Consider the following 72,089-nt stretch of genomic DNA (forward strand, 5'->3'; position numbering starts at 1 on the left):
AGCTGCAAGATAACGAGTCTGAGAAGGCAATGGAGATAGCCACTAGAGAGCGTAACTTAGCGATAGATAAATGCTATCCTGCCTTGCCATCGAGTACGACTAAGATAGTAGAGGACCCCGAAAACGATCCTCTGTTGTCTTATTTGTTACAGTCACCACCACCGTATGCACAGGGTACTACGGCTCCACCTGTACCAAATGTTCAATTGCCGGTTGCTGGACAACCTGGTATTCCTGCTCCTGCCCCTCAGAATCAAGTTCCTGTACCTCCTATGGTTAATGTAAATGTTCCTACGGCACCTCCTCTTCCTGGGTTGCCGACTTCTCTACCTATACCTGTATCGCTTACACCTACTGTTCCACAAGCTATCTTCCTCGATACTCCTACTGTCCCGCTATCTGTTCCAACTGCTACTGTGTTCTCTGCATCTGCCAGTATGTTGACTCCGCTTTCTGTTCGTCGAAGAATCACTGATTCTGTCTCTAACATTCTGTCTCCTTTCTATAAATCTTTGATTAAGACTCCTACTTCTGACTCTGTACAAAGACGTAGTCAGCTCCCAAGTACTGAGGAACGGGGAATATTAGATTCCACGGCTCTCAGATGGATTTCGAAAAGTAGGAGATATAGTACGAGAGATGTACTAGATACATTTATGCAGTGGAATGAACCAACGCAACGATATGTCTTTGACGAGATGTGCTCTCTTTTACGTGAGGAACTAGAAGAAGATGACTCTGAATTGAATTTAGAAGACTTAATTAAGGTTCAGAAAGAGTTTGCTGCAGGAATGATAGTAGGTCAAAATATAAAAGAAGCGATGGAACTGATTTTAAGTTATAGGAATGATCCATCACTTCGTTCACCGAGAGACTTAGAGAAAGGTAGTACGAAGCAGAATCGACAATATCCAATGAGGGAGGTTCCTCCGATTTGGCGCGATGCTGTGCAAGCTGATGCAGTCCGTGGTATTGCTGCCGCTCCGGCGCAATTCCAAAGAGTGTGGATACACATTCCGTGGAAGCGAGCCGAAGTGTTAGCAGTGAAGCAGGCCTTGCCAGATCCGCGTAAAAATCCTGCTGGGTACTATAAGGAATTAGCATAAACAGTTGAGGCCTGTGTAATGAATCTGGCGGACATTGACATGTTATTTGGGAATGTAGTTCCGCAACCAATTTGGGCTAAAATTCGTAAAGAGAATCATCCAGTTGCCCTAGGTGGTGATTGGGCAGCTATCATTGCAGCGGATGGTCAGCAAATAGGTGGTTCCAAACCTGAACCTCTAATTGCTAATCTTCCAGGTAGGATAATCGACTTAATGAAGACTCTGATGCCCGCATTGCGTGTTAATTGGGACAAGTTGTCCGCATGCAGGCAAAAGAAAGACGAAAGTGTCTCCGACTTTTTCACGAGGTTCGAAGAGACTTTTGTAGATCACAGTGGTCAGGATATGAGCACAGAAGGAGGACAGAGACTGTTTGTCGATAAATTCGTACATAATTTGCTACCTGAGCTATGCAATAAATTAAAAGATTCCGAGAGTGCGTGGGCTGTCTCTACAACTGCGCAAATACTTGCAACTGCACAGTATTATGAAAACAGGGATAAAGAGGAGAAAGAGAAATCAGATAAGAAAATGAAAGACTTAAAGACTAAAGTCCTTTTGCAACAGGCATATCCGCCTCGTATGAATCAGACTAATACGCAGCAAGGATCGTATCAAAGGACAGATTATAGTTCACCTAGGCCACAATACCAGTGGAATCAGTGTGCATATTGTAAAAAAGAAGGTCATTATAAAAATGAGTGTCCAGTCTTAGCGCAAAATAACGCAGCAGCAGCTCAAAGAGGTCGTGGTGGTTTTGTGCAGAATTCTAGAGGTCGAGGACGAGGTGCTATGCCTCCACAGACAAATGATCGCCCTTCCAATCACTTTGATCAACGAAATGGACAGTCTGCCCAACAAAATAGATCTCAACAGTATCATGTTGAAGACTATTGTGAAAATGATGAGGGATTTCAACAAAATGAGTACTAGGACAGCCATGGACAGAGAGAGGGAGTAGTCTCAGTTCCAGTGGATCAGAGTGGGCCTTATGTCGCAGTAGCAACATCAGGTGTAGTCGAACCGTTTCTGTTGGATACTGGTGCCGCAAAAAGTTCTATCATACATGCGAAACTCCCTGGCGCACCTTTGTCCGGCTTAACAAATGTTTCTGTAGGTTTTTCAGGAGCCCCTGTTTACAACCCCGTATCTGGTCCTTTGTCTATTTCTGTTGGACCGTGTCAATTGAAAGCACCCCTGATTTTGACGACAGGTTGTAATGAAAATCTGCTTGGTTTAGACTTGTTAAAACGCCTATATGCGACATTGTACTGTTCTCCGGAAGGAGTACAGCTTACGTTGGGTAAAAGAATCACCTCTCCGATGTACTTGTCTATGGATGCACTCCCGCCAGAGCTGCGTTCACTCCCTGATACTCTTTGGGCGACTGGTCCTAATGATGTAGGCCTTTTAGAAATACCATCATATGTAGTCACTTTGAAAGCAAATGTAAAATTTCCACGAATTCCTCAATACAAGATCTCTACTGAAGGTGAACGTGCACTTTTACTGATTGTGCAAGATTTGATTAAGAAAGGTGTGGTTGAAGAAACTAGAGGAAATGTCTGTAACAGTCCTGTATTACCGATTTTGAAACGAACTGATCCTACAAAGCCTCCAGTATATAGGTTTGTCATTGATCTCAGAGAAGTTAATAAGATTGTGGTCCCGCAGTTTCCTGTGGTTCCAGACATTACTGCCTTGTTAACATTGATTCCTGCAACAGCTACATGGTTTTCAGTCATCGACTTGAAAAACGCCTTTTTCAGCATTCCAATAGCCGAGGAAAGCAGAGATATTTTCGGCTTCTGTCTAGGAGGTCGAAGCTTCAGATTTGAACGCGCTCCACAAGGCTATTGTGAGAGCCCATCCATTTACAGTCAGGCATTAAAAAGTCAGTTAGATTCCTTTATACTTCCTCCAGGTTCTGCTCTAGTACAGTATGTAGATGACCTTCTAGTGGCTGCCGATGACAAGGAAACTTGCAAAGCAGCTACAATTTCCCTATTGCATCATTTGTCTAATTTGAATCATAAGGTGTCTCCTTCCAAAATGCAATACTGCTGCCAAGAAGTGACCTACCTAGGTCACCTCTTATCAAAGGAGGGAAGGAAGTTGACCCCAGAGAGAATAAAAGCCATTACGCAGATGAGTGTTCCACGCACACAGAGAGAAGTACGTGCCTTCCTAGGTATTACCTCTTATTGTAGGCAGTGGATTCCAAATTTTTCTCTTTTAGCGAAACCATTGGTAGCTTTGACTGGGAAAAATGTTCCGAGTCCGGTGCCATGGTCTGATGAATGTCAAAAGAGTTTTACTGAATTACGAAAAGCATTGTGTTCAGCTCCTGTATTGGGTACACCTGATTACAGCAAGCCATTCACGCTCTACGTTCACGAAAGAGAAGGTTGTGCGTTGAGTGTTCTGACACAGAAATTTGGTGATAAACAACGCCCTTGTGCGTATTTTTCATCAACATTAGATCCGGTAGCTAGAGCATTGCCTAGTTGTTTGAGAGCTACAGCGGCAGCTGCGGCTTCCATTCGACAATCTGCTGGTTTGGTGATGAATAACATGCTAGTGGTCATGGTTCCTCATGCTGTGGATACACTCATGAACAGAACTAAGACACAACACCTTACCAGTGCGAGATTATCTGGCTACGAGCTGACATTGCTAGCGAGTCATATTCAGATCAAAAGATGCAATGTATTGAATCCAGCAACACTGTTGCCGGCTAATCAAGAGTCGAGTGATTCCGAACCTCATGATTGTTGTTTCAGAACCGAGGAAGAGACAAAAGGACGAATTGATTTAAAAGACACCCCATTGTCAGATCCGGATGGCACGTTGTATGTTGATGGGTCATGTTTTAAATTGGAGAATGGTGATGTGACTGCTGCTTATGCAGTAACGATTTTGAGGACGATTGTGGAGACTGCAAGAGTGAGTCAGAATTCTGCCCAAGCTGCAGAGTTAATCGCTCTAACAAGAGCGTGTGTTCTAGCTAAGGGAAAGAGAGTGAATGTGTTCACAGATAGTCAGTCCGCGTTTGGCGTGGCCCATAATTTTGGCCGTTTGTGGAAAGAAAGAGGTTTCATTACGTCCCATGGGACTAAGATTCAACATGGTCAGTTAGTTAACGACTTGTTGGAATCTCTAACCTTGCCGACTGAAGTTGCGATTGTGAAATGCAGTGCGCATAAAGCAATCACGGATGATGTTGGTCGTGGGAATGCTTTTGCTGATGAGACTGCTAAACAGACAGCTAGAAATATGATGAGTAGAATGTATGTTGCAACGTCTGCAAGATGGATTTCCGAGTCTGGAATGTGTGAGGATACAGTGGAAAGTGTGAAAGAGATTCAGAAAGAGGCAACTGAGGAGGAAAAACGTGCATGGAAAGAAAGTACGGGCAAGTTGGATTCGAGTGGGTGTTGGATTGACTTGTCGGAACAACAGCGTTGGATGTTGCCTGATGCGTATGTGCTTGCAGTGGTGACAATGGCACATGGAGTAGCGCACATAAGTTCTAAAGGAATCTGTAAAATGTTGGCCCCGGTCTGGAAGAATGATGGGATTAGTAAATGTGCAGAGAGAGTGGTGAAAAATTGTATGGTATGCCTGATGCATAATCCTGGCAAGGGAACTCCTACTCCTGCTGGTCATTTCGCTCCACCCTCTTGTCCCTTTGAAGTGATTCAGTTAGACTTCATTCACATGGATCGGTGCAATAACTTAAAATACGTCCTGGTGGTAGTTTGTGCTTTCTCCAGATGGATCGAAGCATATCCACTAAAGGACAATACTGCCCTATCAACTGCCAAAATTCTTCTCAAAGAATATTTCCCTAGATATGGAATGCCACGGATTGTATGGTCAGATAACGGAAGTGAGTTTATAGGGAAAGTTATGCAGAGTGTGTGTGCCGGTTTAGGTATTAAGCAAAAATTTCACAGTGCAAACCATCCCCAGTCTGCTGGTTTAGTTGAGGGTTACAATGGCACCCTCAAACTAAAACTTGCTAAAATACAGGCATCCACGGGTTTATCCTGGCCAGACGCACTACCCTTGGCTTTGTTATCCACGAGAGCGACTGTACATTCCAGAGTAGGGCTTAGTCCTTACGAAATAGTTTTTGGTCGTCCCGCTAATGTTTGGGGAGTGCCTAGGCCAAAAGAATTTTGTTCTTTGGAATATCCAATGTTGATTGATTACCTTTACGACTTGACTGCTAAATTGAGTCTTATTCACCAACAGGTTTTCGATGCATTACCAAAGCCTCCGGAGAGTCCAGGTCATCAGCTGAAACCCGGCGACCACGTTGTGGTACGAAATTTTACGAGGACAAAGAACCTTCAGCCCAAATTTGTTGGCCCCTTCCAGGTGTTGTTAGCAACGAGAACTGCTGTTCGTGTGGCTGGTCGCAAGCACTGGATACATGCAACTCATGTCAAACGTGTGCCCCTACCACTTCCTTACGACAACTGGGTGAAGAAGGGAATTGGTGCCTCTGAATTCGAGCAAACACCCAAGTTTATCCCTTTCAGCGATGCCGAATTGATAACTGACTCTCCTCCTGAAACTACTTCTTTGACTCCTGAACACTTGCCCTCTGCATCAGAAGAAACTTTGCCATGTGCGAACTTGAACATTGCAAACTCTATTGACAACACACTGTTTCCTGATCAAACGGTTCCTGCAAAACTAAGATACAACTTACGATCTCGTAATATGGACAAATAAAGCAGGAAACTGCCTATTGTGATATCTGAAATTTTGAACTTTTGCCCTCAGCCAGGAAGTTTGCTATTGTTTTATTGTTTTTAAAATTGCCTTGCCGTCTGGGTAGCCGTAGGGTCGTGGCTGTGTGCCTAGTTGAATCTGCGGGGGTCAGACACAAGGTCGATCTTTCTGTTAGTTCTGGGAACTCCGAGGGCTGATAGAGGCATTTTCATCTACGTACACATCATCAGTGGTCGCGAGCGGATTGTAGAAGATGGAGCTTCCTGCGCTGCAACGAGAAAATGTGATTTATGTTCGCAGAAACAGACTTTACAGAATCCTTCATAGTAAATGTTTTCTGATGCAATGTGCTATTACATTTTTAATTGTTTTAATAACGTTGGTGGGTGGAATCGTTTTTGGTATAAATTTAATCTTTGTGCCAGTAACTACAGTACCTCCCCTTGATCCTGCTACTTCTACTGTTTCTTCCATACACTCTTTTCACTTGTTTCCTGAACATGAGCAAGCTCGACGCTCAGAATTTATCAATAACACTTTCGTACAACTCTTGCACCAACACCAACTGGTAGTTAACATTACAGACTGCTGGGTGTGTGGCTTGATACCCCACACTATGGATAAAGGCATTCCCTACCTGGTTTTGCCTTTTAGCTATAATGGATCATTTCAGGCCTTTCAAACTATCTTTGCTTATGCCCTTGAAACCTATCCTCCGCGTCCACCACGTTCCACTAAATATAACTCTGCCAACAAAGCTTTAGTCCAGGGAATTATTGACATGATCAAGGACGTCAATAATACTCTATCTTACCCTAGAGACGAATTGCGAGTATATTTGAGTTGGAATTCTTCAGAGTATCGCCTTAGTTTGGGAGAAAGCAAACGGAAAAGCTCCACTCCAATCTGGGTCGTACCTCACCGAGGTCAGGTCTGTTTGCAAGGTAATGGGAGAAATCCGAGAGCTCAGCTAGGGAGGAGTGAGTGCGTAGAGACTTACGTGTTTCCGTCTAACTCTTCCCCTGCTTTTCTTACTGCTAGGGGTACCTACTTCATCTGTCAAGACAGAGCGTATACATGGTTGCCTGCTGACTTTTCAGGTTCATGTTATATTGCTCGACTGTTGCCTCCAACATACACTGCTTCTTCTGACTACCACAAAATCAGAGTAGCAAGAGGTGTTTTCAGCAAGGAAGACACCGCTGGTCAGGAAGCTGGAGACTTCTTCAAAGGCTTCCTTCCGTTCTGGGGGCCTATGGCCAATAGTAGAAACATACGTCAGCTAACACGGGTAGTTGAATCTACTATTACCGAAACTGCTGGTGCCCTTAGCAATTTGACAGCTGAGCTTCAGGCGGATAGACTCATGACGTTGCAGAACCGTATGGTTCTAGACGTAATACTTGCAGATCGAGGTGGGGTATGCAGAATGATCCAATCGAGCTGCTGTGTCTTTATTCCCAATAATGCTCCAACAGTCTATGAGGCGATCTCTAAACTACACAAGATTTCCGACTCTATACACGAAGACAAGGGAAACTGGTCCTTCATGGAGTGGTTTTGGACTCTGATATCAGCGTGGGGATGGAAGGTTCTGATGGTCATTGGTGTCATCTTAGTATTCCTGTTCTCATGTTGCCTGATTATCCAGTGTGGTCCTGCTCTGTGTAGTCTTTGTGCTGCAACCTATTTTAGGAAACCACCTGCGTTTGGAGAAAAGGCACGAGAAAGGATGATGATACAACAACATGTTACTGACCTGATGAGAATAGAATTAGACTCTGACATAGACTGAGTAATTGCCTATGTAAGGGCAAAAGGAGGGTCTGAGGTTCCGTGACGATTTGAACCCGTGTTTTCAATATTGTCGGAAATACATAATATTGGTATCAGCGAACCGCAAATGATCCATTTAGCATATCCTGGTGTTTTCGCTACGCTACGAGCAAGAGTACTACTGTTACGAACATTTTTCCGATCTACCTATGGCATCCATCTTAGATCATGGCAGCCATTTTGTGTTTCTTGCCCTCACATACGCAATAACCTTTGATTACTTCATTTCGATTAAGGACACGTAGCCTTAGCCGGCGATTCACCTTTCCAGTGACACGTGCACCTTGGAACAGAACACGCTGTAGCTGCATGACTCGACAAAGGCTGCCTCCTCTGCCCGAGGCCAGTCCTGCTATATTGGTTCTTGTGGTCGTTGGCCTGATCATGATTAGGCGGCCGAAGCCGGTAGCCTTGCCCATTTACAACCCACAAACATCCCTTATCCTGCTTTTCTATCTTCTGCACCTGGCTCTGCTCCTTTCCTTCTGGGCCTTTATTAGGGGGAGGTAACAAAGTTTACGATGAGGCGGTCCGGGTCTTGAATGAAAAGTTGACGTGAGATTATGATGGAAAAGTGGGAACCCCTCGTTCGTAATGTTTTGACATCAGATATTGTCGACGATTCCTGTGCAACGCCAAATATTTATTGTTTAGGACACAAAGGTTTGGGAATGTACTAACATGTGAAGAATTTGCCTGAAGCCCAATTTTTAGTATATAAGGAGCAACCCTCTTTGTACAAATCGAACAGGCTCCTAGACACTGCCCATGCGTAGTTTCTGTGACTTCTGTGTCCCTGCAGTAATAAACCTTTGGTCTTTGACGCCACCATCGAGAAGCCCGTGTTTCTGTTTATTTGTGCACCAAGACAGGAGGAACTCCGGGGTCTTCGGGTGTTGTTCCCAGACACCTCTGGACGGAACCAAAAAGTCCAGAACTCCACTTTGCAGAGTGTGCACATTTTCGTGCACTAAACCATGCCAAGGTGTGGAGGTGCAGGCGTGCACAGGATAGAGTCATGAAAGCGGGTCGTGTAAACACCCACAATGTGCATGAACATTTTCAATTTCTTTCCCTCGGTTTCACATATTTTTAAATGTATGCTGGGCTGATCCAGGTGTAAAAAGTGCTGATCAGCGATAAGCTCGTGTGAAATCCCTGCATTTTTTAGAAAGTTATGGAGTGGAAGGAAATATTGACTTTGGATGGTAATGAGGAAGCAAAAAAGCGTTGTTTTATATGTAACCTACGCGCACACCTACTCAATAAATATTGTTACTTTCCATTTTTGGAGGTGTTAGTCTATTAAATCGAGATTTAAGACTTTTTATTTGTATAGGGCCCTGTGGCCATATTTTATATCAATTTTCCTTTCCAACGCACGTTCATTCAAGCAGGAAAAACGACCACCAAGGGAGGGTAGTTCATTTATTAATTATGTATTTATTTATTTATGGCTCTTGTGTCACAGAAGCCTTAAATCCCCAGCAACGAAACCAATGAACGGATGGGGAGGAGTTTTAACATTAATCCTCCCCTGAGCAGGTGCTCTGCACCCCAGTGGATAGAGTTTCCAATCGGTGGAAGACTTCAGTTTGCAGAACGCAACTTTTCATAATACCCAGTTCATAGCGCTCGTGTGAAACACGAGCTACGAGAGGCACCGATTAATTAGCCCTGAACTGAATGTCCGCTACGGGCAGGGGTAAATTGTTTGTAGGGGATAGGCAGAAGCACTGAATGATAGGGAATCTGAAAGGCCTCTAGGAACATGTAAAATAAAAAATTCGGTTGTGGCGACGAGAGGTGCTCAGTTACCAGCAATGCAAACAGAATGAACTCTAAGCGCTTGTTTGAACTGGGCGCTGTGCGATATATCAGATTGTTACCAAGATAATTTGAACGTGCTTCCTAGATCACACAAGGATGACAGGCTGAGGGAACACAACAGTAGCCAAGCCTGTGGCCACGGGCCACACACGTCCCTGCACTGGGGCAGCAAGTAGTCCGGTCATCTGCCCGACCCAAAGGAATGTGCCTGTGGAGCAGAGGTCTTGATCTGTGAGCTGGAGGGGTAACGAAGGGGGGTGAGGCTGTGGCAAAGAGGAGGGGCAGGTGGGTGGTAGGGTTGGGGTTTCTAATGGCACGGCTTTCGCAGTCACTTAACACCTCTCTCTAAACAAAGAAGTGAGGCAGGGGAGCCCAGGTACGAAAGCCTTCAAGGCAGCGCTGGGAGGGGGGCTCGGCACGAAGGAAGGAGAAATGCGAGTCAGGGCCTGACAGCCGTGAAGTGCAGTGGGCGGGAAAGCAGATCCCTTTGTTTAACAGATTTTATTGCCATTTTCATTTCGTACCACACAGCAGTATATACATACATTTAATTATCAATTGTACTTGTCATGGTAGTTCGCTACTTAGGTTACAGTAGTTCAGGTTGCTTGTATCATTCACTATTTATCGTTGGTCATTTCTAAAGATCTCATTCCAAGAAACAATGATTAGGTTAACAAGGATGAAGCGGGGAGCTCTGAAAAAGTCTAGCCATTTGTAGTAAACATTTGAACATTTGCCTTTTAACTAGATGCTAAGAATAATGTAAGCGTGCAGGGCAGGAGTGACTGACGCAAGTTCAGATCATAGGCAGCGGAGTGCAAAAGTCTGGTTGCCCCACAGCACGGCCCTGAGCCGCACTGTTTCTTTCTGCCACTAGCTGTACCAACCTCCCAGCTCTCTCTGCACATGCCAACAGGACCTGCCCCCTTGCCCTCTCCTCATCGCACAGGCCTGCACTCTCACTAATGCAGCTGCACCAGATACGGAAGTGCCCAGCAAGCAACCTTGCAACCCTCCGTGCAGGATAAGGTGCTGCGAGACCTGTGGGGACGGGCTGGAAACACATCCACTCTTCTCGAATGCTACAAGTAAAAGAAATAAGCAACAACACGATGAGGGGCAAAGAAGGAAAAAAACCTTCATCAGTACCAGTGCAAGCAGCAGAAGTACACTAATCAAAAAGAAGCAATCAGCACTTTGTGCATGCTCCAAGGAAGGGAGACACAAACAGAGACAGTGAAACGGCACGCACTGAACAATTACGAGTCAGCAAATAAGAGTGGCAATGAAGCCAACTATCCTCCTTTTAGTTAACAAAATATCCCAGAAGCGAAAATACGTGCGCTTTCACAGGCAACATCTAGAAGTTGGTATTGCTGATTCAGACTGAATCAGCAAAGTAAAGTGTGATGATGCAAACGTTTGAATTAGCCATCGTGCATATGCTCATATGTGTTGTGATGACATGACTGCCTCAGCGTCACCGCAGTGCGTTTTGTGGAGTTGGCAGTTGTTTTTTTTAACGTATCAGTAGCATTCTAAGATGGTAGACACCTATTTTGGGAAGGTAATTAACAAATTAACAAACAATATGAAGAGGCACCAAAACCCTTTTTTTTTGTTTGTATTTTTGAAAGGAGCGGCGAGGCACCAAAGGGCAGCTGCAAGCACAAAACAAGGAAGCCCATCCATGCGGCTGTTGAACAGAGCATCAAAAGAAGCTCTTGGCATTGCAGGGGGCGGGGCAGCCGAACCCGAACCCTTTGAAGTAGCCAGGCTGAAAAAAATGCAATTAGGACGGCCTGCGGCCGTGAATAAGTGACGGCGGGGGGTGGGGAGAGAGGAACAGATGGCTGTGAAGGGAGAAAGGCTGCTGGCAGGGGGGAAGGCTCGTGCATGAGAGCAGGTCACGTGATTGGGATTCATGTGAACTTTTGAAAATCTGCATCGTAAAAAGTCAGCTTTTGCATTGACAGCAATAGGTTCGAGTAAACTCGACCTAAAAACCTTTATCCAGCACTAGTGAGCAGAACAGGCAGGGTGCAGAGAGGCAGTTTAAGAGTAGAGTGTGCACCGCGTCTGCCGAAAGGACAGCAGAAGAGATCCAGCAATGAAATAACAGCATTTTTTAATCGCACAATGGATATATGTGCTTACATCTCAAAAGTGGCTAAGATGTCGTTCTCTTCCCTTACCTGTATATCTTTCCGACATCTAGTAAAAATTGGGGGGGGGGATCTGGTGAGGGCTATCCCAAGAACTCAGTGGATCTGGCTCCTATGGCTGAGGGAGCTGGCCAAGTGGTTGTAGTTGGATAGAGCAAACTGAGACAGTGGGTTTGTGAGGGAGGAAGAATGGACATGAGAGTGATGAGGCTGCAGCACCTGCAGTGTCTGTCAGAGTGCTGGGATTAGAGAGCAGAACAAACTGCTTATTCTGCGCAAAACAACTGTAAATGTGAAAGGAAAAAAAACATGCACAAATGTTTTTGCAGCATTACAGTGGTTGCCATGCCCATTTTGAACAAGGAAGAATCCTTATTAAGAAGGTCTTTTTGCCAACAGGATTATTCTATCAATAAAAACATACACTATGCTGTACTTAAAGCACGCAGTGAGCATGTCATGACGCTTAGCCAATTAGCCAATACTACAACGTGGTAGATGAGTCTTTCCATTGTCAACTTCCACATCACTACTTTTTTTAGGTGCCCAAACTTCCTTCAGGAGCCACCAGGAGTACGACAACCACTGTTTCTCAGTGGCAGCACACACCTTCTGCCCAATCCAATACTGTACTAAAGGTAACCCATATGTGGGTGGAGACAAAGCCCCACTCTCAGATGTGCTTCTTAACACTGTGAAAACAACGACATAAAGGGAGCGTGAAAAATTACAACAAAAATTGATATCATTTCTATTTCTATTATGTCATTAAACAAGCAGTTCAAATTATTATTATTATTTTTTTTTAAACGTTTTTTCCTCCAAAAAAGTAGTCTTTCAAGCGAGAGTGCTGAAGTTTGTTTTCTTTATTCTGAAGCATGTGTTGATGTCAGTCAGCTTCCAAAAGAAACATCATCATTTCCTATACAATAATTAACAGATTAACAGCCAACGCGATCCGTCCCCACCCGGGACATCATCAGGGCTGTAAATAAGGAAAAACATATAGCGTCACCATACAATCATATCACATTTGAATACATAATCCAATCAATACCATTCTTCAAATTAACATGATTTTATCCAGGATAATAATGTTCCAAACAGCCTAAGCAAAGATACTACCCTACCTATTGAACAATCTAAAAACCGTGATAGTCTCCGTGTCAGATCAAGGGATCCTAATTTTCAATGAATTCAAGGTGTCGACCATAATAGGGTTTTTAGATTGTTCAATAATCTGTTAATTATTGTATAGGAAATGATGATGTTTCTTCTGGAAGCTGACTGACATCAACAAATTCTTCAGAATAAAGAAAACGAACTTCAACACTCTCGCTTGAAGGACTACTTTTTTGAAGGAAAAAAAATATATATATATATACTTTTTTGAACTACTTGTTTAATGACATAATAGAAATAGAAATTATATTAATTCTTGTTGTAATTTTTCACACTCTCTCTATGTTGTTGTTTTCATTGAGTTTACTAGTGGTTTTGATGGTGTACCTTTTAGGGGTTGAGCGTGTCCACAGCATTTAATTTGTGAGTGTGTTATTTTGATGGAATAGCCTTCGGGTGCACACAGGAGTAGACCTTACATCGTCTAGTCGGAGGAGAATTGTGGGGCATATTATCAAGGGGGTTTATCTATGCTTTTTTGGCTTTAAAAGCCAAGAAAGCGGAGATAAAATTATCTCCCTATTACCAAGCTGTCGCTAACACCAGTTAGTGAGAGCTAATAGGAGATAGCGACCATCTTGGGCCCCGCTTTGCATGTCAGTGATATTTATCACTAATGACATGCAAAGTGGGCGTGCCAAGATGTTAGCGACTGGAAACAGTCCCTAACATCGCTATCTCCTATTACCAATTTTTGGAGATATTCGCGCTAAGCGCGAATATCTCCAAAAGCTAACACCTGCCCTGAGCAGTTCTCAGCCATGTTATCCAATGGGAGGTGGATAACATGGCTAAGAGCATTTGCTCGATAATGCATGAATATCGCTGACTTTTCAGCGATATTCATGCATTGCAGCCGTTTTTTATCGCATTTGCGATAAACCTTGCTAATAGCAAGGTTTATCTGCGATAAAAATCGCCGATGTGCGGCGATAATTTTTGTCTCTAAACAAGTTAGAGACAAACATTATCGCTAGTTGTTGGTAATATGCCCCCGTGCTTCTTAACACTCTTTTTATTTTATCACATAAGTTCAGGTGACTGTTGCAATGTGAAGCAGACCCAAAGGGTAAATCAATGAATCTCAGAAATTCTGAAACTCATCCATTAAATATGGGGGCATATTACCAAGCAATAGCGATAATTATCGCTATTGCTTGGTTAGAGACAAAAATTTACCGCTGAGCTGCGGCGATTTTTACCGCAAATAAACCTTGGTATTACCAAGGTTTATCGCAAATGCGATAAAAATCGCCGCAATGCATGAATATCGCTGAAAAGTCAGCGATATTCATGCATTACCGAGCTAATGCTCTTAGCCATGTTATCCACCTCCCATTGGATAACATGGCTAAGAACTGCTCAGGGCAGGTGTTAGCTCTTGGAGATATTTGCGCTTAGCGCGAATATCTCCAAAAGTTGGTAATAGGAGATAGCGATGTTAGCGACTGTTTTCAGGTGCTAACATCTTGGCACGCCCACTTTGCATATCATTAGTGATAAATATCACTGACATGCAAAGCGGGGCCCAAGATGGTCGCTATCTCCTACTAGCTGTCGCTAACTGGTGTTAGCGACAGCTAGGTAATAGGGAGATACTTTTATCTCCGCTTTCTTGGCTTTTAAAGCCAAAAAAGCGGAGATAAACCCCCTTGATAATATGCCCCTAGGTGCTTTAAATAAAGCGGCTCACACTGCCATAGAAGTAGTGTAACTTTTTCAGACTACCTGATGGATTTACTTCATGGATTGCCATGAAATAACTCATTATCCAGAAGCAGTGCAGTGGTTTCTTAACACTCTCGGTTTTATTTAAAATCATATTGTGTTTATTTCTCTCCTTTCATGTATTTATTGTGAATAATCTTTCACAATTTCTATTTCATTAATTTTGCCTTTGAGTCCCATTGAAATCTTAATAAGTGAATGACAGTGACTACATGGAGCTAGGTAGTGCACAGTTGTCCTGTCAGAATATGTATCCTTTCTAGTAGAGAGTGTATTCATGCAACATTATATTCCTTCTAAATTAATATGGACTAACTTATGGTTTGTTCACTTCGTACATGTTTAGTGGACTCTGTTAAATGTACCATTCATAGATACTAAACTGGTATACCTTTGTGTCTCAATGTAATCATTAATGTATATACTCAATATACTTTCAAATAATTATAAATGTCTATACAGCGCACATCTACAGGAAAGGTCACTGCTCAGCCTTCATATGGTGAGCGGCATGGATGTATCATTTTCTTTTCCTCTGAAGAACAGCACAGGAGCAGGTAGCAGGGAAAGCTGGCTGGAGCCAAGATAACTAATGCCTGCCTCCCTTCAGAGGAACCTGCACTATATCAAGGAGAGATGACCTACGGATGAAGAGCAGACCGTACTCAAGCGACCTGACCATGAGGCAAGAAAACTGAACAGGGAGAGCTGACGATGGACTTAAAGAGCACGTGAACAGACCAGCTAGATGAGTTCACATGAAAAAAGGTCCTCTAATCATAGTACCTGAAGTGACAGTACATTAAGGCATCTTGATGCCTTGGCAGTAGAGTCAAAGGCCTCAAAAGCCCTTGCTGTGTGCCTGTCACACCTGCATTACTTCTAACCCTCTAAACGATTTAAGAGCCCCTGCTTCCCTCTCCATTGTTCAATCATTACTCAATCACAAATCCGGCAGTGCTGTGCAGTTTACTAGAAAACAAATCATGAAAACAACCACAGTTACTCACCTTTATCCTTGTGATTGCACAGGACTTTATCAAGGCTGCATGTCCTGCTCATATATGCAAGAATATCCTCATTCATACCACTGCATCTAATCCAGCCAGAGGTATCAACAACTCTTTAGATAAAGGAGTCTTCTCAAAAGAACTCTCTCAAATCAAATAGAACTTCAAACAAGGGCTCTTTCTAACATACGGCCAATAACCAACTATTTCTAGACAAAAGGATTGGAAGATCGGTGTCAAAACAAATGGCTACATTTATCAAAGAACATAACCTTCTATTAGATTACCAAAATATATTCTGGTATGACTGTGTCACAAAAGCAGCACTGACTTTCACAATTGGTAAACTACATTTTACCTTCAGTCATAAATGGGACAGGAGCATAGTTCTAGACTTGCAATGAAAAATATTTTACAAGCACATTGCCCTGCCACAGAACGGATCAGGTAATTGACACAAAGGATATTGTTTTGAAATAACTTTCTGGAAACTTGTTTTATGTGCTTTGGATTAAAATATGTAGAACCAGGTTTTCAGCTGACCACTGTGAGTAGCCTAAGAACAGTATCAAATCTACAAAAGCAGATTTTTTATGAAAACAGGCAGGGCCCTGTGTTAGATGCTACCACCACTGAGCGTCAGATGGATCACTGATTAGGTGCTGTTCGCCTTCGACGATAGAAAGCTTCCTTGGACACCCTGGCTGTCTGGCATTTCTAGTGGCATAAATCAAAATGCTATCTATATTAACTCTGTGTAGACAAAACTGTGACAGTAACAGGGTGAATAATACTTAAAAGTTGTACATGAAAACATTTAAAGTTAATATGTCCTTACAGTGACTAGCAGCCAACAGCTATTTTTACTTACACAAAAGATTATCAGAGCACAGCACGTGACCGGAAACATGGTGGCAGGTTAGTCCTGCCCTGAGCTCTCCCCGAGAACGTCCGGACCGGGCTGAGCTGAAAATGCCCTGAGTCATCCTTCGCAAGGGTTTCTTTCCACCGTAATCCGCTGTAAGCCCCCTCTTTACCGTATAGCTCGCTGGTCATGGTTTTGGATCTTGGCGCTGTCTGCCTTCGCCTCTGGCATCTTTTCCTGGGTGGGCAGCTTGGGGCTGCCTCTCTCAGCTTTTGTGGGGCTGAGAGGAGGCGTGAGCGTGAGCTCTTCAGCTGCTGCTCCTGATTTTGGTATGCCTCGCACTCCTGACATTTCCCCACTGATGGCGCTGTGCACAGCTGGTATCGGGCTTTGGTGAGGCCGAAAGAAGATGTACGTCTTGGTGCTCTGTGGCCCGTCTTGCCGGGCTGGCTTTTCTTCTGTGAGTTGACCTTCTTTGTGGTGGAGAACTCAGCGGATTTCTTGTTTTTTGGGGGTAAGCTTCACTGGTTTTGCTTTACCTTTGATTTACTTTTCCTGCCTGATTGTAGGATTGAGGCTTGAGGGCAACGCCAGTGAACACAGTTACTGTGCACAGGCACTAACTCAGGAGTGCACTTCTGGAGCAAGAAGGTTCTGGTTGCAGCTATCTGGAGAAGGCAGCTGAAAAAGATCTTGAGAAGTTCCTTTCCTTTTTATTAATTGAACATTGAGCCTTGGCAATTAACTAAGTTCAGAGAGTGCTGGGGCGGTTGTTGATAAGAGGCAATAATTAAGAGGCAGCCTGCTTGGGGAGGGTCCGGGTTGTCCCCTTGCAGCTCTGGGGGTCAACAGTTTCAAGCTGCTTATGGCATTGCCACAAAGGGGCGGGCAGCAGCTAGGATTCCCTTTCGGGGAACTTTGAGAATAATCTGTTGTAATTGTCTGCCCCAAGAAACACTGAGTAATGCCTCAATAGAAGGAGCTGACATAGAGCTGAAACCTCTGAATCCCCTTGAAATTGGGCAGGGGAGATATCTCATTACAATTTCTTCACTTTGTCAGTTGTCACTACTGTTGTCACTACTGTCTCTTCCTCAGTCTCTCACATGAGCCCTAGACGTCTTAAAGGAGCACCTACTAGCGATCTGCCTCTGGTACAACATACCCCTCGGAAGAGGGGAGCAGGCAGGTGCAAAAGTAAACAAGTGGGGTTGTGGGCTGCACACAAACCGGCCATAGTACCTCCCATAGCACTTGCTAATTCTGATACTACAACTGAGCCTACGGTTCCACCATTTCAGAATACGGGAGTTTCCGCCCCAATAGAAGGGAAGGGAGGTGATACCCCTAGCCGATATACTCTAAGAAATAACATTTTTGGGTCTGGAAAATTTTCAGACATTTCTATTGGGACACTGTCCAATCCCAGAATTGGAAGAGCGGTTGTGAAAAAAACAAGTAAGAAGATAGGGGTTAAGACTTCTCTTATTTCTGACCTATCTCAATCCTCTTCTATATCCCCACCAATACGGCCGTGGATGGACTCTACTCAACATTAGAATATCTACTTCCATCAGATCTTTTTTCAAGGTGCTCCCGTCAGATCAGCAAACCCATCAGGCAAATATACCTCGATTAGAAAGGCAGTTATCATCTCAAGTCACGCCTCCCACCGAGAAAATTGTAGATCCTAAAATGGCCAATATAGGAGAAGGAGAAAGGACTGTGACTACAGGAAATCAATATGAATTTTCCAACTTCAAATAGATTTCAAGTACTAAGTGTCGGGTACGAAGATCAGTCCATCTGTCCCGAGTAAGTTCCTCAGGCTTCCAAGCAACCAGCTCCTGATATTAGACTGGACAATCTTCCTGAGTCGCAAAGTTCTAATCAATCGGAATTGATGAAGATGATAGGTAATCTTACCTCGGAGATTAGGAGTAAATTTGCTATTTCGGAAAGGAATCAGGCAAACATCGAAGACATTTGTTAAGCATTGGAGGAGAAAGTCTCCGCTATTACGGCGAGGATTTGTCTGATAGAAACATCTGTTGAGGCTCTAAATAAGGAAGTAGAAGTAAATCGTGCTGTAATCCAATTGTTAAAAAGCAGTGAAAAATCTGTGATGGATAAAATTGAAGCCTTAGACAACAACAGCTGGTATAACAACATTAAGGTGCTTAATGTCCCAGAAGGTCTGGAGGGTGATAATATGAAAAGTTTCTTTATAGGAATGTTAAAAGAATTTACCTGACCATTGACTCCCTAGACCTGGAGACAGATATGCAGAGAATCCATAGGGGTCATTTCACAAAAAATACTAATAGGACAATACCTAGAAGAATTTCGGTAAACTTTAAAACATTCCTTCTGAAAGAGTGGATTTTATCTGGGGCACTTTAAGCTGGCTCCTATACCAAGGGCCCCTGGTCCTTCCGAATCAGATCAGACCTGTCTAGAAATACCCAAGACAGACAATAGGAACTGGGAAAGGTTATAGGTGCGACAGCGCAATTGAGATTCCCAGCTCTGCTAAAAATAATGTAGAACAATAAAATGACCAACTTCAGAGATCTGAAGGAGGTGGGAAATTTCATAGAGCAAATAAAGGCTCAGGGTCGATGCTGATCCTTGTACTGTAATATAGTGTAATATACATGTTTTCCGGAGGGGAGGGAGCTTGTCTGGGCGAGTTATCATCAAGCCCAGGTCAAATGTTAGGGAGGGTTCCCTTGGGAGGGAGGGGAGGGCATAGCTCAAGGAAGCTAATTTTTTACTTCTATTTTCACTGGGTGGGGAGCAAATTAGGCAAAAAAGAAAAAAGTCCTCATTTTTCAAATAGACAAGATAGCACAAATAAAAGTGGATGGATCTGTAACCAATTTATACTAGTGGCACTCTTTCTTTAACTGCAATTAAACTTCTAACTTGGAATGTTAATGGTATAAGGGTCTTACGTAGACAGAGGAGAATCCTCACATAGCTGCGTCAATCTGAGTTTGAAATTATCATCCTTCAAGAAACTCACCTAACATGTGAGGAATCTGAATGCATTTGTGATAAGCAGAGATGGATTGATTTCTCCTGTCACACAACACAATCTTGTTATACTAAAGGTGTAGCTGTTATTATTAAACATGCAGCTAGAGCTACGTTAGGCAAGGTTAAGGTAAACTCTAAAGGGCGTTGGGTCATCTGTGATGTTAAAATCCAAAAGGAGTGGTTTACCATAGTTGGTTATTATGGACCCAATAAAGATGATGAAATCCCATTAAACACAATTCATAGTCATTTGCTTCAATCTAATTATCCTATCATAATGGGGGGAGATTTTAACATTCTTTTGAACCCATTTTTAGATAGGTCTAGCTGAGAGAAACTAGTCTCTTCAAAAATGGGTTCATTTATAAAAGTGTTGATGAGGGACCTAGGTTTGATAGATATTTGGGGAGAAAAATATAAAGGTCTGGGTGCACTGTCGGATTGTACATTCCACAATAAAAAGTACAGACATTGTTCCCATATTGATTTCTTCTTGATTGATTTAGGATTGCTGAAATGTTCGTCATCAATTAGGCACATCCTGGAACATCTCTCCGATCATTCTGCTGTTGCGTTAGTTCTTCAAATGCCTAAATGTGAATTAATGGAGATGGACCTTTCACAGACTACTCCTCCTAGATCCCTTAATAATTGCACAGTTGAAGGAAGAAACACAAACTTTCTTTGACATTAACTTAAACTCTGCCTTATTGGAAATTATTTGGGATGCATATAAAGCATTTTTTAGAGGGGTAGCGATACGTTTGGTTGCTAAGACACATAAGAAGACTAGGAAGGTCGTACGGAAGTGGAGGAAGATATCATTAGAGCAAGATTTGAGTGTGAATCCCTCCAGAAAGGGCAATTGGATGGGGAGAAAGGTAGAGAGTTAATGGCTAAGAAGCTGTTATTAAAAGACCACCTAGGCGATATGATTAGGAAAAAATGGGGGTCAGTAAGCTAGCTAATTATGAGTGTGGTGAGGGATGCGGGAAACTCCTCGCTTGGAAGTCCCTAGGATTTTAATCAAAGAGATAACATTAGACTCAGGGTAGACCTATTCAGATAATCGGAAAATAGAACAGGCATTTGAGGGTTTTGTCAGGATTTGTATACAGAAGATCTAGTGGTTTTAGAGTCGCAAATTAAGAACTATATTGAGGATATACCACTCCTATGCCTTACAGAAAGCCAAAATAGTCTGTTGAATTGAATTGAGGAGCGCGTTGAAACATTTAAAGAAGGGTAGTGCAACGGGAACAGACGCTATCCCGAATTAACTTTATGTAGCGTTGGCTGAAAAGATCGCCCCGGTTCTTGTGATTTTGTTTGATAGGATTTTTCTGAAAATACCCAATCCCCAAGTCATGAGATGAGGCCGCAGTTTCTTTGATTCTTAAACCAAATAAAAAGCCAAAGAACTGTGAGTCATATAGACCTATCTCCCTGCTAAATTGCGATTATAAAATCTTTGCACAAATTTTAGCAGCGAGGCTGAATTTGGTAATGAGTTCCTTGGTCCATTTGGACCAGAAGGGATTCATCAGGAGTCGTCAGCTTCACAAACTAACATATGAGCAAATCAGGGCGATTGATATATCCACTGCCCACAATCAGCTCCTCTCGATTTTTGCTTTCGATGCGGCGAAGGCTTTTGATCGAGTAAACTGGCCGTTTCTAACTTATATGATTTGATGGTTTGGGTTGGGCGATTAGTTTATTAGAGCTATTAAAAACATCTACAAAACGCCCACTTGCAAGACTTATTATTAATGGCAATCTCTCTATATCAATTAAGCCGGAACGGGGGACGAGACAGGGATGCCCGTTATCCCCTTTATTATTCAATTGATATATAGAACCCCTGGCTTGTAGCATTAGAGCTAGTAATATTTTTACATCTTTCAGATGGGAGGGTTGGGAGAAAAAAGTTGCCTTATATGCAGACAACTTAATGATCTTCTTTTGTGATTCCCCTGCTATCTTACCCTGTCTGGAGAAACTACTGACAAATTTTGGAAGGATTTTCCAGTACTTAACTAATTCTCAAAAGACAGAGATTATGACGTGAAACACACCTGTAAGTTCAGTTACAACAAAGCAGCAAATCTGCTACCTTCGCATTCAAATCACTCATGATATTACTAAGACGAAGACCTGGTAAATTTAGACCTTAAACGGAAAGAAATGGTTCTTTTATTAAATTCTTGGAATAGTCTTGCATTATCTATTTTGGGTCGCTCCAATTTAATTAACATGTCAATTTTGCCAAAGTTTACTTTTATCTAAAACAAGATCCATCTATCTTTCGATCAGTCTGCTTTGAAAAAAGTGCAAGGGTTAATAAATAGTTTGTTTTGGGCTAATAAGGGGGTGAGGATAGCATGGCGGAAGCTGAGATGTTCAAAGGTTGAGGAGGGTATTGGTAGTCCGGATCTCCGCTTTTACTGTCTTCCCTTTCCACCACAGATGTAAGACCTCTCCTATTCAATTTTTCCTGTTTCCCTCCTCTGTTGCTAACCATGTCTAAAAATACCCCACAAGGGGGCGATGGATGTATTTTGAAGTTTGGACACCCAAACCTCTTTAAAAAAATTAAACTTAAGGTTCTAAGTTTGGCCTGTGAAGTTTGGTTTCAAATAAGGAAGATCCTGAAGATTTCTTATTATAGTGCAGGGGCGCCCATCTGAAATTCCCCAGGTACGCCAGTCTGCTTAAAAGACTGCCTATCCACCGTATTACAGGAGGAAGGTATCTTGAGTTGGGGCCAACTGCTTCAAAGGAATAAACTCCTCCCTCGGGACGTGTTGTATAATGTTACGCACCAAAGACTGGCAAGATTTAAGTTTTATCAACTATCTAGCTGGGCCTCACATTTGGACAAAGAAGAAGAAGTTAGTATAGATCATGAACTCTCTCTTCGAGGCCGACTATTTCAACAAAAGGAGGTTTCCAAATGGTACTGGCCTCTAATTAAGAGTGAACCCCCTTTAGTACCTATGGAGGAGTCCTGGAAAAGAGACCTGCCTTCGACCAACGTAACACACCTATGGCAAGTATCAATGCACACTTTATGGAATGTGGTCAAAGCTGCCTATCTTAAGAGGAATCATCTGTTCACACTCCATAGGGCATACTGGTCTCCGAAGAAGGTGGCCAAATTGGGAGGCGTTAATCGAAAGGTTTGCCCGTACTGTGAGTCTGATGATGCGGATGATCGGAAAATGTTTTGACAGTGTCCTTCTATACAGACATAGGTAAGACTATCTCGAAGGTTATGGTTAGCTTAAGTCTGGTTGTATTTAGGGTCCTACAAGAGGAGGGTGTTAATTATAATTTGTCTAATTCACAGGCTTCTCTTTTATTTTTGTTGGTCCTTCTAGTTAGGCATGAAAGTTGCCTCAAAATGGATTGCACCACAAGCACCAGTAGCATTAGATTGGGTTGCCTTGGTTAGGTACATCCATAATTTAGATATGGCTAGTTCAGCAGGGTAAAGATGCAAGATATGGAGGAGTTGGGTTGATCGGGAGAATATGGTTTGATATAATTTATTATTAAATAGGTGAGTGCAGAGTTAGTGCATTTATTTTGCGGTGGTGAAAGGTATCCACCCGCTACACTTATTTCCATCAGAATCTTGGAAACTGGTTTTGTTGGATTCTCGGGGGCCTAGCAAACTTAACCACATGGCTGCTGGGCGTTTTCCCCCCCTGTGCTGGAAAATGCCATTTTAGTGGCACCATGACGAGCTCAGCTAGTCATCAGCACACGACACCTTTGGGTGATGACGAGCTGAGCTCGTCATCAGCATCGAAAGGGTTAAGGTATCATCATACAGGTACGGGGACACTTAAATAAACCATTGGTTTGCTGAAAGATTTCTCACTTATTTATGTTAAATGAGGACATAAAAAAACAAATACAAATAAACAGCTATTTTTACTATTGAAGGCAGGCAGGACCTTAGAAAAACACTGAGAAGCAATTAAATACTAATACCCCATCTTGGGAATGGTACCAGAAACAAAATAATTAAGCCACAATGTTTAATAGTTATTGAAATCAAATTCAGTGGTGAAGTCAGATTGTACTAGCTCTCCAGCAGTAGACCAGCCAGTTATGAGTCTGGAAAAGGTTTGAAATGCATCCCAAGAGCTACTAATAGACTGACCTGAATGGGCAGAGGTGACTGCTCTGAACTCCACAAAAGATGCAGGATGGGGACTGTGGGGTTCCTTTTTGATACTACATTTGGTGACACTTAAAAGAAGCTAACAAAATGGCAAGGTCATTCTAGTGGATACCTTGTCTGGTTGCTGAAGGATCCATTTATTTTCCTGCCAGGCGTCTGTCTGTAGGTCTGTTGTGTGTATGCTACCTGCCTGAAACTGAAATATAGTGTTAGATGTGTAAGGACAGTAAGATAACCAAAGTACACTCCATACACTACCCCAACCCTCAGAGTTCAAGGTGCGGGTGAAAACGTTCACCCTCTTGCATTTGCCTTGACAACTTGCATTTTGGACCTGCTTGATAAAAGCAAACAGCCGCAACAGCAGGCAGTTCAATGCCCTGGAACATTTACGCTATTAGTAAGTGATAGTCTAGTTGTCACTCCCACTTGTGCCAGGAATAAATGTGGCATCTTCAGGCACATACTACTTCAGAACACTTTCTGGACCTGTGGAAATCAGAAGAGGACTGGACTTGCTGTTTGCAACCTCCTTTGTGGCTATAGGCAAGCAAGTTGCAAGAAGCCTCTTTCTGGAAGTACAAAGCTGACCCCTTACAACTGGACCTGGAACTTGAATCGGCTGTTGGCCAGTTCCTGACACCCTGTGAGTCTCTAAGTGCCTCCCCTGATGTGTTGACTGGCGCATCCGACCTGCACACCATCATAGTCAACCTAAAAAAAATTCTAGGCTGTGGTCTATTTTGACCATTGACTAACATTGTTGCTTTGTGATTTTTGGTGTTATTTTTACATAAACATTTAAAAATTCGGATCTCCGGTTCCCATTATTGTTTTTTTGCCATTTTGGTGTCATTTCTTTTATTACATTTTTTTCCTAATTCAGCTTGGGATATTTATTGTTTTGCATTTTTACTCTGATACGGTTTTCTACTGCATAAGTATTTGACACATTTTCCTAAGTTAAGCCTGTTCACCTTGACAAAGGATATGAATATTCCTTGAGGTGGGTAGTCACCCACCCAAAATAAACATCCAATTTGCAATTTCTTACTTTAGGCTTGCACCAGCCAAACAGGAGTTTGCACAACTCTTACCTAACACTGACTCCTCATGTATTCGCAGAGTTTTTGCATCACAAACTCCCTAACCCACTCCTTCCAAAATGAAATTCTTGAATAATATTTAGTTTAATACTCTGCCCGCTTAGTTGCACAGTATATGGAATTTAGCTTTTTTGGGTTCTGACAAATGCATAGGTAGGAGTGGGTGTAGTGCTTATAAGCATATTTGTCAAATCATAGGTGTGGGTGGTTGGGTGAATAGATGCCCAGGTGTAATTGTATAAATAGACTGGTTAGTGCATGGGTATAGTTGTATGTGTTTGTGGGTCAATGGAGGGCTAAGAGTACGTGTGAGTTGGTGAATGGGGAAAAAGACTGTTACACTATATATCCTACCTGCCACATCGGTTGCTGCTCGTTGCTGGACCCCCCTGGGACTCGCTTGGGGCTGCCCGACACTGGACCCTGCCAGGGGCCACCATTGTCCCGCTGCTACCAGGGACTACACTTCCCAGCGGTCGTTGCGGTGGTGAAGCCATGGTCACGCTCGTCAGCGGCAGGAGGGGCATAAGAGGGGCTTGGGCTCCCGCAGCGCATGGGTGTGCCAGGGCTGTGCCCAAGCGCAGCCCGGGCCAAGGGCGGGCCAGTCTGTGCACGTCCGTGACTGTTCGAGACTGGACTGGGCCACTTCCCTGAGAACGAATACACATATCTCTTGGGGTAAGCATGTTCTGGCTTGGTTTGAAGTGGATCAAAGGGGTAAAAGCCAAGTTCTGTTAGCTAAATTGTATTTATTATCATAACAGTCACCTTCTTATTATTATCTCTGCTATTGTGGGTATAGTTATTCTTTTTCCTTTTTATTTTTTTTATATTTTTTATACAACAATCCTAAATCTAACCATGAGTAGGCAGAAGGGTGCTGCAGGCACCCTTGATGCCTTCATAATAAGAACAGAATACCTTCTAAACCACAAAATTAAACTAGCAGAGAGGAGATTGTCTCTCGACCCATCTAGGTTGCCAACATGTAGGCAATCTAGCTCACCAGCACCAACTAACACAATACAACTAAAGTTGAGTAGTCGAACCTTAATTTCCCTCATTGACCAAAAGAGTCCTGCAGTAGAAAAGTGTTTTAGGCACCCCTAATCTAGATGGAGCCAGAACACCTGGAATATCAACAAGGCTACGAGTCCCAAAACAGGCGGAAATGCCAAAAGGAAAAACTAAGCAGGTCCAGAGGGAAAAAAAGAAATGGTGAGAAAAAAAGAAAGCAAGGGGGAATAGCTAGTACATCTAAAGGGAACCCAGTCGAGAATGAATGTGAGGTGACTTTATATGAGACTGTCGGTTCGCAAACTGAGATCGAATACCCTCTTTGTTTAGTTTCCCCAAACGAGGGTGTAAGGGGAATAGAGCAAAATGTAGCAGATATTCTTCAAACAGCTCTAGGTTATATGCAGACCCAAATAACTGATTGTATGGGACCTAAAAAGAGGGCATTGGATGGTAAAATAGGCCAGTTAAATCTGGCTACAGACCAATTAGGCACTTTAATCGGGGATTGTAAAAGATCCGTTGAGGAAGGGGAAAAACTTCTAGCCAAATCCAAAAATGCATTTATAGGTAGCAGGAATACCATGCATGTCGAACAAATACTAGACCAAAATAGAAGTGAGACGGCAAACAGTGGTGAAATTACGGGGTGCAGAGCAGAGTTAAGAGAGGTGGGGGGTGATCATAGAAATACTGATTTCCGAATTGAAGCAAGTATAGACCACTTAAATAGGGGCAGTACCAGGGTGACAACGTATAGCCCAAGAGGGACTGATTTAACTCCTAATGCAGATGTTTTGAAATTACCTCCCGCAGCATGTCCATATGTTTTGATATTAGCTGGCATTCCATCCCTGCAAAGGGAACAAAAAGAATCCTGGCACAATCTTAGAAACAAAACTGTGGATTGATTGTCTAAATTTTAAAAATGTAATCCCAAAAAAATGAATGATATTTTAATGGTCCACAGGGTAGGGTGGGTGGGTGATTCTGCAAAGAACATACAGGGAGATTGCATTGTCATTAACTTCAGGCGTCCTTATATGGTCCATAATTTATTGAGAGCACATGAAGAGACATTGACACAGAGCACCAGTATCCATGCTCTGCCATTAGGTTATTTTTATAGGCCAGTCAAGAAGACTAGTTCTGACTATGACAATTTCATAACCCCACATACTACAAACAGATATTGAGAATTAACTTCCTTGAAGGCGGTTGATTGACTGCACTCTACAGATACTTCAAATGAAAAAATACCCACAATATTTGAAGAGAGTGAGTCAAGGGAGCAACCAAATAACCGAATTATTGAGATCAAAGGGGACTTAAAAGAACAAAACGAGCGGGATTCTGGTGGGAATATACTTGGAAACCAGTTGGTCATACCAAGACGGTTAGATGAAGTTTCATTGGCAAAGGGGTTTTCCAATATAATTATTAATCAGCCAGTTGAACCCCAGGCAGCCACAAGAGTTAGTAATCCACTAGAGCTAAGTTTTATTTCATGGACTATAGCGAGACTTGCAAGGAATGTCAATGATCCAGATTGGAATGAATTTATTGAAAAGAGTGATATCTGTCTCCTACAAGAGACTTGGGCCACACAGAGTAGGGTATACAACCTTTTTTTGTGGATGCAATTCCATCAGTAAGAGGGAGGCCCTCGGGGGGCCTTGTAATATGGGTGAAAGTATCCCTCGACATTGGAATTACCAATTGTGTACAAATTCACAGGATATACTTGGAGTAAAAATGATAACCAAGGCTAGAAGGGTGCTTCACCTATTTAATGTTTATAATAGACCTGGGCCAGCCTCGAAAGAGTCACCGATAATAGAGCAATTGGACTCTATTTTTAATTTTTTAGATGTAAAAACAGGCGTAATAATAGGTGGTGACTTAAATTGAAATTATTAACTTATTACAGGGCTAGGTACTATTTTTGAAGAGGAAGATAGTGCTAATAAAATTCTCATACTGGATAATACTAGCTTAGTGCCATTTTCTGTGGCAGAGGTTCAGATCACGGGGTTGGTGGTCGAATATGGTTGGAGAGCATGTAATGGCCGCCTACCATCATACATACCAATGGCCCTCACATTTTGTAGGGATAATTCTCAGAGTAAAATCGATTATATATTGGTATCATTTGATATTTGGTCATATACAATAGATTTAAAAGTTATTCTGAGGATAGAGAGTGATCATTATCCGCTCCATTTGTTGTTTCATGGCAGACTTCTTCCATCCACAATGGAGAATAAAGAGATATCAGACACGAGTCCTGATGATATCATAGTCAGTAATAAACGTTTCTCTTTAAAGTGGGCACATATACTAGGGCATGGCGACGCATTGGCAAATATTTATAAAACATTTGCCGAAACCTTCGATATACATTTAAAATCACCCTTGGGGGGAGATGCACTTGTAGAATTACATAAGCAATTTTTGACAGAGTTAGTTCCATTAGTAACAAAAACATCAAAAAAGACTAGTAGAGATGTAAGATCCTTTAGTAGTCAAGGAAACTCTTGGTATGATAAGGAATGTCGCTATGCCAAATCGGAATTATTACAGGCCATAAAAAATGGTAGTAGCTCTAATATAAAAGATGCTAGGCTTAAGTATAGAAAAATTCTGGAAAAGACGAAATCTTCATGGGATGACGAGAATTGGACCGAACTGCTTACGGCGGCAAAGAACAAGGACCAAACGGGCATTTGGAGGCTTGTGGCTAAAGGAAATAAAGCAGGGAAGGAAACAAAAGACATTTATCTCAATGCAGCAACTTGGGTTGATCACTTTACAAGGCTGTATGAAGCACCAGAGAGTGGAAGGGCCCTATCTAATGTAGCGTTTTTAATCAGTCCGAATGAGGGAAAGTTAGTTTTTGATTTGCATGAAACTATATTGGCCAGTATTCCACTGTTACAACGCAACTTTTACAACGGACTTCTATTACAACGCAACTTTTACAACGCTGGTTCCATTACATCGCATGCCTTTACAACGCATGACATTACATAGCAGATACTATTACAACGCATGCCATTACAACGTAAGTATAGGTAAGTATATAATTTTTTTAACTTTATTTAATATTATTTAATTAATTTAAGTAATATTAATTATAAATAAATATATATATATTTTTTTTAATATTATAAATTAAATATATTAATTTAAGTAATTTTAAAAATAAGTATGAGTATAGGAGTATATGTTTTGAGGTACTGAGGTATTTTTAGGTTTTAGGGCTGGGTTTGGGTTTTGGGGTACAGGGGTATTTTTAGGTTTTAGGGCTAGGTTTGGGTTTTGGGGTACAGGGGTATTTTTAGGTTTTAGGGCTGGGTTTGGGTTTTGGGGTACAGGGGTATTTTTAGGTTTCAGGGCTGGGTTTGGGTTTTGGGGTACAGGGGTATTTTTAGGTTTTAGGGTTGGGTTTGGGTTTTGGGGTACAGGGGTATTTTTAGGTTTTAGGGCTGGGTTTGGGTTTTGGGGTACAGGGGTATTTTTAGGTTTTAGGGCTGGGTTTGGGTTTTGGGGTACAGGGGTATTTTTAGGTTTTAGGGCTGGGTTTGGGTTTTGGGGTACAGGGGTATTTTTAGGTTTCAGGGCTGGGTTTGGGTTTTGGGTACAGGGGTATTTTTAGGTTTCAGGGCTGGGTTTGGGTTTTGGGGTACAGGGGTATTTTTAGGTTTTAGGGTTGGGTTTGGGTTTTGGGGTACAGGGGTATTTTTAGGTTTCAGGGCTGGGTTTGGGTTTTGGGGTACAGGGGTATTTTTAGGTTTCAGGGCTGGGTTTGTGTTTTGGGGTACAGGGGTATTTTTAGGGTTCAGTTTTTTATAAAAAACGACTTGAAATAAATTAAATTCATTAAATTAATTAAATTAAATTAAATAAAATAAATTATATTATTTACAATTTATAAATTAATTAAATTACATTAATTAAATGTATTTAATTAATAAAATAATTAAATTAAATTAATTACAATTGTAAAATTAATTAAATTAAATTAATTAAATTAAATTAAATTAATTAAATTATATTAATTCCATTTTTTAATTAAATTAAATTAAATTAATTAAATTAATTTAATTTAATTGCAATTTAAAAATTAATTAAATTATATTAATTAAATTAAATTAATTAAATTAAATTAATTACATTTTTTAAATTAATTAAATTAAATTAATAGAATTACATTTATTAAATTAAATTAATTACTATTTTAAAATTAATAAAATTAAATTAATTAAATTAAATTAATAAAATTAACTTAATTACATTTTTTTTAAAAAGATATACTTACCTATACTTACGTTGTAATGGCATGCGTTGTAATAGTATCTGCTATGTAATGACATGCGTTGTAAAGGCATGCATTGTAATGGATCCTGCGTTGTAAAAATTGCGATGTAACGGTCTGCGTTGTAAAATAACGCGTTGTAATGTCATACATCCATATTGGCCATTATTCAGTAAAAGCAGGGAAAGTGCCCGGACCTGACAAGATTCCTGGAGATCTATTTAAGGATGAAGTTAGTGTCTGGGGCCCCTACATTAATTACTTATGTAATGCCATAGTAGCGGGCGCGGAAATCCCAGAAACATGGAAAGGGGCGGAAATTTTTAAAAATTTTAAAAAGGGTAATTGTTACGACCCAGTAAACTATCGCCCAATTAGTTTAATTGACATCTTACAAAAAATGTTTGCGAGGCACATTTTAAACCGTATAAATATATGGATTGAGGAAAATATTATTTTCTCAAAATTTCAGGCAGTGTTCAGACTTGAAACTAGCACCATAGATCAGGTATTCAGATTTTGTTGCTTATGCTGGAAATATGTAAACTTAAGGAAGGGACATTTATACGTAGCCTTTGTAGATCGTGAGGCCTCGTTCGATTTAATCCCTAGGGGTTTATTATGGGAGTCACTAAGATGCAAAGGGTTGCCAGCTAACTTCCTTGAACAGATCATGAGGATGCATGAAGAGAATTATGCCAAGGGTAGATGGGGACCTAGAGGCAAAATAACAGGACCTATCCTTATAAAGAGGGGGGTTCGCCAAGGGTATGTATTGGCACCCACGTTATTCTCATTAATCATCAACGATATTCCAAACTTCTTAAATGGCTGTAAAAATGATTCACCAAGATTAATGGGAGAATTAGTACCCGCACTTCTTTTCGCTGACGATACAATAATAATATCGCAAACACCCATGGGGTTACAATGTTTAATAAATTAATTCCAAACATATTGCGCAATAAAGGCCTACAGATTAATATCAGTAAGACTAAATACATGGCTATAAACCCTCACAAAACATTTTGGGACAATTTGGACTTGAATGGCCAAAAGTAAGATTACGTACAGACTTTTGATTATCTGGGTGTTTCTTTGGATACTAAACTATCATGGAAGACCCAATTAGTAAAAAGTAAGATTACCCTGACGCAAAATATATTGCCATTCAAGAAAAGACACAGAAATAGTCTTACAAAGGCTGTTTCCCCTGAATTAGAGGTGTTCAAATATAGAGCCCAATCTGCTGCATTATATGGGGCGGAAATATGGGGACCCTGTTGTAAAAAGAACTTCGAGCTGGGGGAAAATAATTTTTATAGAGCACTGTTAAGGCTACTTGTATGCCCACCAGTAATACCAGTTGTTCTCGACTTGAATATAAAACGGACCGATCACTACACAATTTTAAGACCTCTCACACTCTGGGCTCGATTCCAATCCGTAAAAAGCGCTCCGAATTGCTGTACGGAGCGTTTTTCCCCGTACGAATCGTACCAGTAGGCGCCCCCGTACGAATGTGCAAGTACGATCACAACTTAATGCGTCACTCTGTACGTCCCGTAAAAAACGCCGTACGAATCGAAAGTCCGTACGAATAGCAGTCGGCTGACGCTAGACACTACGTCCGTACGTACATAAACCGCGTCTCCCGAACCACAAAGTACGATCCGTGTTCCACACACTCCGTACGGCTCTTTTTCTATGACAGCTCAAAACTACCGTAAAACCAGACTCCGGCATGACCCGCACCCCGGTACGCGACAAGCAGGACATGGACGCCATTGTCCGTGTAATCCCTATCCTGTACGCCCACCACCTCGTACTGAGAAACCGACGACGGCGCAGAAGGTGAGTACAACGAGGTTCTACATACCTGTACGTCTTGCTACACGCGCACATCTCCATTTCACGATTGTAATGTCTGCCCATGTTGCGCCACACACTCCCGCACTACACCAGTGCAATACGGAGACCAGCCGTACCTACGTCATCTCCCAGGGGGTACGGTACATCACCGCACTACACCATCGCAATACGCCGCACCTACGTCATCGACCACGGGGTACGGCAGGTCACCGCACTACACCAGTGCAATACGGAGACCGGCCGTACCTACGTCATCGACCAGGGGGTACGGTACGTCACCGCACTACACCAGCGCAATACGCCGCACCTACGTCATCGACCACGGGGTACGGCAGGTCACCGCACTACACCAGTGCAATACGGAGACCGGCCGTACCTACGTCATCGACCAGGGGGTATGGTACGTCACCGCACTACATCATCGCAATACGCCGCACCTACGTCATCGACCACGGGGTACGGCAGGTCACCGCATTACACCAGTGCAATACGGAGACCGGCCGTACCTACGTCATCGACCAGGGGGTACGGTACATCACCGCACTACACCAGCGCAATACGCCGCTCCTACGTCATCGACCACGGGGTACGGTAGGTCACCGCACTACACCAGTGCAATACCGAGACCGGCCGTACCTACGTCATCGACCATGGGGTACGGTACGTCACTGCACTACACCAGTGCAATTGACGTGTGGCACATACGCCTGCAATGTGATTGTAAGTGTAAGTGGTGAGCAGAACACCCCCCAGTGCCCAGCATCAGAGTGTGTGCCTAACACCCCCCCCAGTGCCCCCCAGTGCCCAGCATCAAAGTGTGTGCCTAACACCCCCCCACCAGTGCCCCCCAGTGCCCAGCATCAGAGTGTGTGCCTAACACCCCCCCCACCAGTGCCTCCCAGTGCCCAGCATCAAAGTGTGTGCCTAACACCCCCCCCCAGTGCCCCCCAGTGCCCAGCATCAGAGTGTGTGCCTAACACCCCCCCAGTGCCCCCCAGTGCCCAGCATCAGAGTGTGTGCCTAACACCCCCCCCCCCAGTGCCCCCCAGTGCCCCCCAGTGCCCAGCATCAAAGTGTGTGCCTAACACCCCCCCACCAGTGCCCCCCAGTGCCCAGCATCAGAGTGTGTGCCTAACACCCCCCCACCAGTGCCCCCCAGTGCCCAGCATCAAAGTGTGTGCCTAACACCCCCCCCAGTGCCCAGCATCAGAGTGTGTGCCTAACACCCCCCCCCAGTGCCCCCCAGTGCCCAGCATCAGAGTCTGTGCCTAACACCCCCCCACCAGTGCCCCCCAGTGCCCAGCATCAAAGTGTGTGCCTAACACCCCCCCACCAGTGCCCCCAGTGCCCAGCATCAGAGTGTGTGCCTAACACCCCCCCAGTGCCCCCCAGTGCCCAGCATCAGAGTGTGTGCCTAACACCCCCCCACCAGTGCCCCCCAGTGCCCAGCATCAAAGTGTGTGCCTAACAACCCCCCAACAGTGCCCCCCAGTTCCCAGCATCAAAGTGTGTGCCTAACACCCCCCCAGTGCCCCCCAGTGCCCAGCATCAGAGTGTGTGCCTAACACCCCCCCCCCCAGTGCCCCCCAGTGCCCAGCATCAGAGTGTGTGCCTAACACCCCCCCCCAGTGCCCCCCAGTGCCCCCCAGTGCCCAGCATCAGAGTGTGTGCCTAACACCCCCCCCAGTGCCCCCCAGTGCCCCCCAGTGCCCAGCATCAAAGTGTGTGCCTAACACCCCCCACCAGTGCCCCCCAGTGCCCAGCATCAAAGTGTGTGCCTAACACCCCCCCGTGCCCCCCAGTGCCCCCCGGTGCCCAGCATCAGAGTGTGTGCCTAACACCCCCCCCACCAGTGCCCCCCAGTGCCCAGCATCAGTGTGTGCCTAAACCCCCCCCAGTGCCCCCCAGTGCCCCCCAGTGCCCAGCATCAGAGTGTGTGCCTAACACCCCCCCACCAGTGCCCCCCAGTGCCCAGCATCGAAGTGTGTGCCTAACACACCCCCACCAGTGCCCCCCAGTGCCCAGCATCAAAGTGTGTGCCTAACACCCCCCCCCAGTGCCCAGCATCAGAGTGTGTGCCTAACACCCCCCCAGTGCCCCCCAGTGCCCAGCATCAGAGTCTGTGCCTAACACCCCCCACCAGTGCCCCCCAGTGCCCAGCATCAAAGTGTGTGCCTAACACCCCCCCCGTGCCCCCCAGTGCCCCCCGGTGCCCAGCATCAGAGTGTGTGCCTAACTCCCCTCCCCCACCAGTGCCCCCCAGTGCCCAGCATCAGTGTGTGCCTAAACCCCCCCCAGTGCCCCCCAGTGCCCCCCAGTGCCCAGCATCAGAGTGTGTGCCTAACACCCCCCCACCAGTGCCCCCCAGTGCCCAGCATCGAAGTGTGTGCCTAACACACCCCCACCAGTGCCCCCCAATGCCCAGCATCAGAGTGCGTGCCTAACACCCCCCCCCCAGTGCCCCCCAGTGCCCCCCAGTGCCCAGCATCAGAGTGTGTGTGGCTAACATCCCCCCCTGCCCAGCTGTTACACAAAAACACATACCATTGTGAACCGCATTACCATCTGGAGATTGACACATATGAACATACCTAAATTACAACATGACACCAGCTCCCAGGCACACAGCAGTCACAGACATTATCACACAAAGTCAACTTCAGAAAATAACAAGAATTGCTTTATTCAGCTGCTCCAAAAAAGAAACGCAAATAAGAGTCCCTGCTCATTAAAGGCCAATGTCCAGTCCAAAAAAGTCTGAGCAACAGTTTGTAGCTCCATGGGTGTGGGCACACCCAAACTTGCCTGTACATGGCGTTTAATCCCCAGTGGAAACGATGTGGCCACCATCTGTGGAATCCTCCGGCACCGCATGGACAGGAGAGGGAAGGACAGGCGGAGTGGGTGCAGGTGTAGTGCATTCAGCCACACTGGCTGGTGTATTGCCAAAAGTAGCTTCGAAAACCTGGCTGCACACCTCAGCCAGTGTGGAAAAACTACCACCTGAACCCGGGGACACATTGGGGGTGGAGGTAGAGGGCTGTGAGTCTGTACTCCTGGGTGCGTGGATGCGTGTGTGCGTTGTGTCCCCTCTCCCTGTGGGTGTGCCTACATCCCCTTGAGATTGCGTGCGTGGAGCTTTGAGCTTTTTCTGACGTGTGGGTGTGCTGGGTGTGTGTGACCTGTGGCGTCTGCGTGTATGTTGTGTAGATATGGGAGAGGCAGAGGTGGATGGGTCTGAAGGATGGGGGGGAGACAGAGGCTGCTGGGAGTACATTGCTGCCATCAGTGTTGACTCTATGGCAGCCACACTCCGACATAGATCAGACATGGCCGACGACATGCCCTCCATGAACGACACCAACTGTGTAATCAGTTGTGTATGTCCATGGAGGACAGTCAGTATGGATGTCTGACCTACTGCAATCTGTCGGAGTAGGTCCACAGTCTCAGCACTGAGGGCAGCAGGGGACACAGGGGCAGGGGCTGCGGTGCCGGGAACAAAGGAGACACGGCTGCTAGCACGGACCCTAGGGACACTAATGACTGGGAGGGTGGAGATGGTACTGGAGGAGGGGACGCCAGCCAAAGATGATGGAGAGACCATTGCTGCATATTCCCCCTCCTCCTGAGAGTCTGACTCGGAGTTGTCGGCATGGTAAGATGTGTCAGTCACATGTCGTCCGGCCAGCAGACTCTCATCACCCTCCATGCCACTGCCTCCCTCCGACTCCTCAAAGCAGGTGGCACTGTCGGTGTGTCCCTCTTCGTGGTCCGCGCCTGTGTCCCCTCCAGATTCAGATGATGATGCTGTGGGCAAGGAGAAGAATAATAACATATCAGTCACCTGTACACATCAGACATGTCAGCTACAATTCATTAGGCTTCATTTCTGAACATGGCATGCATCATGAGTCACAGGAGACTGAACACTGCACAATGATGTCTAGTTGTGGCCAATTGCGAGAGACACTACGCATAATGTATAGTAGGATACAAGCAACAGTGAATGGAAAAATCTATCATGAGCGACACAATGATGATTGACTGCCTGACAACAGGATAGCTGATGAAGCATCACAGCTCATTTACACAGCCACCCAAACCCAGACCTGCACATGTTGAATTTCCTTACACCTTGTGCCACATGGGAAAAGTCCTTCCTGAAGTGACATGTGATGCCATCCTGGGACCTGAACCAAGTGTGAGATCACCTCACACTGGCATCACAGCTGTTGACACCCCAAGCCTCATTGTGTGACTGACCATCAATAGTAATTACAAAGAACATTTGACTTATGTGGCAACTATGCACACACGCACTGCCCAGTGTGAGTATGCATAAGCCCAAAATATTGCACTTGTACATTGTGCACCTGTAGCCAACACATGACTATTTGAAAGAGTACCATGGACAAAGGCCACTGAGGCTGACTCGTGCAGAAGACACATGTTTAGACTCAAGATCAGTGCCTAAATATGTAGAACAGCAGACACAGTGCACATGTGGTGCCACATGTAAGGTTCCAACAGTGTCACAGACCCCCCCTCCAACATGATGATGTGCAAAGGAAGATGCATACATAGACATTGCACCATAGGAGTACATGTGAAAAACAAACATCATCCAAAGCGCAGGTCAAAAGTGGATTAGGGCAAGGCATGTAAAGAAGCAGCTGCAGAAACGGGGACATTCTGAGGCCAATGCATGGAGTGCCTGTCTGACCACAACACTCAAACTATGGGAGTGTAACCATGCCTTTGAGCACTGCAGGGAGCATGTGACACACATCACAACAAACAGACATAAACCTACCCACTACTTGCTGCTGTCCCTCCTGCAACTGCCTATGGAGGTCTGGGAACACCACTTCCAGGACCCGGAGCATGTTGGGGGTGAGGTGGCGGGTGCCGCCATGCCGGCGTGGAGCTTCCAGCTTTAGCTGTACTCTGGCGATGCAGCGGCTCCAGCACCGGATATCCTGCCACCTCTTCTTGATGTTCCGGAGCCTCCTGCGAGGCCCCCCCTCGCTCCTGACAGCCCTGGCGATGTTCAGCCAGATTTCACCCTTCTCATAGGCAGATACCTGTCCCAAATGTAAAGTAAAACAGCATCAGTACACCTGGTCCATGTTCCAAACACACACATATGTGCACAAAAAACTTGATGATAACAGGGCATTGTAAGCTAAACACATTAGCATTTTTGGGCACGAGTATGTGGCGTGTGAGCAAACACCACTGCATGACATGCCATTGAAAGGCTACAGATGACATGATTGGTGCTAAACACTCTCCGAGCATGGCACTCACTGAGCAATGTATGCTACGTCTGGGTGCACTGCAGCACGTGACACGCTGTCACACACCCCACTGCAACAAATAAGCCTCTAGTAACAACACTGTACACCCTGGCACTCACTCCCAACAACATTGCATCTAGACACTATACATACACAGTGGCTATAATGTCACACACAAAACAGGTGCACACTCCAAGGTATTGCACACATCACTCACCTGATCCTCTGGTCTCCCATACAGCTTGCTGTAGTTAGGCAGGAGGGCATCCAGCAGGGCCTTGTTCTCACCATCAGTGAATGCAGGTGCCCTCTCCATGCTAAGCCAATCAGGGTCCAGAGGATTCAGAGACAGCAGCTGTGGTTACCACACCAATGTTGTGCAGGCAAGTGCCCTACCACAGCCACATGCTGCCTTATATCTGTGCTGCAGAGGGGCTGTGAGTCCAAGGAGTAGTGTCTGATAGGCCACCATAGTTAGCATCCTACGTTCCATCCAATCACTTCACACATAAGGACATGACACACATATGCATGGTTTGAAAACTGAGCCTGAGCTGAACAACAACTTTTGCAACATTGTATACTTTTGCCCAACTGAATTTTCTCTAACACCTGTAGGAGGCTCAAAAAATTCAGTATCCATGACAACCTGGTTGCATTTTGAACTGTCCACTGTTCCCCTAGATGTCCCCTATGTATTTAATCAAATACCCACACAAGTAAGGTGACATTGCCGTTGCCAATGCAACCCATTCAATGGTGTAACGAGGCGTACACACGCACGTACCATTGGGGTACGCTTTGCTCGCGTAGGGCTGAAAAGCTATAGGGAAACGAGGCGTACACACGCACCTACCATTGGGGTACACTTTGCTCGCGGAGGGCTGAAAAGCTATAGGGAAACAAGGCGTACACACGCACGTACCATTGGGGTACGCTTTGCTCGCGTAGGGCTGAAAAGCTATAGGGAAACGAGGCGTACACACGCACGTACCATTGGGGTACGCTTTGCTCCCGTAGGGCTGAAATGCAATAGGGAAACGAGGCGTACACACGCACGTACCATTGGGGTACGCTTTGCTCGCGTAGGGCAGAAAAGCTATAGGGAAACGAGGCGTACACACGCACGTACCATTGGGGTACGCTTTGCTCGCGTAGGGCTGAAAAGCTATATGGAAACGAGGCGTACACACGCACGTACCATTGGGGTACGCTTTGCTCGCGTAGGGCTGAAAAGCTATAGGGAAACGAGGCGTACACACACACGTACCATTGGGGTACGCTTTGCTCGCGTAGGGCTGAAAAGCTATAGGGAAACGAGGCGTACACACGCACGTACCATTGGGGTACGCTTTTCTCCCGTAGGGCTGAAATGCAATAGGGAAACGAGGCGTACACACGCACGTACCATTGGGGTACGCTTTGCTCGCGTAGGGCTGAAAAGCTATAGGGAAACAAGGCGTACACACGCACGTACCATTGGGGTACGCTTAGCTCGCGTAGGGCTGAAAAGCTATAGGGAAACGAGGCGTACACACGCACGTACCATTGGGGTACGCTTTGCTCGCGTAGGGCTGAAATACAATAGGGAAACGAGGCGTACACACGCACGTACCATTGGGGTACGCTTTGGTCGCGTAGGGCAGAAAAGCAATAGGGAAACGAGGCGTACACACGCACGTACCATTGGGGTACGCTTTGCTCGCGTAGGGCTGAAATGCAATAGGGAAACGAGGCGTACACACGCACGTACCATTGGGGTACGCTTTGCTCGCGTAGGGCTGAAATGCAATAGGGAAACGAGGCGTACACACACAGGTACCATTGGGGTACGCTTTGCTCGCGTAGGGCTGAAAAGCAATAGAGAAACGAGGCGTATGTACAGTGCATCAGACATGCTCAAGTGAACATTTGTGTAGGCTGCGTTCCTGACCTCCTTCATGTCACCATTGGGAGAGTGACTCCAGGAAATCACATAGCAGGGATGTACTCTACCCTCATGTTGACAATGTGGATGCATACATCAGCATGGCATCCTCACATCAGCATGCCCCAAGTGTGGCAGACATTGAAGAAGCACAGGGACTGTGACCTAGTGCCTCAGTTGATGTGTGAAGAGCTGGCAAGACTTGTCATTACTCCTTCAGCACATGTGCATCACATGCATACAACACTTTGCACAGGCGTAACGTCTACAACATATTGCGATGCACATCAACACTGGACTGCCACACCATTCAGTACAGGGAACTGGCACATGATGACAGCAACATGCCCACTGTGACAGAGGTGTAATAGACGCACAGCATGACCCTGAGTCACCACGTCATGTGTGTGCCATATGTGATATTGTGCCTGCTGTTTGCATATGAAATGTTCAGGACAGTATCATATTACTCACCTTAGAATATCCCCACGTGTCATCCTGGACATGCCAATTTCCGCTCAGTAGTACACTTGTCGGTGTGTCGGTAGGCATGTCCTGCGGTCCACTGTGTGTTGTTGGCATTGTGTGTGCCGTGATGACGTTGTCTGGGTACTCATACGTGACCTCAGCGTGCTCACGTCAGGTCCTCTGTATTAACAACACCTGCGCTGGTCCGGTATAAGTGTAACCTAACTCATTTTTGAAACAAGATCATAGTACGATCACTTCTGACCATTTCACTTGGATTGTCTGACTCAGGACGGTGCCAATAGGGATGTCCATTTCAAAGCCTGTGAGGATTGCAACCCTCTCATGTTGGTGACTGACCCTCACCGTCGGTGTCTCCACAGTGTTCACGTCAAGCAAGACAATTAGAGCTGCTCCAACTGCTGGGACCAGACATATGAATGCAGGTGTGATTGGTCACACATGCCGCTCAGATTCCAGCAGTTGTCCCTGCAGCACAATGGCTCATGGTCTGGACGTAGGAGGAGTGCCTGGGCGTGGGTGTTGAGACATCATTGCCCCTGGATTTGACATCAGTCCTCCAGGGCCAAGTCGACAGGTAACCCATATATGTGAAAGAGATGTCATCACACTTCCAAATCTACACAATGCACGTGCAATGCTGCATGGGATTCGGGTGACACCGCCCACGCGGCTCTGTCAAATTTGCAGCCGTTGTAGCCTGCACCACGACCTGTGGTACTCATGTCCATGATGTCCCTCACACCACCAAAGGCCTACGCGGCGGATTCTGGCCCAGCGGACCCGTCTGGGGGCACTTGCGCGTCTGGTGATTTGCCCGTGACGCCATCACTCACTTCGTCCCTGACGCAGGCGGCGCATTTGTGCCAGACCCGCTGTGACAGAAAGGATCTGAATGTTGATCCTGGTCCTCGCTGGTTCACCTCACAACCTCACTGGCAACTGTCCCCCAGGTGCCAGCCTTTGCGGCGTTCTCGGGTGGTGGTGTCCCCGATACCACACCCTGTACGGCACTGGCGTGGGAACTGTGCGGCAGTATACCGCCATTAATGCTGCAGGGGGGGGTTCAACTCCTACGAGCCGGCCACAGCTCATGACAGGCCTGATTATCATGAAATGGGTGTCAATGAGTATTGGGAGGGTCTTGAAGACCCACTGACACATGAGTGTCGGTCCCAAGGTGACAGGACAGGTGGACTGGGGCATGCAAGTGGTCTGGACACCTAGCCAGACACTGGTGATGTCTCTACTCCAAACGTGTTAATGGATGAGCGGCCAACGTACAGTGTAATGCTTATGTGGGCGGCCATAGCCTTGCCCAATCATTTCCCCGTTGCCGCGGTGAGGACCAACCTCCTCACTGAGGTCCTTCAAGTGCAGTCACGCTCCGCTGAGCGTCTGCAGGCCTATCCTGAGGAATGTACTGTATCTATATTGTTCTGCATGTACAGGCACACTGCATGTTTGGCTGTAGATAGGCACGTTGTCAGACGACCACACCCCTCCCTGGACCGGCCATGTGCCCTGTCCTCCCACCCCACCCCAGAGAGCATGGGCATCCTGCCCGCCAAATCACAGACCACATTCCCCATATCTCCGCTGTAGAGGGTATCCAAGAGGTCTGAGCAGTACGGACAGATGTCATCATCCTCCCTGAGTCTGGGACTGAGGTCTTACAACATCACATGCTTCTTTGTCTGCTTCCCACACTGTCTGTGGGACATGGTTGTGTAACTGCTGGCAGAGTGTGCGTTGTAGGTACGGGCAATACTTGGCCAAGCACTTGTGGGATGCCAGTCAGCAACACCGTATTTCATCCATTGATGGCTCTATATCCCCGACTCACATAGATGGCATCCAGGGAGGCAAATTTGTCTGAAGATTGGTATGTATTCCAAGTCAGGAACATGCTACTTAGTACTGTTCCATTATGATATTTTGTTACGAAAGGTAAGTAACCAGTACATAAATTTCAGTACATCTTCTGTAGGAGCATCCATATTGTGTCCTTGCCGTGATTACAGGGTTTCGAATGTACGCAAACCATGCCACTTGTGTTAATGAAGCGCTCATATGTGTGATGGCATCACAGACCATTTGTGACTAATCAAACATTAATGCAGTATGATGATGTTCATGTAATATTTAGGGATATATAACACCGCAACATGACTATGTCAGAACTGTGCAAATGATGCCACATGTGGTGTGTGTATTGCTGTAAGCTGTCTGGATGTGCAGACAACCTCCTACTGACATTCACATGCCGTGCGTCACTGAGATGATACATTGTCATGCTCAATAAGACCTTTCCATCAGATATTTTGTATGCATGTCATATCCATTCCACAGACCACAGGTCTTGTACTGTTCACGGAGGAGTGGCTGGGAGTTGGAACATGTTACAACAGTGTGTCTCCCACGCCACACTCACACTTGTCTAGATTTGTTGAAGCAGTGTTGCTTGTGCCATGTACATTGTTATTGTCTTAGTCAGACAGTTGAACACATTTCCTAATATTTGTGTATTGCAGGGCACCCCCTCTGGAACGGCCGTTACCTGACTTGGAAGCCATGAGGGAACGCAATTGCATCCGTCGTTATCACTTCACCAGACAGATGATCAAGGACCTGATGGACAGACTGGAGGCTCACCTGCAACCACGACACAGGTATCCAACGGCGCTGACACCCAAGGTAAAGGTGATGGCAGCCCTCCATTTCTTTGCCACAGGTACGTTCCAATTGACAATAGCTGATGTGGGAGGGATGTCTCAGACCATGTTCAGCCGTGTATTGACAGATGTTTTGGCTGCGATGTTGCTCCACCTTGATGAATTCATCACATTCCCTACTCCAGAACAGTTGACAGATGTCAAGGGGGAATTCTATGCCCTGGGACGCATGCCACATGTTATTGGTGCAATTGATGGTACACATGTTAGTCTGGTGCCACCACAGGCTCAGGAGCAAGCGTATCGCAACAGGAAACACTACCACTCAATAAATGCCCTGGTGGTGTGTCTTGCCAACATGATTATCTCACATGTATCTGCACGTTTTTCCAGGATCGTGCCACGATGCTTTCATCATGAGGCGTAGCAGGGTGCCACAGATGATGCTGCAGCTGCACAACCACCGGGCATGTCTTGTTGGTGAGTATACTCTGTCAGCTATGTATGTCAGTATGTCACACCTTCTTCATCTGAATCATATGACACACTCATTTCCATGATGTGGATTTGCAGGAGACGCTGGATATCCAAACATGCCGTGGCTCATGACTCCACTACGCAACCCCAGGACAGCTGCAGACCAGCGGTACAACAATGCTCATGGGAAGACCAGGCGGGTGATTGAGCGGACATTTGGAGTCCTGAAGAGCCGGTTCAGGTGCCTGGACAGGACAGGCGGAGCCCTCCAATACAGCCCACGCAAGGTGTGTGACATCTTCACTGTGTGCTGCATGCTTCACAACATGGCAGTGGAGAAGGCCGTGCCGCTCTACCTTGACCCTGATGAGCTAGAACATCCGCCCGTAGAGGATGAAGGCCTTGCCCAGGATACCAGGGATGAGGAGGTAGAAGATGATATCCGCAGTCACCTCATCCGCAACGTCTTCTCATAATGGTGAGTCATAGCTGGTTATATGTAATACATGTATTAGAGAGTTGCATGGGTAGCATGATGTGTATGCAGCAGACTGTATGCAATGTCACTTGGATGTCTGTAGTGCTGTGTCACACAGGTGCAGATGTAATGCAACACACATACGTGCTATGTGTGTACTTGGAATGTACAGGTGTACTACAACAACTGGATATTGTACAGGACATTGTCTGAATGACATTGTACAGAATTTGACCCCTTGTGTGCCACTCTCATCCACAGCTCACCCTGCCTGTTGTCCGTTTGGGTCATCGTGGTCACCCTGCTATTGCTGAAGATGATTGCAACGTCAGCCTAATCAACGGAGCATGCATGGACATGTGGAGAAGTCATTTTGGGTAAGGACTCATACGAGGCTGTTTACCGTTGGTATGTGTTGAAACGTGTGGTACATGTTCATGTGCATGTAGTGCGACCATGAATACATGCAACAACAATATGTTACTCATTACATGTATGCCCACTCCCATGACAGGATAGTCACCCCATCTGACAGTCATCTGTTGTAGTTGTATACTCTGGTGGATGCATCAATGTGTGTAGACATTGCCACTGCAACATTGCATATACCATGGTTTGACATTGTGTCAGAGGTCTCAAACACGGACTCTGTGGGGGATTGCAGTATCACTGTGTGCATTTGAATGTGAATGGATCCTCGCCTTCACCTTGTGGGACAGTCCAGTTTGGTTGCCATTCCACCATGTCGTGTAGGTGTTGCCCACTGTATGTTCCACATGTCCTGAGAAATGTCCTGTGAATCTGTGGACATGGATGCATTGCCCCTTGTTGCACTATTTCATGTCACTGTCATGTCGTTACCTCCGTGCAGGTTGAAAATACTGCTCCACTAGCCTTCTCAGTGAGTAGCACTTCTGTTTTGCTTGAGACATAACAATGTTGGGATGATGCTTATCTCAATTATTGTGTTGCACCAGTGGAGTGCGGTCATGCACATGATTCTCGAGTCCCGTGCAGCATTTATGTGCAATGGTAGGGTATCATATAGTGGTTTGGTTCAACTTCACTTCCAGTTGATATTTCTTCTAACAGCATCTCATGTTTAGCTTAGTAATGCTATGTTGATAGATCAAAAGACTGGCTACAGAGTGCCTTCATTGCATGTAGGTCATTAGCTTCCTCATCATATGTGTTTCTTACAGCTGTTGTGGGTGAAGTAAATTTTGCCTACATGGCCCTTATGGGTACACATGATCAAAAACAGATATTACAGTCTGCGTAAGTAGCATTGCCAACTGTTTTCATTTGTTTGTGAGGTCCACCGCATCTGAGCCAGTGAATGTATTTTTACCAACATAGGTCACATTGCATGGTTGCTCACTTGTGAGCATTTCACAATACTCTAATGGATTACAGACTGTCCTAGGTTTTATGTGTCCGTGTCATTGCATCGGATCTGATGTGATAGCATGATGACTAATGTAATGTTGTCTCCAGTCATTTAACTTCACAGGTGTGACTGGTACAGTGTATCACATGAGGTTTTTGTATTAGCAGTGACAATGGAATGTACTCCTAATGGTTATTTGCCTCTGTTTCAGGTCTCCCTCCCAGCAGTTCCCATCCTCTCCTTCCGTCGCCTGATCACCCTTTTGTGTCTGTCATTTGTACTCAGACCAAGGGGCTATTTGGAGGTGGAACCCTTTGAGCATCACACCACTCTGATGAAGAAAGGTACGGCCAGTCCTTGACAGGCTTCTACCCAATATTACTGCTGCATTACAGGTGACATCATTAATAGTGTCATTTTGAGTCCTTGCCAATGCACATGTATGTCTGACAGTGCTCCATGGGCTCACAATGTAATTAACTCATGTTGTGCATGACGTGTGTTTATTTTTAAGATTCTGCCGCCTTCATGTCAACGGACATGTCCTTCTAATGTGCATGTTTAGTATTTGGCATGTAGTATGCTTATGCTTGTTGTGTTGACGTGTCCAGCGGGCACATGCATGGTGTATGGGAAGGCTGTAATACTATATTTTGTGTAAGGTTGATGGCTTTGTAGCAGCTGTTCAGCTTTCCACACCCTAGCTGTAGTCTACACCTGCTGACGCTGTGTGTCCTGTGCCCCACTTGTCTGTAAGGGCCCTGATACAGTGACTGTGATCTTTGGTCATTACTGTGCCATTTTATTTGCATTGACCCCGAGTGAGTCAGACACTCCTGCCTTCACATTCACATGTAACTCTGTGGCTTGCAAATGCCCTTGCGGTATGTGCCCATTTGGCAAGTTGTCACAGCCCTCCTGCCGTCATGTCTTCACTCATTGCTGCTGCATGCACAGGCACGATGCAGCACACACGATCCAGGTACACAGACACCCACAGGATGACCCTCCTTCCATCCTTTTGTAGAGCATGCTCCTGCCACCCTACACACAGACAACACCAGACAATCACCCTCCTGGTATCACAATGCTTCTGACTCAGCCACTGCAGCTTATGTGTCTGTGTGTGCAGCACATACTGGCACAACTATGCAGATTCACATGACATTGGGTCTACGTACCACCAGGTCATGTGCCGTGTACAGCACACACACACCTTCCATAGGCACAATATTGTACATTGTTACCTTGTCAACACCACAGCAGGAAAAATCATCTTGCTAACAGTCACGTGGCAGTACACAACCTGGTCACACCACTTCGACATAGCTGTCACAGTCAGTCAAGTTGCCACAGGGGACACACACCATGACCACGTCTCTTGGGTGTGGTGTGATTTACCCAGTCTGGTGTAGGTATGTGTCAGACGTGGGTAGTTGTTCTGTATGCGTTGCTCCCATAACAGGAGTCTAGTACTTGTAGCTACATAGGGGTAGGTCACCTAGTCAGGTGTGCTTGTGTAGAGAGCAACAGCCCATTGCCCACAGTCTGTCCTGCCACCCTTGTCCTTTGCGCCATTCATGACATCCACAGTACTGCATCATGTTGATGATAGTTCACATAACCCTAGGACACAATTGTAGGTACTCCCTACGTGGACAACTAGTTTTGTCACAATGATCTGTACACCTCAATGTGACTCTCCTGGGCCTGGCTGTGATAGCAGTTTGGCATCCAAACCCCCCTCCAGCATTTACTATCCCACACAGTTGTGTCTTGCCATCCATGTATGTAGTTGTTAGTGATTTCTGACCGATGTGTGTCCTCACACGGAATCTGATACAAGTGTGTGGATTGCTGCTGTTTGTTGCATACCCTTGCATTGTATACATTTGCACACACATATCATTTTATGCTGTGGTTCAAAGATAAATCGACAAATACGTATGTGGTTCAGTGTATTTATTTGGTGATCTTGTACTGGAAACGTGAATAGGTGCTGTACAAAAAGGGGTGGAATCCAAAGTTCAGTGGTGGAGATGAGATGCCTTACAGTTACTCTCAACAGAGTCCAGGCCACAGTGCTTGGCATCATCGGGTAGACTGTGACCAGCAAGTCCATGTGGGAGAGTCGCATAGGGGATACTGTTACACCCAGGGGCAATATGCCAGGTCCTGTGTCCTGGGAGTCGTGCATGGGCCACTGGCCCTCAACGTCTTAGCCGTGGACGACCCACCTTCCTTGGTGGGCCCTCAGGTGCAGGCCTGGACGATGCATGGGAAGCTACGTCAGAGAGTTCCTCCTCCTCTGCCTCCCCCCTCCCTGCGGCTGGTGTCACACTTTGCCGTGATGTTGATGGCCTTGTGACACAGGGAGGGTGCTGCATGTTGGCAGCTATCTGACGTAGCGATTGGCTCATTTCCCGATGCACCGTCAAGAGCTGAGCCAGACTTTCCTCCACCCGTCCATAATGTTGTTGTTGCCTGGCTATTTGCTCTGCCTGCTGTTCTTTCACCTGGTTGAGGACCTCCGCAAGTTGGCCTACCTCCCTGGTGTCCTGCCGGTATGCCTCCAGGATGTTAGTGAGTTCAGGCATACCGGTCCCTGCAGCTGGCTGTCCAGATTCCCGCCTCCGCCTTGCACCTCTGCCACCATCCTGACCCACATGTGCACCGCCTGCACTTGTGGGCACATCCGGTCGACGGGCCCCCCGAGTGCTGGCAGAGTGGAGGTTGTCAGCCACCTCAAGGGGGCCGACAAAGGGTGTCCCTTATCTTCAGACAGGCCCTCTGATGGATCATGTGCAAGGCTTTGACCTGTCTGCTGTGATGTGGTGGGAATGGTTCCGGTGGTTGGCAGAGATGTAGCTGGTACAGTTGCTGCAGGTGTTTGGGATCCAGAGGTGCCAGGTTGGTTGGGGTCATCCACAGTGCGTTGAGTGGCATGGCTGTCGGTGGGATCTGTGTCCGGCTGAGCCTGGGACTGGGATCCTTCTCCCCCCTGGGGGGGGGGCTCCACACGTTGCCCTGTGTGTGGGAGAGAGAGAGACACTGTTAAGGCACTATCAAGTGACATATTGTTTATTTATCCATTATCTGCATCACTGTTCCACATGCTTTACATTGTTGTCATTGTTCAGTTGTGCCTGTAGTGGTAGTAAATTGACATGTACTCAGGGGTATTTTCATTCTTCCATTCTCTTGACAATGACTGACACAGCCATTGCTGTGTCTTGTATTGCCGGCACAACACATGTTAAGCATTGCTCAGGCTGACGCAACATCCAGGATATGGTGAAAATCCTTATGCCTGCGTCAAGCATGCACAGAGTTTAGATGCAGCATGTTGATGTAAGAGACAGGGCATCATAAATTTGCATGACATCAACTACTTTGGATGTATTTTGCTGTTCCGTGATGGCCACACAATGCCATCACCCCTGGACCTGTACACACACTTATCGATCATGGCTTTTGAACGTGTCACTTCTCTAAGACGCATCACCTTGTCAATACCCATGTCCATGTTGTTACTTACGTGCATCCACATCAGTCATGAAATGGGGCACGTGCATTGTTTGGAAGGCACAATGGACTGGAGCTTCTGCAATGTGCATGTCTTACTTGTATGCATATTCATATGAGTGAGTGTTTAGTTGTGATACATGACAATTGTGACATTATTGCACTCCTATGCTTGTTCCCAGGGGATGAGTTTCTGTAAGGGGTGTGTATGACAGGCCATGTCAGTAGTTTGCGTGTGATTAGCAAGCCTCCATCGTTAATAATTTGGCTGCCCCCTGATGTGGCATGCTGGCATATTTGTGATTTTGGGTTCATGCACAGGATGTGTGACCTTGTCCTGGTGTTTGTGTTTGCAGTGATCACATGAGAGACTTGTGGTGCCTACACCTGTGCCCATTGTGTACTACAGACCATTCCCAAATGTGTGTCCTGACACAGTACATTGTCCACTGCAAATGGTGGGTGTGTTGCAGGCAATTAGTAGATGACTGCTGTCCCTGGACATTCATCTCTATGGTGTTTTGAAGGCCTGTGCAGTGCTTGGGTGCAACTGTCTGCGTGCCCAGGGGGCTGAGGTGAGGAACTGAGGCAGGTAGACAGAGGGATGGAGGGAGACAGAGGGAGGGAGGGAGTGCAACAGGGGGAGGGGTTGACAGGGGGAGGGGGCGACAGAGGGAGAGGGCAAAAGAGGGAGTGGGCGACAGTGGGAGTGGGAGAGAGAGGGAAACAGGGATGGAGCCAGGTTGTTTGTGCGTGCTTGCTCGCTACACTGCCTTACTGTGCCACAAAATGTTGCTTCTCTGGAATGCCGGGCCCCGGGGGAAGCAGAGTCGCAGACTAGTCTTCCCCCGAGGTCTTTTGCGCAGGGGATAGGCCAGGTAGGGGAAGGGGGGAGTCAGGGGGTGGGTATTTAGGCGCGGGGGAGGAAGGGAACTTCCTCTTTCTGCGCCTGGCACCATCGGGAGGGAGATCAAAAGGAGGTTAGTTTAGGGCTAGTTATTCTTGGAGTTACCGTAGTGTCAGGTTTGGGTAGGAGTTCGTCCGGAGCTGTTTCACGGCAGCTGTTTTTTTTTTTGTACAAGCCTGTAGCATGGTTTTTGGCGAGATGTCGGGGGTATCCGCGGTACAGGTCCGGGAGGCCTTGCTGTTGCTCGTGAGGGCCGGTCGGGAAGACCTTATCCAGCCGGGGGTTTTGGTCCAGGCCTGGGTGGGGGCCACCAGGGGCACGCGCGCTGCCTCGGCCGGGGTTAAAGCCGCGGTGGTGGCCTGCCAGGATGATGAGCAGGACGCTGCGGGCCCGGATTGACGAACGGAGGGGGGGCGGAGTGCCCAAGGACCCGGCGCGAGGCAGGAAACGCAAGAGCCTGCCCCCGCGGGCCTTCCCTATGCTCGAGTTTTTGCCTGGGGCCTCGGGGCGGCCGTGAGGGCCGCGCCCCCCGCGCTTCCGCCCCAAGGGCCTCTGCTGGTGCCGGCCGGCGCTACGCAGGGTGAGGGGCAGGCGGACAGCCTTTCTGGGCCTGCCCTGAAGCAGGCGGGAACACCGGGTGGGGGGGAAGCCCTGGGTTTTCCGGGCAGCCGGCTCTCAATGATCCTGGGGAGGATGTGCTTGGGGACGCCTTGTGAGAGTCAGAAGGGCTGGAAGAGGTGGCCCACATTGACCTGTCCACCGGCTCTAGGTCTGGCACGCCGGCCATGGCGAGGCAGGTGGCGTGGGGGACCTGGGGGGCCGGAGTGGGACCCCCACTCTGGTTCCCATTGGCGGGCCTGGTTGGGTTCCTGGTTTTCCGCAGGTGGGTTTCTTCCCCCAGGGGGCTGAATTTTTTGGCTACTGCCCGCACCCTCCCCCTCAGATCTGGGGTGCCACTTCCTGGGAGGACAGGGCCCGGGGAGAGAGGATCTTGGAGCAGATTCAGGAGGTCAGGTGGGCCGAGGAGACACGGGCCAGGGTGGGGGCCGTGTGGGGCCATGAGGTTGAGGGCCCTCCCACCCCGACCTCTGAGGAGGAAAGGGAAGCGGAGAGGGAGGAGGAGTCTAGGAGGGTCAGGGCCAGGAAGGCAGTGCAGGTCCACCCCCCAGGGGGGGGGTATGGCAGGTGTAGGGACGGCCAGGACGGCTTTGAGGCCCGATGGTGCTGGGGCCCGCTCAGATTTGAGCGACCTGAGGGGTGGGCGGGGATCCAAGCCGGCGGCTGTCGGCAGAGCCCGGGGGTGCCTGGCGGGGCGCAAGATGGCTCCAAGACGCAGGACGGAAGCAGTAGGGCAGTCCGCGGCGGCTGTCCCTCCACCGAGGGCTCGGGCACCTGCAACGCGTGGCGGATCTGGAGTGTGTGGGCGGGGAGGTGTGCAGAAAAGTGTGAAACATGCGGTGAAGGAGGTGGACAATGTGGGTGTGGATCTGGAACCGGTGCTTGAGTTGGATTATGGTGCCAAGAGTGATGAGCTGGAAGACGGGGAGGTGCGGCATGACTTGGAAGGCGTAGGCGGCGCAGCGGACAACGGCGACCTTGCTGTGTTACAGGTCAAAACGGCGACGAAGACAAAGGCCGGATCGGCGGCAGTCCAGGTGACGGAGTCCAGAGGACGGCCCCGGGAGCAGACCTCGGCACTCACAGGTGAGGGTGCCTGGTGGGCAGCTTGGGAGGACGCCCTGCGGGGGGGAGGGAAGGTCGGAAGAGGACTTGCAGGTCGGTGGGTGTGGGGGACGGTTCAGTGCGGGAGGCGGTGAGGCCATCGGGCGATCCACCCGGGGATGGTAAGGAGGTGGATGGTAAGTCGGTGACTTTGGGGGTGCAGACGGACAAAGGGAATGGTAAGGATGAGAAGGGAGTGAAGGTGCCTGAGAAGCTCCCATATATGGGGCTGGCGATGCCTCTGGGGTTGCATCTCTCGGAGAAACTCAAGGAGCGGATCTGGAAACATGAGTTTGTCGATGTCTTTAAGTTGCTCCATAGGGAGGTACAGGCTATGGAGGGGTCTAAAGAGGAGGAGTGGGAGCTGACGAGGTGCCCTAGGGTGCCGGTGACGATGGAGAATTGGACGTCAGCTTTCTTGATCTATGCCAGCGTTTATTGCCAGAGGTATTTGGACAGGGCGATTGCACTTTTTGAGTACATGGATATCATTCGCAAGGCACAGATGCAGTTCAGAGGTTTTTCTTGGTTAAGCTATGATGAGGAGTTTCGAGCAAGGGTTAGGGCGAATGCCGATGTTGGACGTGGCCCATCTGGCAGGTCCGCCCCTGAAGTTTTTATGGTATATGTAACCTGGGGATGGTGATTCCCCCTCTGAGTGAGTGTGAGGAGAAAGCGACCTACCCTTCCATAGGAATACATGGGGAATGGATGAGTCCTCTGTAGTTCCCGGTGCGTAGGGTGAGCAGGGTCAAGTCTGGTATGTATGAACTCGTGAGATTGAATGCTGCGCAACGGTATATGAGGTATGAGTGTGTCTAGTGTAGAAGTCCCCCTTTTGGAAGTTGGCATATTTGTGGAATATGTGCCTGGCGTATGATTGGCCGTGGCTGGCTGGTGAGCCTGGCTCCCAGGATCTGGGAGGGTCTGCCCCGGTGGTGAATGGAGTGTTTAGCATACTGATGTGAGGGGAGGAGTGAGCCTGGGTCTGCTTGTGGATTGACTGTCTGGTTTGAGTGTCATGAATGAGGCTGGGTTTTCCCCAGACAATGCTGGCTCCACCCCCTGGGGTGCGGCTGATGTTCCTAGCCTGGCCAGTGTAAAGAATCCCCCCATAACCAGTTCCAGCTGGTTCTCCCCCTGCCTGCCCCTTCAGACCAAGAATGTGTGTATAAAAAGGGTGCTGTGACACTCTGGACTTGTTCTTGTTCTCAACTTGAATCTACCAGGAGCTGCTGCTGCTTGGGCTCAGGGTTGGCTTGCCTCCCTGGGCCCTGCCCGACTCCTGGACTCCTGATGGTTTTCCCCCTTCTAGGAGCGGCTACGCTCCACCTGAGGTCCTAGACTCCCCATGGACTTTGCTACCTTCATCTGGCCTTTGGGGAGCGCTTTTCTTCTGATCCCTAGCGCTGGGAGCGCAGCATCTATACCCTAGCGCTTGGGAGCGCTGGATTCATCGAGCCGGTGCCACCCGGCATTTGCCCTGCTCCACGGAGTTGCCAGACGCCCAGCGAGTGCCTACCTCGCCTACCCCCTTGCGTGGCATATTTACGAGGGAGCCTACTCCTCGCTACCTCCCCGAGTTCACCGCTGCAGCCCGGAGTCGGCTGTGGAGGCGCTGTGCCCGCCTCCCTATCCAGGGCCGCGCTGCCATTGGCGGCCCCGGAGAAAGCATTGCCACCCCGCCATTGGTCCTGGCCGCCGGGACTCCTTCCGCGTCATTGCGGGGCCGCGCAGGGATTGGCCCGACCTTGGAGGGCTTCCCCAGGCGCACCCGGCAGTCTATGGTTCTCCCGGAGGAGGGAGCGCCGCCATCGCCACGCCGAGGAGCTGAGGCCCCGTGGAGCCGCCGCCCCTAACAACTGGTGAGTGCGGGCGGGCTACGGGACGCTCCTCTGCCTTGGGGAGTGCTGTGGGTCCGCGAGGCTTCCCCCCCCCTTGGTCCCAGAGTCCGGGAAGGACTCCCACGATGCTCTACCTTTGACCCTTCATTTTCCAGAGCCCGGCGAGGCTCTACCTTGGGCCCCCTCATCTCTCGAGCCTGCGAGGCTCCACCTTTGGCCCTTCATTTTCCAGAGCCCGGCGAGGCTCTACCTTGGGCCCCCTCATCTCTCGAGCCTGCGAGGCTCCACCTTTGGCCCTTCATTTTCCCGAGCCCGGCGAGGCTCCACCTCTGGCCCCTTCGTTCCTCGAGCCCGAGAGGCTCCACCTCTGGCCCCTTCGTACCTCGAGCCTGCGAGGCTCCACCTCTGGCCCCTTCGTACCTCGAGCCTGCGAGGCTCCACCTCTGGCCCCTTCGTACCTCGAGCCTGCGAGGCTCCCCCTCTGGCCCCTTCGTACCTCGAGCCTGCGAGGCTCCACCTCTGGCCCCTTCGTTCCTCGAGCCCGAGAGGCTCCACCATTGTCCCTTGTCCTGCCGAGCCTGCAAGGCTCCAACGTGATGCCCCCAGCATCTACAGCTGCCCAGCACTTCGTGGGCCGCTGCCACGTTTAGGTTTATCGGTGGGTACCTGCAGTCCCCCCCACCCCTGACATTGAGACTATGGGCGTCCCAGCCCCCGAAGGTCGGTTGGCCTGTTGAGAGGACTAGCTAAATGTCAATTGTGCTCCTTGAGATTTATTCTATGTGTCTTTCCTACAGGTACCCCTGCAGGCTTGTGTACTTTTGTCCTTCCCCCCCTGAAATGCCAGATGTCCCCTGTATGTGATTCCTGGCAGTGGTCCCTGGGCCCTGCACTGTACCTTCTCCCCTGTAGCCCCTGCCCGTGCCCCTGGCACCCTGTACAATGTGTGTTTATCTGTGTCATACTTAATACAAAGACTATTCTCATATACTTGGTGTGGAGTTCCTTTTGTGGGAGGCCCGGGATGTTGTTGTTGGTGGGTGCGTGCGCAAATGCTTCACATGTCCTCCGAGATAGGCCTGGCTGCCCGCGCCGCGTTACCTAGAGGGCGAGCAGGGGTCGACCTTTCATAGGAGTGGCGGTCTCTGACTGGCTGTGGCGCAAGCCCTGGCCGGCCGGGGGTCCCATTTCCTACACTGGTGGCAGCGGTGGGATCCGGACTTGTGTTTGCGCAGTACCACAATGATAACTGGCCTCCCTACAAAACTCTGTATTGTAAATGGTCGCAAGGAAAAGAGATTATTGTTTTAAGAGTTTACGTAAAATGTCCGTCCTATGAAAGATGTGTTCTGGTTAGATGGCCCTAGCTAGGGAGGGTAGATCAACTCCCTAGTACAATGTGTTTTCTGGACTCACCGGAAGGGTGGGATCCAGTGGTGGCAGCATAATTATGTTCAATGTATATGGTCCCTGTCCCTTCCTTGGAATAATGGTACCTGTGCCACATAGGGTCAGGTCAGGTTGCTAAAAATGTCTGTGAAAAATGTTAAAGATTGTTAGAAATACCCGTCCTGTGGAAAGTTTTAAGGGTTACTTAAATATCTGTTCTGTAGAAAAAAAATGTACATGTATACTGAGAGTTAGGTGTCCCTAGCTTGGGAGGGTAAATCATCTCCCTAGTGTAATATGGTTTTCTGGATTCACCAGAAGGGTGGGATCCAGTGGTGGTTGCAAAATTGTGTTCAAATATGTATGGTCCTTGTCCCTGCCCTAGAGTAATGGTACCTGTGCCCCGAGGGTCAGGTTGAGGAATCAGGGGCGGTGGAAAACTGTCCTACCAGTCTAGGGAACGGTATGTGCATGAATGTTGAGGTATGCTGAGTAATGGAGTATAAGTTCTCTGGGATGCGGAGCTTGCTGAATCAACGTTAATCTTGTCCGTCCTTATCCCGATGAATGTGTTGGAGGCATCATGTGTTCCGTGCACCGCTGAATGTGTTTGATGCGTCAGGTGTCCCCCCCCCTTTTTGCCCTGCTAATTGTGTTTGATGCATCATGCGTTCCGTACCCCGCTGAATGTGGTTTAGGCGTCAGGTGTCGCCCTGGCTGAATTTATGTTAAGTTGTATCCCGGACAAGGAAGACCTGCTGGCTCGGCCGCGGCTTGCCTTGGGGAGAGCTGAACCTTGAGACCGGCTGGCGCTGCTGCAGCTCGTTTTTGTTAAAGTTATGGTAGTTGTATCCCGGACAAGGAAGACCTGCTGGCTCGGCCGCGGCTTGCCTTGGGGAGAGCTGAACCTTGAGACCGGCTGGCGCTGCTGCAGCTCGTTTTGTTAAAGTTATGGTAGTTGTATCCCGGACAAGGAAGACCTGCTGGCTCGGCCGCGGCTTGCCTTGGGGAGAGCTGAACCTTGAGACCGGCTAGTACTGCCGCGGCTCGTTTTGTTGAATTCATGTTAGTTGTATCCCAGACAAGGAAGACCTGCTGGCGCGGCCGCGGCTTGCCTTGGGGAGAGCTAAAACGCTTAGTTCCCAGGTGGAAGACCAGTGGAGGGAGGAAGTTCCAAGACTGTTAGGAAAGTGTGTTCTGAGGGTGTTTCTCCTGGGAGAACGCGGAACCTCAGAAGTAGAGGTAGGGTGGGGCATTCTTGCCCGTGACCTCTGGCAAGCCTGAGGGTGTGGACCCTAGGTGGAAGAAACAGTGGTAGTCGTGGCTACCCTGAGAAAGGGAGTGGAGAAGGGCTATGGTGGGCCCGGGGTTACCACCCCCCACTTCGGATTCGCAGGGACCAGTGGTATCTGGGTGGCCTAGGGCCTGGTCCTAGTCACGGACAACTAAGGCGTGCCAGGGGGGTAGCCTGGTTGGACCTATGTCTTTATTATTTTTTTTTATTATTTTTTTATTTTTCTTAATTCTTAGCCTGTGTGTGTCTATCGGCCCAGGTAGGCGTCGAACTGGAGGGTGGCTCGGTAGCGCGAGCCACGTCCATGTTCTATCGCCCTGCAGCAGGGAAGTCCATCACGGTAGTGATTGGTCTACCCTGCGTTTGGGCTGGGAGGGGCATGTGTTGGACGTGGCCCATCTGGCAGGTCCGCCCCTGAAGTTTTTATGGTATATGTAACCTGGGGATGGTGATTCCCCCTCTGAGTGAGTGTGAGGAGAGAGCGACCTACCCTTCCATAGGAATACATGGGGAATGGATGAGTCCTCTGTAGTTCCCGGTGCGTAGGGTGAGCAGGGTCAAGTCTGGTATGTATGAACTCGTGAGATTGAATGCTGCGCAACGGTATATGAGGTATGAGTGTGTCTAGTGTAGAAGTCCCCCTTTTGGAAGTTGGCATATTTGTGGAATACGTGCCTGGCATATGATTGGCCGGGGCTGGCTGGTGAGCCTGGCTCCCAGGATCTGGGAGGGTCTGCCCCGGTGGTGAATGGAGTGTTTAGCATACTGATGTGAGGGGAGGAGTGAGCCTGGGTCTGCTTGTGGATTGACTGTCTGGTTTGAGTGTCATGAATGAGGCTGGGTTTTCCCCAGACAATGCTGGCTCCACCCCCTGGGGTGCGGCTGATGTTCCTAGCCTGGCCAGTGTAAAGAATCCCCCCATAACCAGTTCCAGCTGGTTCTCCCCCTGCCTGCCCCTTCAGACCAAGAATGTGTGTATAAAAAGGGTGCTGTGACACTCTGGACTTGTTCTTGTTCTCAACTTGAATCTACCAGGAGCTGCTGCTGCTTGGGCTCAGGGTTGGCTTGCCTCCCTGGGCCCTGCCCGACTCCTGGACTCCTGATGGTTTTCCCCCTTCTAGGAGCGGCTACGCTCCACCTGAGGTCCTAGACTCCCCATGGACTTTGCTACCTTCATCTGGCCTTTGGGGAGCGCTTTTCTTCTGATCCCTAGCGCTGGGAGCGCAGCATCTATACCCTAGCGCTTGGGAGCGCTGGATTCATCGAGCCGGTGCCACCCGGCATTTGCCCTGCTCCACGGAGTTGCCAGACGCCCAGCGAGTGCCTACCTCGCCTACCCCCTTGCGTGGCATATTTACGAGGGAGCCTACTCCTCGCTACCTCCCCGAGTTCACCGCTGCAGCCCGGAGTCGGCTGTGGAGGCGCTGTGCCCGCCTCCCTATCCAGGGCCGCGCTGCCATTGGCGGCCCCGGAGAAAGCATTGCCACCCCGCCATTGGTCCTGGCCGCCGGGACTCCTTCCGCGTCATTGCGGGGCCGCGCAGGGATTGGCCCGACCTTGGAGGGCTTCCCCAGGCGCACCCGGCAGTCTATGGTTCTCCCGGAGGAGGGAGCGCCGCCATCGCCACGCCGAGGAGCTGAGGCCCCGTGGAGCCGCCGCCCCTAACAACTGGTGAGTGCGGGCGGGCTACGGGACGCTCCTCTGCCTTGGGGAGTGCTGTGGGTCCGCGAGGCTTCCCCCCCCCTTGGTCCCAGAGTCCGGGAAGGACTCCCACGATGCTCTACCTTTGACCCTTCATTTTCCAGAGCCCGGCGAGGCTCTACCTTGGGCCCCCTCATCTCTCGAGCCTGCGAGGCTCCACCTTTGGCCCTTCATTTTCCAGAGCCCGGCGAGGCTCTACTTTGGGCCCCCTCATCTCTCGAGCCTGCGAGGCTCCACCTTTGGCCCTTCATTTTCCCGAGCCTGGCGAGGCTCCACCTCTGGCCCCTTCGTTCCTCGAGCCCGAGAGGCTCCACCTCTGGCCCCTTCGTACCTCGAGCCTGCGAGGCTCCACCTCTGGCCCCTTCGTACCTCGAGCCTGCGAGGCTCCACCTCTGGCCCCTTCGTACCTCGAGCCTGCGAGGCTCCACCTCTGGCCCCTTCGTACCTCGAGCCTGCGAGGCTCCACCTCTGGCCCCTTCGTTCCTCGAGCCCGAGAGGCTCCACCATTGTCCCTTGTCCTGCCGAGCCTGCAAGGCTCCAACGTGATGCCCCCAGCATCTACAGCTGCCCAGCACTTCGTGGGCCGCTGCCACGTTTAGGTTTATCGGTGGGTACCTGCAGTCCCCCCCACCCCTGACATTTAGACTATGGGCGTCCCAGCCCCCGAAGGTCGGTTGGCCTGTTGAGAGGACTAGCTAAATGTCAATTGTGCTTCTTGAGATTTATTCTATGTGTCTTTCCTACAGGTACCCCTGCAGGCTTGTGTACTTTTGTCCTTCCCCCCCTGAAATGCCAGATGTCCCCTGTATGTGATTCCTGGCAGTGGTCCCTGGGCCCTGCACTGTACCTTCTCCCCTGTAGCCCCTGCCCGTGCCCCTGGCACCCTGTACAATGTGTGTTTATCTGTGTCATACTTAATACAAAGACTATTCTCATATACTTGGTGTGGAGTTCCTTTTGTGGGAGGCCCGGGATGTTGTTGTTGGTGGGTGCGTGCGCAAATGCTTCACATGTCCTCCGAGATAGGCCTGGCTGCCCGCGCCGCGTTACCTAGAGGGCGAGCAGGGGTCGACCTTTCATAGGAGTGGCGGTCTCTGACTGGCTGTGGCGCAAGCCCTGGCCGGCCGGGGGTCCCATTTCCTACAGCCGAGATGTGTTGGGGGAGGTGGATCAGGAGCTTTGGATGCAGTGGATGGCGTTGTCGCACTCCACGGCGTCCACTCACACGGCCAGCGGCCTACCGGTGGTGTGTTGGTCTTTTCCACCGCGTCCCGCCCAAGGCGGGGCGGGGGATGGAACAGTGGCCAGCACCATTGTCTCGGGGCAGCAGTCCAAGCAGGGGGGTTATTCCACGGGGGCCTGTTGGAGTTACAATAGGGGGTATTGTTCCAGGTATCCCTGTACATTCAAGCACAAGTGCTAAAAGTGCGGCGGGAAGCATGCCCTTACGCAGTGCCTCACGCTCGCCACCCCCTCGGAGCAATGGCGGAACGCCAGGGGGCGGGGCCAACCTGGACCGAAGGGCGACTACACCGGTTAGGGTGGAGGCGATGGCCCCGTGGCTCTCGTGCTACCCGGATCAGGAGGCTGCGGCGCGGCTCTTCTGGGGTTTCACTGAGGGCTTTAGGGTGGCCCACCAGGGTCCCAGGGAGCGCCGTTGGGCCGAGATTTTGAGATCTGCCAATGAATTGCCGGGGGTAGTGTCTGCTAAGTTGAGGAAGGAGGTTGAGGAAGGAAGGGTGGCTGGGCCGTTTACTGACTGGCCGTTGCGGGACCTGATCATTTCCCCATTGGGGGTGGTGCCGAAGAAGGAGGAAGGGGAGTTCAGGATGATTCACCATCTGTCATGGCCGGAGGGCCATTCGGTGAACGACTTTATTGCAGTGGAAGATTCAAGAGTGCTCTACGCGTCGGTGGACGATGCGATCCGCCTGGTGAGGGTGTGTGGAACGGGAGCGCAATTGGCGAAGTGTGACATCAAGTCTGCTTTCCGTTTACTGCCTATTCACCCAGCGGATTTTTTGCTCTTGGGCATGCAGTTTGGGGGGGCCATCTACGTGGACTAGGTTTGGCCCATGGGGTGCCCCATCTCCTGCGCTCTGTTTGAGCTCTTCAGCTATTTTCTGCAGTGGGTCTTGGTGCGGGTCAGTGGGTGTCGTGAAGTCACTCACTACTTGGATGATTTTCTCTTCCTGGGACGGGCGGAGACCGGGGATTGTGGCAGGGCCCTGTCGTGGTTCCAGGAGATGTCCTCGCATTTTGGGGTGCCTCTGGCGCCCGAGAAGACGGCTGGTCCCAGCTGTTGCCTCACCTTCCTGGGTATAGAACTGGATTCTGTGCGTTGTTTGGCGCACCTTCCTGCGGCCAAAGTGAGGGAGATTCGGGCATGTTTGGAGTGGGCTGTGGGGGAACGGCGGATTCCTTTGAGGGCAGTGCAGAAGCTTCTGGGTTTCCTGAACTTTGCGTGTAGGGTGGTGCGGGCAGGGCGGACGTTCTGCAGGCGGCTCGGCATGGCCATGTCGGGGGCGGTGCTTCCACATCACAGGGTCAGCATCTCCATGGGTGTGAGGACGGACTTGAGGACATGGGTTACCTTCTTGCAGGACTTCAACGGTGTGTCTTAGGACTTTGACGAGGAAAGGGCGGTCTGGCAATGCCAAATTTACTCTGATGCGGATGGGTCAGCGGGGTTTGGTGTCTTGTGGGATGGCAGGTGGTGTGCGGAGAGGTGGCCGGCCTCCAGGATCAAACAGGGCAGGAGCATTGCCTTCTTGGAATTCTTCCCTTTGCTGGTGGCACTGGTGGTGTGGGGGGAGGAATTTCGAAATAGGTCAGTGCTCTTCCACGTCGACAATATGACGGTGGTGGAGCTGGTGAATCATCAGAGGGCAAGGGACCTGAGGGTGCTGCGACTGTTGTGGAGGTTCATGTTGGCGTGTCTGCAGTTGAATGTGGTGTTTCGGGCTAAGCATGTCCCTGGGGCGAATAATGACATTGCAGATGCTTTGGCTCGTTCGCAGTGGCAGCGGTTTCGACACCTGGCACCGGGAGCAGATACGTGCAAGACCGAGCTGCCGGCCGGAATCTGTGCCTTGGGGGAGTGAGGATGATTGGGCTGGTGGAAGGATCACTGGCTGCGACCACAAGGAGGACTTATCGTTTAGCATGGTCTGAATCTAGCGCTTTCATGGGCTGGACGGTGGATGGGGTAGTGAGTGGGGAGTCAACTGTGGTACAGGGGCTGAGGAGTTACGTGTTGGCTTGCATGGATCGGGGTTTGACTGTGGCTACGATATCTGGAAAGTTGGCAGGGATATCGTTCTACTGTGTTTTGTTCCTGGGCTTTGACCCAACTAAGGATGTGATTCTGGCCAGAATGTTGCGAGGTTGGGGCAGGGAACGTGGGGTGGGTGGGGGTAGGCTGAGAGAGGCGGTGACGTTTGAGTTGTTGGTCAGGCTGGTGGGGATGTTGGCAGAATGCTGTTATGACCTGGGTGAGGTGGGTCTTTTGCGCTTGTGCATGGTGTGGATGTTTTTCGGGGCGTTCCGGGTGTCTGAGCTTTTGGGTATGAGAAGTGGGGCTGGGAGGTTGTTTGAGGAGGTTCGTGTAGATGAGGGGCGCTTGGGTATTTGGCTGCGATGCTCCAAGACGGATCAATTGGGCAGAGGCAAGTGGGTGTGGTTGAACGAGTCTGGCGTGGCGGTTTGCCCAGTGTTGGAATGGCAAACTTTCCTGGGGACAGGGGGGGTGCGTTGTGGGGAGATTTTTTGTCACGCATCTGGCGCGAGAGTGACGGCGGGCCAGTTGTTGGCCGTGTTGCATAAGGCCTTGAGGCGTTTGGGCATGGATGAGGCTGGTTTTGGGACCCACTCTTTCCGGATTGGGGCTGCGACTGCGGCGGCAAGGTTGGGTTGGTCCTGGGATAGGATTAGGAGGATTGGGCGATGGAAGTTGCGCTGTTGTGAGAGGTATGTGAGGAAGTAGGATGGTCCCAGGCAGGATGTTGGTTGTTTTGGACTGTTTTTCTTGTTCTAACATCTTTTTCTTCGTAGGTTGGGTGGGTGGACCGGGCGGTAGGACAGTGACTTGGATTGTTGGGCACTCCTTCGTGCATTGGGCATCCAAATATGCGGAGCAGCAGGTTTACCGCCGTAACCTGGGACTGAAAGGACACTTTCACAAGGTACAATGGTGGGGCAGAAGTGGAATGCGATGGGGGGCACTACTGCCCTGGCTTGCAAAAAGTGGTCCCACAGAGGGGATGGCCGGATTTGTTGATCATTCTTCTGGGGGAGAACGACCTGGTGCAACTGTCTGCATTGGCATTGTTACAACTCATGCAGCGGGACCTGGAGGTTTTGAAATAGAGGATTGCGGGGACCTGCATTGCCTGGACGGAGTTGGTCCCCAGAAAAGTGTGGAGAGGGGCTGTGAAGCATGGAGCCATAGAGAAGGCTCGGAGGAAGCTCAATAGGGCTATGAGACTCTACTGTGCGGACAAGGACATTAAGGTTATTGCACATGGCGGGAGACGATTGGAGGAGCGATTAGTTTTCAGGGCTGACGGGGTGCACTTGTCCCAGCTCGGCAATGCGTACTACATGATGGAGATGAGAGATGTGGTGAGCAAGTTGTGGAATGAGGCTATCTGGTGTCGCAGGGAGTGAATGGTGTGTGTGTGGCGGATGGGCAGCACTGAGGGGGGAAGCAGTGAACCACCCTACAGGGGGTTCACTGGTTGGCAGGCTTTTAAGGGACAAGGGGGTCAAGAGCGGGCACACCTATCCCTTGGGGGGGGGAGTTTGTAGGGCGGATCGAAGCGTGAATGACACGACGCAAGGAGTGGGGCTGGATGACGAGTGATTGAGGGGCAAGAATAAAGCGTGGTTGAAGCCTCTAGGGCTTGGTGATGAAGCGGGACGAGTGAAAGGAATGAGGGGGCAGTGTGAGTGGGGGTTTGTTGTTATTATTATGTTGATGTTACTGTTATGTTCAGATTAGCAGTTCTGGTCTAATGAAATGGCCTTTTACGCTGACACTGCGTGGTCTGTTTATTGCGCGAGGTGTGTCCACCACATGAAATTGTTTGGCAACTGTAGTATACTATCTTGTGTGATATTTCCCTGTCCATGTGCATTGGGCATGGTGCTTGGGTGTGTCCCTGGGACATATGGGATGGGAGTAGCCTCCTACCCTCCACCTTCCACCCTTTGTGCCTCCCCCTTGCATCAATCCCCATGTTGTTTAGTCATGCTGGGACTCATGGCCACCCACCCCATGCTGCTGGGCACTGTTGTAAGTCCACCCCTGTCACATGTTTTTCTTGTACACTCACCAGGCTCAACGGCTCCTGCTATTCCGTGTACTCCCACCGGTGCCAGCAGCTCCATGACTTTCTGCTCCCAGGGATGGTATACAGGAGGTCTGCGGGGACCACCACCTCCAGTGTGGTGTGCAGCGGCGTACTCCTGGTCCATCTTCCTCCTGACCATCCTCCGCAGATCGTACCACCTGTTCTGGCAATCCGCCCTGGTGCGCCTGATGGGTGCAACAGCATTTACCCGGTCTATGATCCTCTCCCACAGGCGAGTTTTTTCTGCCATGCTGGTCTGTCTGACCAATGTGCCAAACAGCTGTGGCTCGACTCTGATGATTTCATCGGTAAGGATCTCCATCTCCGGGTTGGTGAACTTTGGATTCTTGGGTGTGCCCATGGTGTGGTGTGTATGTGATTGAGGTGGTGATGGTGTGTATGGATGAGGGTGTGTGGTTGTGATTGTGAAGGGGGTGGTGTGGATGTAGATGTGATAGGGTGTATGTGTGAAGGTATGTGGCTGCAATTGTTGGTGTGCTCTCAGTTTCTTTGCTATAATGGGTATGTTGCAAAGGATGATGGGTTGTATGTGTGGAGCCTTTTATAGGTGAAGATGTGGGTGTGGCTTATTTTGAATTGGTTGGGTGTGTCATATATGGGGTGGGTGTCAGTGTTGAACTCTGTTTAGCTGTGACCAGTTCATTCTTACTCAATGGTGTGTACACAGGAGACATGTTTGGTGTTGTTGTGGTGTTTTGGGTTTTTGCGTTGTGTGCGTGCGGTACTTGGGCGTGCGATCGAGTTGTACGGGCCGTTGGCGGGTGGGGTGCTCGGGTACGCTTGTTGGGGGGGTGTGCGTGCGGTTCTTGGGCGTGCGATCAAGTTGTACGGGCCGTTGGCGGGTCGGGGGGCTCGCGTACGCTTGTTGGGGGGGTGTGCGTGCGGTACTTGGACGTGCGATCGAGTTGTACGGGCCGTTGGCGGGTCGGGGGCTCGGGTACGCTTGTTGGGGGGGTGTGCGTGCGGTACTTGGCCGTGCGATCGAGTTATACGGGCCGTTGGCGGGTCGGGGGCTCAGGTACACTTGTTGGGGGTGTGCGTGCGGTACTTGGCCGTGCGATCGAGTTGTACGGGCCGTTGGCTGGTCGGGGGGGCTTGCGTACGCTTGTTGGGGGGGTGTGCGTGCGGTACTTGGGCGTGCAATCAAGTTGTATGGGCCGTTGGCGGGTGGGGGGGCTCGCGTACGCTTGTTGGGGGGTGTGCGTGCAGTACTTGGCCGTGCGATCGAGTTGTACGGGCCGTTGGCGGGTCGGGGGGCTCGCGTATGCTTGTTGGGGGTGTGTGCGTGTGGTACTTGGGTGTGCGATCGATCGGAAGGGCCGTTGGCGGGTGGGGGGCTCGGGTACGCTTGTTGGGGGGGGTGTGCGTGCGGTACTTGGCCGTGCGATCGAGTTGTACGGGCCGTTGGCGGGTCGGGGGCTCGGGTACGCTTGTTGGGGGGTGTGCGTGCGGTACTTGGCCGTGCGATCGAGTTGTATGGGCCGTTGGCGGGTCGGGGGGCTCGCGTACGCTTGTTGGGGGTTTTTTTTTTAAACAAGGTCAAGGTGCACCACTTCAAAATTTGCAAAAACTGATAATTTTGATAAGGTTAACAGCAATAATCACATTAGTTGTTACTTGTGTTCTTTAAGAGTTCTTTTATTAAGTTCAGTTGAGAGTGGAAAAACACACACAGGAGCTACAGCCGACGAGTTTCGTCCTCTTGGGACTTCTTCAGGGCTGTTTACAAAAAAATGACTATATACAAAAACATACAATTAAAATTTACATTAAAAACAGAAGAAATTTTGCTCATTCAGAAAATGCCAGGCTTCATAAACAATACATTGTAAGATTAAAAAACTAGTGCAAGGATTATATACAAATTGCCAACAATAATTAGAAATAAATGGCTTGATTAAGTCGAAGGACGCATTTTGAAATTATTCTCAAATAAAGTCAACATATTCTGGGTTATTGCATATTGTTCTCCATATAGGTCTATCCCTCTTACGTCTGTTACCCTCACCTCTAAAAATTATAGAACATCCTATATATCTATAAGGAAGTGGAAACCCCAGCATACAGAAGTTAACATATTAGCATATTGTTCTCCATATAGGTCTATCCCTCTTACGTCTGTTACCCTCACCTCTAAAAATTATAGAACATCCTATATATCTATAAGGAAGTGGAAACCCCAGCATACAGAAGTTAACAGAAAGGGGTAATCAACAACTGTTGAACAAGAATATGTAGCGCTAAAATGAAAAACATACCAAAATCAAAGATAAGAAAGTGTTCTTATGTCTTCTCCCGTGGTTATTTGGGTACGTGGATATATCCGTAACGTTTTACTGTGCTCAAAGGGGCATCTAAAAATGATTGATGGAAAAACATTAGTGAGCGGTCTAGTGACAGCCAACTTAACCGAAGAGCACTCTAAGAAACTCGGAAGCTTCCAATAACTATGAATGGTTGCGAGTGAAACCTATGACCTACCCTGTTCAACAAATAGTTCTCTGTGGAGGAATCTGGTCTGTCAGAGCCGATCTTGTTATTAGGCGGTATATATCTGTTTGTAGTCACGTTCTGCCAATACACTCATAGAAAGGTATTTCAATATTGTGCATATAATTCTCCTATAGGACAAACAAAGTTTTTTAGAAATTCTCCTCAGTAACAGCTCCACAGAAGTAATGCGTTTGCGATTTATAAGGAGGAAAAGCTAGTCGAAGAACTAAGGGCAACGGACATGAATACTTCCATGATACTTTTCTCATGCTGGTCATAATCAACCATTAGAGTAGACTAGCCAGTTCTTTACATATAAGCAATGATCAGAAACACATCACTTACATCAAAATATGGAAGATTGTTGGGGGGTGTGCGTGCGGTACTTGGGCGTGCGATCAAGTTGCACGGGCCGTTGGCGGGTGGGGGGGCTCGCGTACGCTTGTCGGGGGGTGTGCGTGCGGTACTTGGCTGTGCGATCGAGTTCTACGGGCCGTTGGCGGGTCGGGGGGGCTCGCGTACGCTTGTTGGGGGTGTGTGCGTGCGGTACTTGGGCGTGCAATTGATTGGAAGGGCCGTTGGCGGGTGGGGGGCTCGGGTACGCTTGTTGGGGGGGGTGTGCGTGTGGTACTTGGCTGTGCGAGCGAGTTGTACGGGCCGTTGGCGGGTCGGGGGGCTCGCCTACGCTTGTTGGGGGTGTGTGCGTGCGGTACTTGGGCGTGCGATCGATTGGAAGGGCCGTTGGCGGGTGGGGGGCTCGGGTATGCTTGTTGGGGGGGGTGTGCGTGTGGTACTTGGCCGTGCGATCGAGTTGTATGGGCCGTTGGCGGGTCGGGGGCCCGGGTATGCTTGTTGGGGGGGGTGTGCGTGCGGTACTTGGCCGTGCGATCGAGTTGTACGGGCCGTTGGCGGGTCGGGGGGGCTCGCGTACGCTTGTTGGGGGGGTGTGCGTGCGGTACTTGTGCGTGCGATCGAGTTGTACGGGCCGTTGGCGGGTGGGGGGCTCGGGTACGCTTGTTGGGGGTGGTGCGTGCGGTACATGTGCGTGCGATCCAGTACGGGCCGTTGGGGGGGGGGGGGTCGTGGTCGCGTAGGCTTGCGCGAGGGGTACACGTGTGGTATGTATTGATTGCGCTTGCTGTGAGGCATGGGATCCCGTACGAATCCATCTTCATGCGCGACTAATTTGGCCCGTACGAATCGCGTACAGGGTTCCCCAACCGGATCGTACTTGTGTGATTGCACGGCAGGTTTACAAATCGTACGGTTTGATTTCCGACGCAGAGTCGTACGGGGGCTTCGACTGTTGTTCGTACGGATGGCTGATATTCGTACGGGAATAGGCGCAAAAGGATCGTACTACGCAGGTCGGATGGTTTTTTACAATTCGTACGGATTCGGCTACGAATACGATTCGTACGTGGGATTTTTTTTACCGGATCGGAATTGACGCCTATGGGTGAAACTTTGGTCAACTCCGGAGTTGCTAGATTACAAGGCCGATCTAGAAAAGATAATAGAACTGGACCAGAACAAAAGTATTGCATAGCTAAAACATGTTTGCCTGTGGTTGAAAAGGATAGGGTTATCGCAGTTTTGGGATGAGCTGTGTACTGTGACCCAAGCAGCAAAGAAAGTATTAAAAACTACCTTTTTGGACATACATCAAAAATAGTGTGATATATGATTTAGTAGGCGGAACCCTTACAAGTAGGTTCCTGTTGTGTAAAGATGGGACATACTTTGAGCAGTTTTTGGATTAGATATATCCCCCACGTGCCAAAACACTATATATGAAATTTAGATATGGTATTTTGAATACTAACACAACTGTAGCAAGTTGGGGGGGCGTGGCTAGCAGGCCATGATGGCGGACGGAGTCTGCTAGAGCTCCGGTGCCACCGGGAAGCAAACATCCTGGATAACCCTCCACGGGCCGCTTGACACCGCAGAAGGGACGGACCTGTTGGCGCTGGACTCCCTCCGCACCCTGGTTGGTTTTGACATACTTGACGGCCGAGGGGACTGCACGGCGGATCCCGGCGGTGCTGCGGCCTGTTCCTCTGACGGCGGCCGGGGCCTGGAGGGTGAGAGGCGCCCGGACCATCAATACCCCAGGAAAGACTCTATGGGACTGGCCGACATCCTGAGGAGGGCGGATCTGTTCGCCCCGAGCACTCTGGCGACTCCGGACGACCTTGGTAGTTCCGGTGGCCGGGGGGCTACGAGGGGGAGCCTGGCACAACTGCGGCCTAATCTACTGAGAGGCGACCGGGGCCTGGAGTCGGAGGCGCGCCCGGACTACAGGGCACCTAAGGCGGGGGACGTTGAGGCTGCTCCGGAGCGGACCGCTCGAGACCTAACTCCACTGATAACGGCGGTAAGGAGGGGCGACAGAGACGGGGCCGGCCCCGGGGACACAATACCTTGAAGGCTACGGGACGGGGGACCGCTGCCCTGCCCGGGACTAGACTGGAAGGCCCTGAGGGGTGTGGGGACGCCGAGAGCCCTGTGGACCTGAGCAGACTGATGCCGGGGGGCGGTGGGATGAGGCGGACAACACCCGGAGGTGACCCCTGCTGCTGGGCCCGGGCCTCCCCCCTCCCTCCCTTCCCCCCCCCCGTTTTTTCCCCCCTCCCCGCATATCTCGGCCTTACCGGGGACTGCTGAGACCCAGAAACGGAGCTGACATTAGCCGCCGCGGGCGGCACTGCAACGCCGCATGGCTGGGCCCGGTGGAATAGACGGTGCCTACGGCCGCCCTGGGAAATATCGGAGCTGCCTGGCCTCCGGCAGTGGGACTCTGGGGGCAGAGATAGGACGACGCCACCAAGATCGTTTCTCTTGCGAGGGGGAACCCCCCCCAGCTAACCCCCTGAGTGATGGCCCGAATGCCCGGAGGAGGCCGTCGAGAGAGGGTCCGAGAGGCCCCCATGTGCCACGTGGTGAGCCACCTTGGGAGAGCTTGAAGACCTGGCAAGAGAGCAATGGCTGGCAGGGCTGGGGAGAGGCCCTAGGAAATACCCGCACCTAGACATTGGACACGGCTGGCTGGAACTACCATGGTCCGGAAGGGGGCTAGAACCCTAGATGGGAAGGACAGCCTGATGGCTGCGGGACAAGCCCCGGGGGCCCTGACGGAGGGATCCATAACGAAACCAACGGACCAAGCTCCTGCTGGGGACCTACAAGTTGACAAACTGGACTTGATCCTACAAGAGATCAGGGACTCCAGGCTCGCCATGGAGGCACAAATGGGAACCCTTACAACTAACCTCTCTGTACTAAAAGCGGACCACTGCAAGTTGGCTGACAAGGTGAAAGATCAGGGTGTGGTGTTGGCGGAGATAACCCCGAAAGTGGCCGACCAAGCTACCTCCATCAAACAACTACAAGAACAGGTGACGACCCTAATGGAGCGCGTGGAGGATGCCGAAGGCCGCAATCGGTGCAATAACATCCGCGTCATTGGGCTTCCAGAACGCAGCGAGGGAACCCGCGCAACGGAGTTCATGGAACAGTGGTTCCGAGATCATGTCACCGCGGAGGGCCTGTTGCCACTCTTTTGTGTTGAAAGAGCACACCGAATCCCCACGGGAAGGCCTAGACCAGGGCAACCACCACGATCGCTGATCGTCAAGATCCTTAACTATCGAGGTAGAGACATGTTACTCCAAAAGGCCCAGGAGAAATCTCTTATAGAATATGAAAATCAGCGAATCTCGCTATACCCGGACTACACTAATCAAGTGCAGAGGTGAGAGATCCTCCTACTTTGCGGTCAAGAAGAGGCTCCAGAAGGTAAACCTCTGATACGCCCTGCTGTTCACGGCTCGCCTCAAGATAATATATGATAATAAGACCCACTTTTTCGAGAGTCCTACGGACGTGGAGGAATGGCTGGAGGTGATGGACGTCGAGGCGACACAAGGAGCATCATCCAACAGTTCTAGGAAAGACTCGGAGCACACGGGCAGAACCTCCCCTACGCAGTCTGCGCAATCGAGACGGCGCAAGCCCTCTGCGGCACAGCAATAGGAGGACCAGATGGTAGCTGTGGACATGGTGGGCTCCTTCAGGAATGAACATGAAACAATCAACACGGACATGGACGACAGCACACTGCACTCAGACTCCGAACATAGCATGGTCCTATTTCCGACTGTGATGGAGGGTGGCGGATGAACTACTGGACAATGGACAAGAGTGACTGTCCAATATGAAGTAACCTGTGCTCCAGTGTCCTATTGATATCCTTTGATGATGTTCTGAATGTGGCTGGGGTGCAGGGAGCGGGGATGCGGGTCCTTTCAGTGATTGGGAGATGCCCTCTGTTCTCATTCCCTGGGACGCCTAGCGGCCGAGCTTAGGCTATGATGTTATGTACCTCCTTCAGAGTGGTTACACTCCGCTGCTCTACCAAAATAGACTCCTGTAGGTTATGACAGCCTTGTGATAACAAGTGGGGACCCCCCTCCTCCTCCTCCCCCCGGAGGCAGATAAGTATTATTGATAACAAAGCTTCCCTGGCGGCGCCGTTGAGCCGGTGGCGCAGATTTGAAAGACTATGAGGATAAGGTACATGCTCAGCCAACCCCCCGAAGGCGTATGCACCAATGTTGGTTTTGTTATGGTTTACATATTATGGTTCGGCACAGCAGTGCTTTCAAGCTGCGCCAAAAGAGTTCAAGTTTGGGATGGGCAGAAGTACGTCTCCTGGCTATTGACAGTATTACCTGTACTGCAGACGATGGCACAGTTTCCCAAGGCACTTCCTACCGAGTATGGCTGAGACTGTAGGGAAGTACAGCCTGGCTACCTGGAACATGCGGGGACTTGGAGCTATACGGAAGAGACACAGAATACACGCATTCTTACTCCGACAATATGAACACATTGTATGCCTGCAAGAATCCCACCTAACACAGTCCGAGGCACACACACTGAGACGAAGAAATGGAGAGTCACTGTGTTTACCACGACATACTCTGCTTTCTCCAGAGGAGCCACCATATGGGTGAGACACGGCACTCCCTTTGTTGGGCTAGAGAGAAAGGTTGACGATCAGGGAAGGTATATCCTAGTGAAAGGCACACTGGACGGTACGTTGGTGGTCCTGGGCAGCGTATATGCCCCGAATTTTGAGCAAGATACATTCCTCACAAGGGTGGGCCGAGCACTGGCTGATTAGGTGGATATCCCTTGGATCTTGGGAGGAGACTGGAATTTGATATTAGATGTGGACCGGGATAGATCGCATCCCCCCCTCCAGACGACAGGCATACAAAGACTGACGGACTCCTAAAGGACCCGGCTCCAAGGATGGGGACTGACGGACGCGTGGCGAGCATTACACCGACACACAGGGAATATTCCTACTACTCCCCGGTGCATGCCCTACATACTCGATTAGACAGGTTCCTATGCACTAACTCTCTGATACCCAAATGTGCGTCCTCAGACTACCTGGCTAAAACCTTCTCCGACCACAGACCTCTGACACTCGACCTACAATGGGGAAGGGTGTCGACCCCAGTGCCCACCTGGAGACTCAACCCGTTGGAGTTCTGGACTTTTTGGTTCCGTCCAGAGGTGTCAGGGTACAACACCCAAAGACCCCGGAGTTCCACCTGTCTTGGTGCACAAATGAACAGAAACACGGGCTTCTCGATGGTGGCATCAAAGACCAAAGGTTTATTACTGCAGGGACACAGAAGTCACAGAATCTACACACGGGCAGAGACTAGGAGCCTGTTCGATTTGTACAAAGTGGGTTGCTCCTTATATACGATATTTTAAGCTGGGGGCGAATTCTTTACATGTAATACATTCCCAAAACCTTTGTGTCTAAAACAATAAATGTTTGGTGTTACACAGGAACCGTCGATAATATCTGAGGCAAAACATTGCGAAAAGAGGGGTTCCCACTGGTTCGTCACAATTCCCTGTCAATATTGTATTCAGGACCCGGACCGCCTCATCGTAAAGTTCGTTACCTCCCCCTAATAAAGATTCAGAAAGAAAGAAACAGAGCCAGGTGTGGAAGATAGAAAAGCGGGATAAGGGATGTTTGTGGGTTGTAAATGGGCAAGGCTACCGGCTTCGGCCGCCTAATCATGATCAGGTACAATGGACATGAAGACCAGTTTGGCAGGACTGGCCTCGGGCAGAGGAGTCAGCCTTTGTCGAGTCATGCAGCTACAGCGTGATCTGGTTTAAGGTGCACGTGTCATAAGAGGGTGAATCTCCGGCTAAGGCTACGTGTCCTTAATCAAAGTGGAGTGAATGAAGTGATCAGAGGCTATTGCATATGTGAGGGCAAGGAAACACAAAATGGCGGCCATGATCTAAGATGTATGCCATGGGTATATCAGAAAATATGTCAAAGGAAGGAGTGCTCTTGCTCGTAGCGTAGCGAAAACACTAGGATATACTAAATGGATCATTTGCGGTTCACTGATACCAATATTATGTATTTCCGACGAACTTGAAAACACGGGTTCAAGTCGTCACGGAACCGTCACGGAACCGTCACGGAACCTTACGGAACCTCAGACCCTCCTTTTGCCCTTACATAGGCAATTACTCAGTCTATGTCAGAATCTAATTCTATGCTCATCAGGTCAGTGACATGCTGTTGTATCATCATCCTTTCTCGTGTCTTTTCTCCAAACGCAGGTGGTTTTCTGAGACAAGTTGCAGCACAAAGACTACACAGAGCAGGACCACACTGGATAATCAGACAACATGAGAATAGGAATACTAGGATGATACCAATGACCATTAGAACCTTCCATCCCCACGCTGATATCAGAGTCCAAAACCACTCCATGAAGGACCAGTTTCCTTTGTCTACATGTATGGAGTCTGAAATCTTGTGCAACTTAGAGATCGCCTCATAGACTGTTGGAGCATTATTAGGTATAAAGACACAGCAGCTCGATTGGATCATTCTGCATACCCCACCTCGATCTGCAAGTATAACGTCTAGAACCATACGGTTCTGCAACGTCATGAGCCTATCCGCCTGAAGCTCAGCTGTCAGATTGCTAAGGGCACCAGCAGTTTCGGTAATAGTA

The sequence above is a fragment of the Lissotriton vulgaris genome, chromosome 3_1, assembly GCF_964263255.1.
Source record: "Lissotriton vulgaris chromosome 3_1, aLisVul1.2, whole genome shotgun sequence".
Lineage (NCBI taxonomy): Eukaryota > Metazoa > Chordata > Amphibia > Caudata > Salamandridae > Lissotriton > Lissotriton vulgaris.